Consider the following 72089-nt stretch of genomic DNA (forward strand, 5'->3'; position numbering starts at 1 on the left):
TTTAACGGCCCAAGCTCTTGTGAGACTGTAAACCGCCGCTTGCTGAGCCCGCAAAGGGTGATGGCAGGGCTGAGGCAAAGTCCTCACTGTCTGCCTGCTACATGGCGTCAGCTAAAAGCAACGGGGGGGTGCGTATGTTTGAGGTAGGTTGCGAAGGTAGGAAGGGATAGTTACGTTTGGGTAGCTCAGCACAGACCAATAAACCAGAGCGCCCCAGGGCGGACTGGGGTGGGTAGCTGAAGTCTGATATACTAAGTAGGAATGTTGCGATCTGTAGTTAATTGACGTGGGTTCGGTCTACTAACGCTTGCACTGCCAGCAAGTATGGAGATAGGCGACCTTGTCTGCGTATTGAAGGTTTGTGCTTCGAAAACAGAGTGAAGTGCACAGAAGTATGTGACAGTTGCTAACGCCTCAGGAGCAGGTCAAATTCTGTACGTGAAGTAAAAATATGTAGTGAAAGAGTGTTTAAGAGAGAGGGGGAATCCCATTGAACTACACACCTGACTTTATGCCCTAGTTGTGAAGTCGACTGGTTGGGGTTGAGAACTGAGTTGACTGGGAGCCTGTAGTAAGTTGACATGGGAATTTCATTTTGACAAGGGGGGATTGCAAAGAGCTGTTTGGGGCAAAGCTGGCCCCCTGGTGAAGATGCAAGCCCTCGACAATGGTTTTTTATTTATTTTTTTGGGTGAAAGACAGTCCAAGCCTGGCATAGGATGGACCAAATGGCAACCTTACTGACCTGAAAGGGGAAAAGGGATAGCGAAAACTTATGAGTAGCCATGTTGCTACTGGAGACGTTGGCCGTTAAGCCAAATGCAGAAAGACTTGCAGCGATTGCAAGAACACAGCCTTGTTGAAAGGCGAAAGAAAAGGTTATAGAGGAAATGTGATTATGTAGGAATGACCGTGCGCAACACTGAGCAAATTGGTGGAGGGAATTGTGTATGATCATGCATGGATAGACTGAGAAAGTGAAACGTAAGTACTGCTGAATTTGTACTGTCGATGTGACTAGTTTGAACCGGGCTATAGCTATGGAATAGACTGTGAAAGATTTGAGTCGGTGATGCAACAGGATTCGGCTCGGTTGTTAGAGTTGCGTTTGGCAAGGACTCGAATCGTTGCACCGATGCTGCGACTAGACTCGAATCCTCGGTAGATGCGACTGAGAGGCTCGTATATGGGATCCGACCGTATTGCTGATGATATGGCTGGGTTCGGATTGATTGAATTGTGATGGCGGTTGAAGGGGCTTGTGATTGCCAAGGATCCGAAACATAGAAGCGAAGTTGGGACTAGATTCGAATCGGCCGTAGATGTGAGGTGACCACGGGCTCGTATGACAGATCTGACCGTATTGCTGATGATATGGCTGGGTTTGAATCGACTAAATGGTGATGGCGGTTGAAGGGGCTTGTGAGTGCAGAGGATTCGAAACATAGAAGCGAAGTTGCGACTAGATTCGAATCGGCCGTAGATGCGAGGTGACTAAGGGGCTTGAATGTCGGATTTGACCGCATCGACCGTGAAGTTAACGGCTCGAGTAAACACGCGTTGGGTAGAGAGCATGAAATACATGAAAGATGACATAGAAAGACTTACGGTGGCGTAAGTGCGACTTTTGCAAAACGAACATGATAACGTAACTATTCGAGTTTAGAGGAGCGGTAACAACAAAGACCTACCTGCGACAGTGAGTGTGTAGCGGTCCGTACGTGGGACAATCGATGAAGAAATGCGATCGATCTCACAGTCAGCCTCTGCAATGTATTTGACACGAATCAGCTTAAAAAAAAAATGTATGAGATGAATCTGATATAAATTGGCAGTAAGGAGTATCTGATACGAATTGGTTGTAGAGTCTGACATTCCTTACTGTGAAACCAAACACCTATCAACCACCCATCCCCCCCAGGCTAGTCAAGTGCAGGAAAGGCATCAGGTGGGTTTAATTACACCTCAATCAGCCACGGAAACCCATACAAACAATACCTGTTTATCTCAAAGGATGAGATGGCAACCCCATGGACAGTGAATTTTATAACCAGTGAAGCCTATGGCGAGTGATATTGGAGAACGACCGACAGCGACTCGGAGGCTTGGATCTATGAATGAATCGTATGTTTGGTAGAAGGAATTTACAAATGTACTATGCCTGTGCCAAAAGATGTCGGAACATGAGTGTCAACAACTCAGAGGTAGGTTTTGCAAAAGGGGTGCAGGATAGGAAGCATGATAAGCCGCAAGTTTGCACATGATATGAAAAGATTCGGATACTACTTATCTGCGACCATGAGCGGGAACCGCCGACGAAGACCACGAATGAAGAAGCCGAAGTGCACCTGCGATTGGACGCACAGATAGTCGACCGTGAGGGAGCTGAGAAGAGCCAGCCCCTTGATGTGCAGTACCTTGCACTGGAACCGACACAGACCGTTGTGGGTGGTCTGATTAAATACCCTCCAGGCTCCTCCCATAATTGCAGGCCACCATACTGGCCCTCATATATACTGCAGTTCAGAGTAGTCAATGTCGTTTATATACTACAGTGCAGGGTATATAGGGCAGTGTACATTATATAATACAGTGTATTGAAGTGGTTAAGAGCCCCCCCAAAGCACCTTGTCCCCATATAGATGGGGACAAGGTCCTCGTCCCCACAACCCTGGCCATTGGTTGTGAGGGTCTGATCTGAATCTGGAAGCGCCCTTTGACAAGGGGACACACAGATCCTGCCCCCCTATGTGAATGGCGTACATTCTACCCCTACCCATTCCCCAAAAAATAAATAAATAAATAAATGAAAAAGTAAAAACCATTGATTTTTACCTATACTGCCGGGATCCAGCAATGCACCACAGCCGCAAGCAATTTTTGTTTCAATTATTTTTATTAAAGGTTTACAATACAAAGGCAAATAAACAAAAAGGTCTCGACTTTACATGCAAAATCAACTTGTTCAATAACTATACCTTAGTTATTCTGATTTACTTGGTAAGGGTATAAATGAAGTTATACACTCTGATCCAAAATCTCCTAACCTTGGGGCACGTCCACCAAATGTGATAAGTGGATCCCACTTGACCGCATCCCCTAAAGCACCTGGAGGGGGCACCTGGTACAATAGTGGCCAGTCTGGCCGGTACCATATATCACCTCAAGAGGACCTTGTAATTGGCCTCTATAATGGAGGCGTTGATGAGTGATCAATATGCTGTCTCAGAAATTGCGTGCCATTCCACAAGGTCAAGGGTTTCCTGGAGATCTTGTTCCTATTGGATCATATAGGTCAGTTTTGTCGAACTATACATCATTCTTGCATATATTGCTGATATGTGACCTCTAATTTTATCATATTGTCTACTTAAATGTTCCATGGGAGTCAATGTTGCTAAATCTCCCTTACGAACTACTGTTTGTATGTAATGGTGCATTTGAGCATATCTGTACCGTTCTGTGGGTGGCATTTCATTTTTATCTATTAGGGATCGTTCAGATAGCATACCCTGGTGGTCGCAAAGGTCGGCTGTTCGCATTAGGCCCTTGTTGGTCCACCATTCGAATGTGTGAGGAGTGAAGCCCGGGGTGATAGAGATGCTAATGGATTGTGGGGTGACTTAAAGAGGAAGTAAACCCTGATGAGTTTACTTCCTCTTTCATTCTCTGCAAAGGCAAAGCATAATGGACTACTATGCATCGCATAGTAGCCCATTATGTGTCACTTACCTGACACAGGAGCCAGCGATGTCAACGCTGTCCCCTGTAGTCCGCCACATCCATCTTCTCGGTGAGTCTCGCAGCTCCGCCGCTGTCATTCGGCGAATCCGCAATGACGTCACTTCCGTGCATGCGCACGGGAGCCAAGGCGTGCGGCATTGCGCGGCATCTTCGTTATCGAGGATGCCACGCTCAGTGTGCCTGCGCACCGCTGTCTACGGCGCATGCGTCAAAGTGGTTTGTAAGGGTTTACAACCACTTTAAATTTCTGAGTCCTTGTAAGTCTGTCCCATATTTCTAACGAGAAGGAGAGGGTAGGACACAGTATAGTCAGTCTGTCTTTCATTGAGAGCCACGTGATGTATGAGATTGGTTTCCGGACGACAGGAATAAGATTCCATATTGCGTGTGGTTGTTGGGAGTGAAACCTAGAAAGTTGGGCCAACTGAGCTGCGTTGAAGTATTTCTGTAAATCTCGCAAGCAATTTTTAAATTCAATTTTTTCCTTTAGAAATGTAATTTTGCTGCACAGAAAAACACATCAGAAAGATGTGGCATTTTACAGACAGACTAAGGGGACCCCTGGGCACGATATTTAAAGGAATATTTAATTTTTTATTGTTTCACTTTAAGCATTATTAAAATCACTGCTCCTGAAAAAAACTATTGTTTTAAAAATGCTTTTTTGCATTGATACATGTCCCCTGGGGCAGTACCCAGGTCCCAAAAACACTTTTTTTGACAATGACTTGCATATAAGGCTTTAAAATGAACACTTGATTTTTCACGTTCGTGTGCCATAGATTTGTGTGTTTCGCACAATTTTTTTGGTCTGTTCGCATGTTCTGGTGCGAACTGAACTGGTTTGTTTAGCTCATCCCTACCAGGGAGTGTAACAATAAATAATGATGACGGGTGTGGTTAATACTATAATTTAGGATAAATATAATATTAATAATCATAACATAATGAGCTGTGTAGTAATAAATGATAAGAAATAATGAGAGTAATAATATATAATACAGTGATATATATAAATAATGGGAGGGGGTAATCAGTGGCGGCCAATCCAATGGGGGGCGCCCGGCGCCGCCCCCCCCCCCCCCTCCAGGCAGTCACAAAAAATATATATATATATTTTTTTTCAAATGGCCCTTTAAAAAAAAAAAGTTAAAAAAAGTCCTTAAGTGCACTGTGTTCGAGCGCCCTATGCAAAGAGCCACATCAATGCAATCACAAGATTGCAGACGTGGCGTTTCATTTGCAGGGTTTTAACCCGCCTTGTGGCGCAATGAAAAGTGCCGATCGCAATCTGCCTGGTGCCCATAGTATTACTATGGCCTTGTGCTTTGAGTGACAGTTAGTATGTCACTTCCGGTTTTCCCTGTGTCAGACCAGTGCACCCGGGTGGAGGAGTGAACTCCTTCACTTGCCGCTGTGAAACTCCAGACAAAAGGTAGATGCTGGAAATCCGCAGGAGGGGGGCAAAGCAGAATAATTCCACTGACACTGCTAAACCGAGACACAGCCAGTGGTAATAGAATCATTGACGTTCACACAAGGCTGGTCTCCTTATTTCTACAGGATGGATGGATGTAGAGGCTTCACACGGGCTGTGTGTTTAACAAGTGCTGATCGTCAATGCTTCTATTATCTCCACTGGTGTTGCTGAGTCTTGGTTTGGCAGTGTGTGTGTAGGCACTTGTTAAACACACAGCCCATGCGAAGCCTCCCCATCCATCCTGTGTCTGACTATACATGAGAAAAGACATCTTCACACCCAGCGTATGGGGCAGAGGAGGAGTCACAGCTGCCTATCACTAGCCATGGATTCCTGCTCAGGACAGAGCCTCATTAACAGACATGTAAGTCCTCATCACTGATCTGTGTGTCCATCCATCCATCCATCCCACTCACTGTCCATCCATCCCGCTCACTCACTGTCCATCCATCCCGCTCACTCACTGTCCACCCATCCATCCATCCATCCCACTCAATGTCCATCCATCCCACTCAGTAGCCATCCATCCCAGTCAGTGTCTAGCCATCCATCCATCCACCCCTCTCAGTGTCCATCCACCCCTCTGTGTCCATCCACCCCTCTCAGTGTCCATCCATCCCGCTCAGTGTCAATCCCGCTCAGTGTCCGTCCATCCATACCACTCAGTGTCCTGCCATCCATCCATCCATCCATCCATCCATCCATACCACTCAGTGTCCTGCCATCCATCCATCCACCCCGCTCAGTGTCTATCTATCCATGTGTCCATTTATCTAATTTCTGTCTGTCTATTTATCTAATTATCTGTAGGCCCTATTGCGGGCGAGTGACCAGCCCCCCCCCCACACCAAAAAATGGAGCACCAGCCGCCACTGGTAATAATAAATGTGATAAGATAATAGGACTGGCAATAGTGGACAATATAAAATAATAGAAGGCGTAATAATCATATAAAATAGGAAAGGCGATGATAAATTAGATAAAATAGGAAGCGAAATAATAAATAGAAAATAATTGGAGGGGTAATAATAATGTAAAATAATAGGTTTAACAATCAATAATGGAAAGTAATTGGAGGGAGATAAAATAATATGAAGCTATAATAATGATGACGTCACAGGCGCACATCCCTATGCTGTCTATGTTTCACACCTTTTTGTTTTGCGCTGACTGCCTGCAACATGTCCCTGTGTAATTCAGTTACCAAAACTGCCTGGGGTCGGATCCGGCCAGCAAAAACAGCTGTGTGCTGTGAGTGAGAGGATTTGAGCAGGGAGGGAACTAGCACCACAGCCACGGAATAACCCAGCCGGGAGCCGCATTTGCCGATGCAGCTAATATAATTTCGGCTGCAGGTCCCGCAGGCGCTGTGGCAGAGTCATCTGCAGCTGCACCCTTCTCCCCCCCCCCCCCCCCTGGCCTTTCACTCCCTTAGGCCTCTTTCACACGGGACGGATCAGTAATGATCCGCCCCGTGAAGATCCGTGAAGATGCTCATCCGCAGACACCCGCTATCCCATAGGGATGAATGTATGTCCGTATTTCATCCGCAAACGGATGGATGAAATACAGACATATCGTCCGCCTGTGTGAAAGGGGCCTTAGAAGCAGCAGACTAGCCTGGATAGCGGCAGGTGAGTGGCTTCAGGCAAGAGAGAGATTGAGAGAGACAGCACTGAGCAGGGCAGCGGGTAAGCAAATGATGCACCAAAAAAAAAAAAAAAATAGCCAGCCAATTGACGAACCTTATCCTGATTTGTCACTATATATTTAATCATCATAATTTCCAGGGTTTTTTTTCAGTAGGAATGCAGGAGAACACAGTTCTGGCACCTCAGCACTGAATGTATATGCCAAGGAGTGGCGGGATTTGTTGGAGTGTCTATTGATGTTGGCTGATGGGGTTTCTATTGTCATTGGGTGATCTACTGATGCTGGGGGAGTCTATTACTGCTGGTGGGATCTATTGTTTCTGGGGGCTCAATTGTTGATGGGAGAACACTACTGTTGAGGAAGGGGGGTTATGTTGCTGACTGGTGGTGGTGGAGATGGTGAATCTATAGTTGCTATGAGTGATTTATTGCTGCTGGTGAGATGTCTTGGTCTTGGGGGATCTAACAAATTTATTTAAAGCAGTAAATACAATTCAGGATATTAAAACATGACACTTATTTTAAAAAATCCTACTTACCGTTCAGTTTTTAAAATTGCTTACTTGATTTTGAGATTTATTTAAAAGCTTTGTTTATGTTAAAAGATTATTTAATTAACCACTAGGCGCCCGCGCTATAGCTGAAAGATGGCTACAGCGTGGACGCCAATTGCTGGGAGGGCGTCCCTGGATGTCCTCCTGTTTACTTCCGCAATGTGCGTTCCCGCAAGCACTCATCTGGGAAATTCTGTGCTGGCCGTGTCCCTTGGACACAGCCAGTCACATATCGCTGTAAATGGCCAATCACAGCAGTCATTTACAGCGCGATCAGAGCTTCCAATGAGAGATGATCTCATATGTAAACATATGAGATCATCTCTAATGGCCGGCTCTCCCTCCTTACACAGAGACAGCGTTTGAGGAGGGAGAGACGAATGGCTACAGCGGTGAATGTAAAAAAAAAAAAAGTAAAATAAAGTGCCCAGTGCCACCTGTCAGTGCTATCAGTCTCCAGTGCCATCTGTCATTAGTGCCACATCAATGTCACTTGTCATCAGTACCACATCAATGCCATTGTCCTGGTGCTCCAGGGCCTTCGAAAGTGTAATAGGTAGTCAACAAGTTAGATGTGTAATTTATGGTCCTAGAACACCTGATGGTGCTCCCTGCATGTTGGGCCTCTCTAAGTGGCTAGGCTGTGGAAAAGTCCCACACAAGTGGTATCCTAATACTCAAGAGGGGTAGCAGAATGTATTTTGGGGTGTCATTTTGTGGTATAAACATGACATGCCAGAGAAATAACCTATTACAATGAGAATTTTGTGGGAAAAAAATTGTCGTTTTGCAAAGAATTGTGGGAAAAAAATGACAACATCAAAATGCCTCTTACTAAATACCTTGGAATGTCTACTTTCAAAAAAGGGGTCATTTGGGGGGTATTTGTACTTTCCTGGCTTGTTCGGGTCGCAAGAAATGCGTCAGTTGTGATACATTTTTTATGATTTGCACCACAGCTTGTAGACTCTCTAACTTTCACAAAGACCAAATAATATCCACTAATTTGGGTTATGTTTACCAAAGATATGTAGCAGTATCAATTGTAGCCAAAATTTATGACGAAAAATGTATAATTTGCAAAATTTGATCAGAGAAACAGACCAACATTTCTGGTCTTTTTTTATTTACAGAGCAAAAAATTAAAAACCCAGATATGATCAAATACCACCAAAAGAAAGCTCTATTTGTATGAAAAAAGGACAAAAAATTAATTTGGGTACAGTATTACATGACTAATTGTCATTCAAAGTGTGAGAGCACCGAAAGCTGAAAATTGGTCTGGTCACGAGGTCACGAGGGTTTAAGTGCTCAGTTGTCAAGTGGTTAATAAGTTTAAAAAAATTGTTTGTTTACATTGATAAATGTTTTAACCTCCTCGCGCCCGCCCTATAGCCGAATTACGGCCGTAGAGCAGGCGCGTTCGTTCGGGCGGTCGTCCCTGGACGGCCTGATGTTTACTTCCGCAATGCGCGCCGCCGCGGGCGCGCATCGCGGAAGTTCTGTGTTCGCCGTGTCCCCCGGGGACAGGCAAACACAGATCGCTGTAAACGGCCAATCACAGCGGCCGTTTACAGCGTGATCGGCGTGTCCAATGGGAGATGATCTCATATGTAAACATATGAGATCATCTCGCAGCGCCGCTCTCCTTCCTCGCACAGACAGTGCGAGAGGGGAGAGATGAACGGCTGCAGCGGCAGCCGTTCTGATTCTGTAAAAAAAAAAAATTAAAAAAATGAAATAAAGTGCCATCCGCCCCCAGCAGTGCCATCCGCCCCCAGCAGTGCTATCTGCCCCAGTGCCATCCACCCCAGTGCTACCTGCCCCCAGTGCCATCCACCCCAGTGCTACCTGCCCCCAGTGCCATCCACCCCAGTGCTACCTGCCCCTAGTGCCATCCACCCCAGTGCTACCTGCCCCTAGTGCCATCCACCCCAGTGCTACCTGCCCCCAGTGCCATCCACCCCAGTGCTACCTGCCCCCAGTGCCATCCACCCCAGTGCTACCTGCCCCCAGTGCCATCCACCCCAGTGCCACCTGCCCCCAGTGCCACCTGCCCCCAGTGCCACCTGCCGTCAGTGCCACCTGCCGTCAGTGCCACGTGTCATCAGTGCCACATAGTGCCATCTGTCATCAGTGCCACGTATCAGTGCCATTTGTCATCAGTGCCACCTGTCAGTGTCACGTGCCATCTGTTGTCAGTGTCACGTGTCATCAATGCCACTTATCAGTGCCATCTGTCATCAGTGTCACGCGTCATCGGTGCCATGTATTAGTGCCATCTGTCATCGGTGGCACATATTAGTGCCACGTATTAGTGCCATCTGTCATCGGTGCCACGTTTCAGTGCCACGTGTCATCAGTGCCACGTATTAGTGCCACGTGTCATCAGTGCCACGTATAAGTGCCACGCGTCATCAGTGCCACATATTAGTGCCATCTGTCATCAGTGCCACATATTAGTGCCATCTGTCATCAGTGCCACCTGTCATCATTGCCACGTATCAGTGCCATCTGTCATCAGTGTCACGTGTCATTGTCCTGGTGCTTCAAAAGTGTAATAAATAGTCAACAAGTTAGATGTGTAACTTATGTTCCTAGAACACATGATGGCGCTACCTGCATGTTGGGCCTCTCTATGTGGCCAGGCTGTGAAAAAGTCCCACACATGTGGTATTGTAATACTCAGGAGGAGTAGCAGAATTTTTTGGGGGGTGTCATTTGTGGTATACACATGCCACGTGAGAGAAATAACCTATTACAATGACAATTTTGTGGAGAAAAAAAAAAAAAATGAAAAATCTTAATTTTGCAAAGAATTGTGGGAAAAAAATGACAACATCAAAAAGCTCACTATACCTCTTACTAAATACCTTGGAATGTCTACTTTCCAAAAAGGGGTCATTTGGGGGGTATTTGTACTTTCCTGACTTGTTCGGGTCACAAGAAGCGAGATAGGCCACCAGTACATCAGATGTGATCAATTTTGTGCGATTCGCACCACAGCTTGTAGACTCTCTAACTTTCACAAAGACCAAATAATATCCACTAATTTGGGTTATTTTTACCAAAGACATGTAGCAGTATAAATTGTGACCAAAATTTATGAAGAAAAATTAATAATTTGCATAATTCTGTCACAGAAACAAAGAAATATGCGTTTTTTTTCAAAATTTTCGGTCTTTTTTCATTTATAGCGCAAAAAATAAAAACCCCAGAGGTGATCAAATACCACCAAAAGAAAGCTCTATTTGTGGGAAAAAAAGGACAAAAAATTCATTTGGGTACAGTGTTGCATGACTGAGTAATTGTCATTCAAATTGTGAGAGCACCGAAAGCTGAAAATTGGTCTGGGCAGGAAGGTGTTTAAGTGCCCTGTAAGCAAGTGGTTAATTAAAAATTGTGTGTGTGTTTGTTTGTTTTTTAGTTTTTTTTACAGCAGACACATTAAAATGTAATTAGTGCAGCAGAAAACCTGGTTGGAATGATCCCAGATCTCTAATGAACATTGATACGCATGAGCTGCAATTGGCAGACTGGTGCAAGCATGGGGAGGCCAATAGATAGATAGATATAAAAGGTGGTAGTGGGGCTATTTTATCATGTATGGTGTTGTATTCACTACGAGACAGATTCCCCAATGAAAACCAAGGGCGGGGCGGTAGAAGGCTGAATTAAATTCCGATGGAGTGAGAGGAGCTTAGTGCAAGGGGCTGGAGGGGTGGAGTTACGATCTGAACCGAGAGCCAGGAGAAACAGGTTGTCCAGCTTGTTTCTGCCTACTGTGAGTTCTGGGAGTGTCATAACTCTCCACAAACACTCTGCTCTACAAATAAGTTCACAATTTACAGCTGTAGTTTCTTATTGCTGAAAAACGTTTCATGAAAATCCATCGACAATAGATTCTATATGTATTTACGCATAAATGTTCAGTTTTCAGAATAACAGCAATTGTTACTGGCACACAAGCTGACAAATTGGCGCCGTGGCTTAGATGGTTAAAGCGCCTGTCTAGTAAACAGGAGATCCTGGGTTCGAATCCCAGTGGTGCCTTTTATGTTTTATTATCCTCTTAAATTAAGCAATTATTGCATATATTATTTGTTATGATTCCGTTTTTTTTTAAATAGCCTACTTGATTGTCATTTCCCCCTTGTTTGGTGGAAACATAAAATGAGTTCTGTTTTGGTCAGCTTTTAAATAGGATGTTTGTAATCCCTCAGTGTTAAGGAGGTACCAAAATGTATTTACAGGGCGTAATAAATCAGGGCAGTAATAAAAAAAAAAAATCCTCGACCTGTGAAAAGTCTAGACTGCGTCACTTCCGGTACAGCAACGCAGGTAAACAGCTGTTCGCTAGGCTTCACAGCGCAGGTGTTGTAAAATTTTCTGCGACCCATGCAGAAAGCAAACCCCCGTCACTTCCGGTGCAGCTCCGTCACTGAAACAGCTGACGGCAGGGCTTTACCGTGCATGTGCCACTTCACTGCTATTAACAGCGCATGCGTGGGAGTTAATAGCACTACACAAGCTAACAGCGGGGCTTTACTGCGCATGCGCGATGGCGGGAGCTGGCCGAGAAATATGCTCTCACGCTGCGAATCACGCATGTGCGAATCTTATGCACGTTCGGGGTCAAGAAAAATTATGGACTCGAGGGGGCGGGCGGAGGCGGAGAGTTGGTGGGAGGGGGAGATAGAACAGAGCTTGGAGAGGGGGGCGGGGCCCCGTGCATAGCACTAAGTACATGTACAGTTCATTGTTCTGCCAATAAATACGCCTCACTGTGTCCGGCAAATGCCGCCTCACTGTGCCCAGCAAATTCCGCCTCACTGTGCCATCAAACGTAGCCACTGTACCCAACAATTGCTGCCAGATTGTCAAGCTGTAGCTGTACTCCCTGGGGATATGCTGATCACCCATCTGTGCTGCTGGAGGGAGCCCAGATGGCCATAAATGAGGGACCTGTATGTCATGGTAAGTGAGACCATCCCATATCCCACTCCATCTTCCCAGAGAACAGGGACCCCCTCCTCCCCCAAGACAGAGACCCCCTTCTCCCCCCTCAGGACAGGGAAACCTTCTGCCCCCTGGGGACAGGGGCCCCCTTCTCTCGTCTTTTAACGTGTCTGCAGTCTCTTAGGGGGAGTCTGGAGAGGAATCAAGAGTGAGAGCACCGCCGGGATTGGGATTATGGCAGGAGTCAGATGTGTATGGACTGCGGAGAAGAGACTATAGAATAAAAACCAGAACCACCAACCTGGAGCCGTCTAACTGAGCCCTGCACGCTCCACCGGAGAGGAGGTCCGTGACAGCGCCATCAGGCCAGTCTGGTGGGGGGGGGGGGTCACTGATGTAAAGTGGGAGTGAATACAATTATATAAGAGGGCACTGATATAAAGGTTTCCCATCATCTCAGTAACACCCCCCCCCCTCCTTAGTGTATTAGTGTATTCACTCTGCCGAAGGTGGTCTCTGGTCACCAGAGTCTCCACCCCCCCCCATCACATTTCCCAGCATTCCCCTTTACATCAGAGTCCGCATGATTCTTCCCCCTTGCAATGCAAAGGAAAATGCTACAGAGCATGATCTAAGGAGGAACTCTGATGTAAGGGGTGCTCTGGAGACCACCTTATATCAGAGTTCACTGCATTCCCATTTACATCAGAGTTCCCACTTACATCGGGGTCTGCAGCATTGCCCTTTACATCAGGGTTCGCAGAGTTCCCCCTGTAAGATTATAAGGGATGGAGGCCCAGAGACATGTCCAGAGTACACAAAGGATACATGGTAGATAGATGAGATGGGATGGATGTCCAGCGAAAACAGAGGAGGCCTCCATTCCTTCTAATCTATCCCATGTGAAATGGATAAGAACTACAAATTAGTTCTTGGTTATCTGCTGCTATTTCTAATTAAAAGTATAAATGTGCATGCACATTAGAAGTAAACACTCTCTGAGACACGTTCAGCTCGGCTACTTCTAAATTCTGATTTATTGGTGGGCGGTGTTAATATTTTATACAGAAATATACGTCATTACTATGTCAGTCTAATTGGTACATCTCATTGGTTAGAATACAAGAGAAATGAAGAAACTTGATGCTTGAAACGCGTGGGATGTAGGGGGTAGACGCCATCTTAACTCCAAACAGAGAGTCAATCTGTATACTACATAATAATAAGTAAGGAGCATAGGAACATGTATACACATAAGCAAATAGACATTTTCTGATTATCATTATGTACATTAGATTCCTTAACAGTCCCCCCTAAAATGTCTATTTTCTTCTGTCCCTCATCTAAAGGTCCTACTCACCTGGCCCATTCTCCTCAGCAACTCTTTTTAAGCTGTATATAGTTAGGCAGCAACTAGTTCACTACCCCCCTCGATACAGCTGGAGAAGGGCAATCAGGTGCTATCTACCCCTATAACCCTATAGGATTGTGAGATTATGGACAGGGAGTGACTGTAGAGGAGTGAAGGGTTTGTCATTCTCCATCATAAGAGGGTCCTCTTCTTCTTGGTGGAGAAATGTAGGTGTGCTGTTGTCTACAGCTTTGCTCATTAACTTCTTTACGTAAGGTAGAATACAGCATACAATCAGGGCTAAAAGAACCAGGATTATTAGTACCGTTACCCCTATCTGGGCGAGCACCTTCTGCCACCCACTCATCCAGCTAAAATATTGATCCCATGGGTCTGTAATACCGGAGTTCTTCTTCAACTCCAATGACAAATCTTCTAATTTCTTTATAGCTAAAGTTACTTTACCATTTGGGCCGGTATTATCAGGAATGTAGGTGCAGCAGGTTCCCGTTTTTTCTATCATTTTACAGACACCTCCTTTCTCAGCTAACACCATGTCTAAGGCCATCCCGTTCTGGAATGTCATGTAGGAAGTGGGGGCTAACTGGTCAGCAATTCCCTGGAGGGCATCTTTAGTGTAATTCGCAAATCTTTGTTGGTTATAGTTTATGTAATTGATCCAATCTACATTCTTGTTCAGTTATTATGGGGATCAAAGACTCAAAACCAACTTTTTACCTGATCCCTGGATTTGAATTCATCAGGGACCCCCCTTGGAACTCCTATAACATCTATGTACACATGAGGGTCAAAGCTTCCGCAGAGAGCTTCTCGCTTCCTCCTCTGACTGTGTGCTGGGTCAGTGTATGTATCTTCTGCTAGGATATGGAGGGGCATAATGACCTTTGCAAGGGCACATTCACCAGTCCAGATTCCCTCTAATCTGGTCCTATGTTTCAACCCACTGTCCCTCCCAGGAACCACAATTCTGGCCCCAGTAACTATCTGTAAAACACACACATATATCCTTACCATCAAGGATGTCACTGTACCAATGGCATTGCCATGAAAGAGTCAAACGGACAAGGTACTATGTCACAGTAATCAAAGGTAAAGATGGTCACATGTGTACCTGAAGAGTTATACCAAAATGTAATTGTTATAATTTTTTGTGATGGCCACCTCCTGGTCCTCCCCCCTAGACCAAACAGAAAAAGGATATGCAGCATGATCGTCATGAAGTGGGCGGGATATTGTCCTCAGGGGTTGGAGCTTTCTTGCAGTGGGAGGCGTGTTCTTCCCGGCCAATTCGACTGAGGTGGCTGTGGTCAGCAAAACTTGGAATGGACCATCATATCTGGGTTCAAGAGATTGTTTTGTCACAAATTTCTTTACCAGCCCCCAATCTCCAGGCAGTAGTTGGTGTGTTCCTGTATCTAATTCAGGATCTGGAATGGAAGAAAACAACTGGACATGCATTTGGGTTAATTCTCGTGATAATGCGGTTACATAATTAGTCAACACATCAGATTGTAACTGTTGGGGAAAGTGACAGCCAAGTCTGGGGGGAGAACCAAACTAAATTTTATAAGGGGATAGGGCATGTTTTCCCCCGGGGTGTGTGTCTGACACTGAACAGGGCAATGGGCAAACTGTCTAGCCGACTCATTTTAGTCTTTTGGGCCATCTTTAACATCCTGTTTTTCTAGGGTCCCTTTCATCCTTTCTACCTTCCTGCTACTTTGAGGGTGGTAAGGGGTGTGTAGAGCCAACTGAACCCCCAGTGCTGCCCTAATCTTTTGTAAGGGTTGCTGTGAAGGCTGGGCCTGATCGCTCTCTATCACCTCTGGGACCTCAAATCTACATACTATCTTACTCAGTAGTTTCTTAGCTGTGGTCCTGGCAGTCATGTCCACCTCCACTAGGGCGTATTAGAATCTGTCACTCCTTTGGCATTTGGGAGTGATCAATTTGTATCCTCTGGAAGGGGTATAGAGCTTTTGCCAGGTGCTTCTTCTGTGCCTTTTCTGTACATTCTGGGTTACATTTGTTGCAGATAGTGCATGATCTGCAGAAGTTGTTGGTCAATGGAGTGACTCATAAGTTCATAAGAGTCTTTGTCAAGTGGGCAGCTCCATTTGCCCATTGCACCATGGCTGGCTACATACTCCTGGGTAGACAAGGCTTCTTGTTGCACTTGAATAGTCCATCTCTGAGAGTTGCTCCTCTCCGTTTTCCAGCTTTCCTTCTCATCCGGACTTGCTGCTTCCTGTAATTCTTTCAGATAAACTCTGTCCACTGGGAGAGTCTGTAGGGTAAGCACGGAGTGGTCTTCTTCTACCACCCTGCTTTCCACTTCCCGTGAACCACTGGCTGTCTGTTTGGCAGCTGAATCGGCTATATTGCCTCGAGCTTCCTTCGAGTTGAGTTTGTTGTGTGCTTTTACTTTTAGAATAGTCACTTGGGTTGGGAGAAGCAGGGCGTCCATCAAGTCCCTGATGGCTGAGCTATGTTTCACAGGTGTTCCTGCAGCCGTCAGGAACCCTCTGTCCTTCCAGATAACACCAAAATCATGGGCAACGCTGAAAGCATATCTTGAGTCTGTATGAATGTTGGCTCTTTTTCCCTCTGCCAATTTACATGCTGTAGTAAATGCTTGCAGCTCTGCCACCTGTGCAGACATCACCGGTGGTAAGGTTTCAGTTTGGAGAACCGAGTTTTCAGTGGTGACCTGGATCCTGCAGGGGTATTTCACTCACGGTGGGGAGATGCATGGTTTCCAGCCACATTAGTTTGACGCAGTCATGGGGTGACAAGTCAAGATTAGACTCCTCCTCCTCCTTTCCCCCCTCGAGAAGTGGAAGAAGGGTGGTAGGTTTCAGTGTTTGACAACGTAATAGAGTAATGCTGTCTAGAAGGTAGGAACACAGGAGTCTCAAGTGTCTGGCAGTGGACAGATGTTTCGGCTGGATCTTGGTGGAGTATGGGAGCAATGTCATGGGAGCAAGCAGAACGAGGCAGAGTCCGAGAGCCAAGTCCAAAGTTTTGTCAAACAAGGTTGTGCAGCAAAGACAGCTCACAGACACAATGGGCCTCCTCTTGCTATCGCATCCAGCTGACAGGAATAATATCCTATAGGGCATAGGCAGATGCCGTGTGATTGGATGAGTACACCCGTAGCATGTCCCAGATGTTCGGATACAAAGGGCTTGAATGTTTTGTCTTAGTCTGGGAGCCCTAGTGCCAGAGATGGTGTGCTTGAAGGCCTCGGGCTGGGCCTACTGGGTGTACCAAGATGGCCGCCGGCAGGAAGTGCACTGGGCTGGGCAGAAAGTGAAGGTATGGGTGCACGAAGATGGCTGCCGGGTGGAGTTGTCACAGTGGGTTGTGCTTGGGCTGGAGTTTTGAGAAGGGAGTGGGTGTAAGGCGGATGGCAGGGTTGTCCCTCTCCTCCTTTGTTCCAGTTTTAGTATATGGGGGCGGTACAGCCACACTATCAACTCTGTGATACACATACATAGCACAATTTGCATCTGTCTTGATTTCCTCTTCTATCCAACCCTCTTTGTGCAATGCCCTTGCCGTCCTGTACCATGCTTCTGCCACATTCAATAAGCCGTTATCACACAGAGTGCCCCTTTTGTTCTCTTATCAGCACACGCCATTCCTCTGCTTCTTGCAACATCTTCTCTCCTCTTCACAATATCACATGCTAGCATTCTCTCTCTCTCTCTCTCTCTCTCTCTCTCTCTCTCTCTCTCTCTCTCTCTCTCTCTCTCTCTCTCTCTCTCTCTCTCTCTCTCTCTCTCTCTCTCTCTCTCTCTCTCTCTCTCTCTCTCTCTCTCTCTCTCTCTCTCTCTCTCTCTCTCTCTCTCTCTCTCTCTCTCTCTCTCTCTCTCTCTCTCTCTCTCTCTCTCTCTCTCTCTCAATACAGGCAACTAATGGGTTAATACTCCTCTGACTGCTGTCTTATCAAAGAATTCCTAGGGTGGGGGCTCACATCCCTGCGAGCCATCCTGTCTCCCTGTCTCCTCGCAGGCTCCTGGCTCTAACGCGTGGGATGTAGGAGGTAGACGCCATCTTAACTTCCAACTGAGAGTCAATCTGTATACTACATAATAATAAGTAAGGAGCATAGGAACATGTATACACATAAGCAAATAGACATTTTCTGATTATCATCATGTACATTAGATTCCTTAACACATGTATCCTCTGTGTACTCTGGACATGTCTCTGGGCCTCCATCCCTTCTAATCTTACAGGGGGAACTCTGCGAACCCTGATGTAAAGGGCAATGCTGCAGACTCTGATGTAAATGGGAATGCAGTGGACTCTGATATAAGGTGGTCTCTGATGACCAGAGCACCCCTGTTGGAATTGAACATGAATTAATGTTATATATCTAAAGTTCTACACAACTGTTTGTACAACCGAACTCAGCCATATTGATACTTGCAGTCCCACATGTTTAAAAGGTATAGAGGAATGTGGCACCAAACAGAATCTGCATAGCAAAGGAGTTATCTTCAGCTCACCTGGTGTGCACGAAGCTTCAAAGAGATTGATGATGAAGACGGCCCAGGGCACATCGACTGCAATACTGTCCCCAGAAGCCAAGTATGGCAGGACAGTCAGTAATATGAGGAGGGCTGTCATGTGAACACTGGTCCAAAGCAAATGGGACTGGCAGTAGTATGCAGTTTGGATGGTGTGTGTTTGTCAAAAGGGAATGTTTGAGAGCTTCCTCTTATTCCTTCACGAGGACAGCCACGAGGACCTGCTAAGTATCGCTTGTATTGTATTCTGATTGTATGCTATGTACTCTTGTAATTTCTACAACAAAGAGGGGGTCCCCTGGGGGTGGACTTTTAAGGCACGTACAAATTATAATAGTATACAAATTATTTTATTACATAAAACCAACAAAAGGTAATTGAATAATTGATAAAAGAACAAACAATTGTACAGGACCATATGGGTATATTTGACTCCGCCAATGCTCGAGGTATATGCCCCAGTCTATCTCCTGGCGTCCTGCCAAAAAGGTCTGCAGACCTTATTGGCAGGACGCCGGCTGGACAGACCTCTCATTCTCTCCCACAACTCCATATGGTGAAGTGTTATTCTGGGTAAAACAATTATAAAAGTCCCAGTTCATATGAAAAAAATCTTCTTCCCCAATAGGGGACTGCAGACCTGTTTTCACACCACTCCTGCAGGATCTCTACAACACTTGAATAGAGATAGACTGGGGCATATACTTCGAGCATTGGCGGAGTCAAATATACCCATATGGTCCTGTACAATTGTTTGTTCTTTTATAAAATGGTGCCCAGCGGCTATTGTCATATATGTTAACAGTATTATTCTACAGAAACATTGTATCCACACACCCCTTAAGAAGGACACGCTTTTCCAAGCTCCGAAACGCGTAGGGTGTTTCTGTTCAAATGAATGATACGACATAGCATCAATACTGGTTGTATATATACCTGTTGGTGTACTTTTTAATATATACTGTATATTCAATTACCTTTTGTTGGTTTTATGTAATAAAATAATTTGTATACTATTATAATTTGTACGTGCCTTAAAAGTCCACCCCCAGGGGATCCCCTCTTCTTTGTTGTGATGTTTTAGGATGTGGCACAACAAATTTACGTGACCCTGTCATACCCTCTTTTGCTTGTAATTTCTATGGATACCTTATGTAAGCTTTCTTATTTCCTTGGAAAATAAATGAGATTTGATTGATCTTGGACTGTGTATTTGGTTTCATAGCTAACTTTGTGATATTGTAATATTAACGATAGCATGTGCTCAGAGTATTACTAACTAATCTATAGGGACTAGACAAATTAATACATAGCTGATAATAATAATAGTTTGTTCCTCCTTAGATCATGCTCTGTAGCATTTGCCTTTGCCTTGGGGAAGAATCATGCAGACTCTGATGTAAAGGGGAATGCCGGGAAATGTGATGTGGGGGGGAGAGACTCTGGTGACCAGAGACCACCTTCCGCAGAGTGAATACACTAAGGGGGGAGGTGTTACTGAGATGATGGGAAACCTTTATATCAGTGCCCTCTTACATAATTGTATTCACTCCCCCCTTACATCAGTGACCCCCCCCCCAGACTGACCTGATGGCACTGCCACTGACCTCCTCTCCGGCGCAGCATGCAGGGCTCAGACGGCTCCAGGTTGGTGGTTCTGGTTTTTATTCTATAGTCTCTTCTCCACAGTCCATACACATCTGACACCTGCTGTAAACCCAATGCCGGCGGTGCTCTCACTCTTGATTCCTCTCCAGACTCCCCCTAAGTGACTGCAGACACGTTAAAAGATAAGAGATAGTCAGATTGCCGACAGGATACAAGAGACGGTTAGAGGCTGCGGACAGGATACAGGAGGTGACTAGAGGCTGTAGACAGGATACAGGAGGTGGCTAGAGTGCAGACATGGTACAAGAGGTGGTTGGAACATGTGCACAGGATACAGAAGGCAGTCAGAGGATGTGGAAATTTTACAGGTGGTGGTCAAAGTATGCAGACATGTAGGGGGAGCAAATTTTGCACACAAAGGGATCAGTCATGTAGGGGGATCACACAGTGGGGTGAAGTCCTTATAAGAGCTGTCACAGGAGGGCCCTCACATAGGACACATGGCATGGCAGTGAGGTTGGCGCACACAGGGTGATCAGGTTCCTGTTCTTAGTGGAGGTGGGGTCCTGATCCCCAGGGCAGATGGGGTCCCTAGGTGAGATGAAGTCCCTGTCCCCAGGGGGGAGAAGGGGATCCCTGTCCCCAGGGGGGAGATGGGGATCCCTGTCCCCAGGGGAAAGGGGATCTCTGTCTTGGGGGGGGTCCCTGTTCTTGGGGAAGATGGAGTGGGATATGGGATGGTCTCACTTACCATGACATGCAGGTCCCTAATTTATGGCCGTCTGGGCTCCCTCCAGCAGCACAGATGGGTGATCAGCATATCCCCAGGGAGCACAGCTACAGCTTGACAATCTGGCAGCAATTGATGGGTACAGTGGCTGCGTTTGGCAAAGTGGTGGCAATTTATGGGCACGGCGAGGCTGCGTTTTCTGGGCACGGTGAGGCTGCGTTTTCTGGGCACGGTGAGGCTGCGTTTTCTGGGCACAGTGAGGCTGCATTTTCTGGGCGCAGTGAGGCGGCATTTGCTGGGTGCAGTGAGGCGGCCTTTGCTGGTAACGGTGAGGCGGAATTTGCTGGGCACGGTGAGGCAGCGTTTTCTGGGTGTAGTGAGGCGGCGTTTGCTGGGCGCAGTGAGGTGGCGTTTGCTGGGCGCAGTGAGGTGGCTTTTGCTGGGCGCAGTGAGGTGGCTTTTGCTGGGCGCAGTGAGGCGGCGTTTGCTGGGCGCAGTGAGGTAGCGTTTTCTGGGCGCAGTGAGGTGTTTGCTGAGCACAGTGAGGCATTTGCTGAACAGTTAGGCAGCGTTTGCTGGGCACAGTGAGGCGTTTGCTGGGCACAGCGAGGTAGCATTTTCTGGGCACAGTGAGGCGTTTGCTGGGCACAGTGAGGCGGCATTTTCTGAGTGCAGTGAGGCGTTTTCTAGGCACGGTGAGGTGGCATTTGTTGGGCACAGTGAGGCAGCATTTGCTGGGCACAGTGAGGTGGAATTTTTTGGGCACAGTGAGGCGTTTGCTGGGCACAGTGAGGCATTTTCTGGGCACGGTGAGGTGGCGTTTGCTAGGCACAGTGAGGGGTTTTCTGGGCACAGTGAGGCGGCGTTTTCTGGGCACAGCTAGGCGGCATTTTCTGGGTGTAGTGAGGCGGCGTTTGCTGGGCACAGTGAGGCGGCGTTTGCTGGGCACAGTGAGGCGGCGTTTGCTGGGCGCAGTGAGGTGGCATTTGCTGGGCGCAGTGAGGCACCGTTTTCTGCGTGAGGTGTTTGCTGAACACAGTTAGGCAGTGTTTGCTGGGCACAGTTAGGCAGCGTTTTCTGGGCACAGTGAGGCAGCATTTGCTGGGCACAGTGAGGTGGAATTTTCTGGGCACGGAGAGGTGGCATTTGCTAGGCACAGTGAGGCGGCGTTTTCTGGGCGCAGTGAGGCGGCGTTTTCTGGGCGCAGTGAGGCGGCGTTTTCTGGGCGCAGTGAGGCGGCATTTTCTGGGCCCAGTGAGGCGGCGTTTTCTGGGCGCAGTGAGGCGGCGTTTTCTGGGCGCAGTGAGGCGGCGTTTGCTGGGCACAGTGAGGCGGCATTTGCTGGGCACAGTGAGGCGGCATTTTCTGAGTGCAGTGAGGCGTTTTCTAGGCACGGTGAGGTGGCATTTGTTGGGCACAGTGAGGCAGCATTTGCTGGGCACAGTGAGGTGGAATTTTTTGGGCACAGTGAGGCGTTTGCTGGGCACAGTGAGGCATTTTCTGGGCACGGTGAGGTGGCGTTTGCTAGGCACAGTGAGGTGTTTTCTGGGCACAGTGAGGCGGCGTTTTCTGGGCACAGCTAGGCGGCATTTTCTGGGTGTCTTTCTGGGCCGTTTTCTGGGTGTAGTGAGGCGGCGTTTGCTGGGCACAGTGAGGCGGCGTTTGCTGGGCGCAGTGAGGCGGCATTTGCTGGGCGCAGTGAGGCACCGTTTTCTGCGTGAGGTGTTTGCTGAACACAGTTAGGCAGTGTTTGCTGGGCACAGTTAGGCAGCGTTTTCTGGGCACAGTGAGGCAGCATTTGCTGGGCACAGTGAGGTGGAATTTTCTGGGCACGGAGAGGTGGCATTTGCTAGGCACAGTGAGGCGGCGTTTTCTGGGCGCAGTGAGGCGGCGTTTTCTGGGCGCAGTGAGGCGGCGTTTTCTGGGCGCAGTGAGGCGGCATTTTCTGGGCCCAGTGAGGCGGCGTTTTCTGGGCGCAGTGAGGCGGCGTTTGCTGGGCACAGTGAGGCGGCATTTGCTGGGCACAGTGAGGCAGCATTTTCTGGGCGCAGTGAGGTGTTTGCTGAGCACAGTGAGGCATTTGCTGAACACAGGCAGCGTTTTCTGGGCACAGTGAGGCAGCGTTTTCTGGGCACAGTGAGGCAGCATTTTCTGGGCGCAGTGAGGCGTTTCCTGAGCACAGTGAGGCATTTGCTGAACAGTTAGGCAGCGTTTGCTGGGCGCAGTGAGGCGGCATTTTTTGGGCGCAGTGAGGCGTTTGCTGGGCACAGTGAGGCGGCATTTTCTGGGCGCAGTGAGGTGTTTTCTGGGCACAGTGAGGCGTTTGCTGAGCACAGTGAGGCATTTGCTGAACACAGTGAGGCAGCGTTTTCTGGGCGCAGTGAGGTTTTTGCTGAGCACAGTGAGGCATTTGCTGAACAGTTAGGCAGCGTTTGTTGGGCACAGTGAGGCGTTTGCTGGGCACAGCGAGGCGGCATTTTTTGGGCGCAGTGAGGCGTTTGCTGGGCGCAGTGAGGCGTTTTCTGGGCACAGTGAGGCGGCATTTTCTGGGTGCAGTGAGGCGTTTGCTGGGCATGGTGAGGTGGCGTTTTCTGGGGGCAGTGAGACGTTTTCTGGGCACAGTTAGGCAGCGTTTTCTGGGCACAATGAGGTGTTTTCTGGGCACAGTGAAGCAGCATTTTTTGGGTGCAGTTAGGCGGCGCATTCTAGGCACAGTGAGGCGGCGCATTCTAGGCACAGTGAGGCGGCGTTTGCTGGGCACAGTGAGGCATTTGCTGAACACAGTGAGGCAGCGTTTTCTGAGCGCAGTGAGGTTTTTGCTGAGCACAGTGAGGCATTTGCTGAACAGTTAGGCAGCGTTTGTTGGGCACAGTGAGGCGTTTGCTGGGCACAGCGAGGCGGCATTTTTTGGGCGCAGTGAGGCGTTTGCTGGGCGCAGTGAGGCGTTTGCTGGGCGCAGTGAGGCGTTTTCTGGGCACAGTGAGGCGGCATTTTCTGGGTGCAGTGAGGCGTTTGCTGGGCATGGTGAGGTGGCGTTTTCTGGGCGCAGTGAGGCGTTTTCTGGGCACAGTTAGGCAGTGTTTTCTGGGCACAATGAGGTGTTTTCTGGGCACAGTGGAGCAGCATTTTTTGGGTGCAGTGAGGCGGCGCATTCTAGGCACAGTGAGGCGGCGCATTCTAGGCACAGTGAGGTGGCGTTTGCTGGGCGCAGTGAGGTGGCGTTTGCTGGGCGCAGTGAGGTGGCGTTTGCTGGGCGCAGTGAGGCGGCGTTTTCTGGGCGCAGTGAGGCGGCGTTTTCTGAGCACAGTGAGGCATTTGCTGGGCACAGTTAGGCAGCGTTTTCTGGGTGCAGTGAGGCGTTTGCTGAGCACAGTGAGGCATTTGCTGAACACAGTGAGGCAGCGTTTTCTGGGCACAGTGAGGCAGCGTTTTCTGGGCGCAGTGAGGTGTTTGCTGAGCACAGTGAGGCATTTGCTGAACAGTTAGGCAGCATTTGTTGGGCACAGTGAGGCGTTTGCTGGGCGCAGTGAGGCGTTTTCTGGGCACAGTGAGGCGGCATTTTCTGGGTGCAGTGAGGCGTTTGCTGGGCATGGTGAGGTGGTGTTTTCTGGGTGCAGTTAGGCAGCGTTTTCTGGGCACAGTGAGGTGTTTTCTGGGCACAGTGAAGCAGCATTTTTTGGGTGCAGTGAGGCGGCGCTTTCTAGGCGCAGTGAGGCGGCGCTTTCTAGGCGCAGTGAGGCGGCGCTTTCTAGGCGCAGTGAGGTGGCGTTTGGGCGCAGTGAGGCGTTTGCTGGGCACAGTTAGGCGACATTTGCTGGGCACAGTGAGGCATTTGCTGGGCACAGTGAGGTGGAATTTTTTGGGCACAGTGAGGCGTTTGCTGGGCACAGTGAGGCATTTTCTGGGCACGGTGAGGTGGCGTTTGCTAGGCACAGTGAGGTGTTTTCTGGGCACAGCGAGGCGGCATTTTCTGGGTGTTTTTCTGGGGCGTTTTCTGGGCACAGTGAGGCGGCGTTTGCTGGGCACAGTGAGGCAGCGTTTGCTGGGCACAGTGAGGCGGGGTTTGCTGGGCACAGCGAGGTGGCATTTTTTGGGCGCAGTGAGGCGTTTGCTGGGCGCAGTGAGGCGTTTGCTGGGCGCAGTGAGGCATTTTCTGGGCACAGTAAGGCGGCATTTTCTGGGTGCAGTGAGGCGTTTGCTGGGCACGGTGAGGTGGCGTTTTCTGGGCACAGTGAGGCGGCATTTGTTGGGCACAGTGAGGCATTTGCTGGGTACAGTGAGGTGGAATTTTTTGGGCACAGTGAGGCGTTTGCTGGGCACAGTGAGGTGGCGTTTGCTGGGCACAGTGAGGTGGCGTTTGCTGGGCGCAGTGAGGTGGCGTTTGCTGGGCGCAGTGAGGCGGCGTTTGCTGGGCACAGTGAGGCGGCGCTTTCTGGGCACGGTGAGGCGGCCTTTGCTGGGCGCGGTGAGGCGGACTTTGCTGGGCACGGCGAGGCGGCCTTTGCTGGGCACGGCTAAGTGGCGTTTTCTGGGCGCAGTGAGGCGTTTTCTGGGCGCGGTGAGGCGTATTTATTGGCAGAACAATGTACTGTACATGTACTCAGTGCTATGCATGGGGCCCCGCCCCCTCTCCAAGCTCCGCTCTATCTCCCCCTCCCACCAACTCTCCACCTCCACCCGTTCCTCGAGTCCATAATTTTTCTTGACCCTGGACGTGCATAAGATTCGCGCATGCGCGATTCGCAGCGTGAGAGCATAATATATTTTGGCCAGGTCCCTCGCGCATGTGCAGTAAAGCCCCGCCGTCAGCTTGTGTAGTGCTATTAACTCCCGCGCATGCGCTGTTAATAGCAGTGAAGTGGCGCATGCGCGGTAAAGCCCCGCCGTCAGCTGTTTCAGTGACTGAGCCGCACCGGAAGTGACGGGTTTGCTTTCTGCATGGGTCGCAGAAAATTTTACAACACAGGCAGTTTTTTTGAAAAAAGCTGTTTGCGTGGCTTTATCGCGCATGCACACTGTTTCCAGGGCCAGAAACATTATAGACGAGTGGGGCGTGTCAGAAGATGTAGTGTTCACTAACACTCCCCTATGCTGCTCTGGGGAGGGGGGCGGGCCCCATGCATAGCTGTGTCTGTGTAAATGAATTCTGTGCCCAAGAGCTTGCAGTCTATGACAATGACCTAAAGTTTACTTGGTAATACGAGAAAGCCCAACAGAAGGGCTGTGTTTATTTCGATCTCTGTGTACTCTTTGTTCTTTTGAAAAGTGTGCTGTAGATGGAGCATGTCAAGCCATATCTGTGCTCACTGGAGATATGCTGTGCTGCTGGAGGGAACTCAGGCAACCATGAAGGAGGTACCTGCAGACTTTGTCATGGTGAGCGAGGCCAACCCAAATCCCCCACACACCATCACATGCCCCACTCCATCTCCCCTGAGGATAGGGACCCCCATCTCCCCCTGAGGATAGGGACCCCCATCTCCCCCTGAGGATAGGGACCCCCATCTCCCCCTGAGGATAGGGACCCCCATCTCCCCCTGAGGACAGGGACCCCTTCTCTCCTGGGGACAGAGTCCTCCCTTCTCCTCTATGGACAGGTGCCCTCTGGGCCACTCACCTGGGGTCAGGGACTCACTTCTTTCCTGGGAACAGTCCCACCTTCTCCCCTAGGGACAGGGGTCCTTTGAGCCACTCACTTGGGGACAGAGACCCCTTCTCTCCTGGAGACAGGTACCCCTTCTCTCCTGGGGTCAAGGACTCCTTTCTCTTCCTGGGGACAGAGTCCCCCCTTCTACCTTAGGGATAGGGGCCCTCTGAGCCACTCGCTTTGGGACAGGGATTCCTCGCTCCTGGGGATAGGGACCTCTGCTCCCCTTCTCCCCCGGGGACAGGGACCTCTCCTCCCCCGGGGACAGGGACCCCCTTCTCACTCAGGGACAGGGACCCCCTTCTCACTCGGGGACAGGGACCCCCTTCTCACTCGGGGACAGGGACCCCCTTCACAGGGATCCTATCTCCCCTGGTGGCAGGAAGTCCATCTCCCCTTGGGATGGAAACCCATCTTGCCTATAGACAGGAACCCCATCTCTCCTGGCAACGGGGACTCCTTCTCACCTAGGGGCCGCATCTTCCCTGGGGATCAGGACCTCACCTCCCCTAAGAACAGGAACCTGATCACCCTGAGTGTGTCAAACTTATTGCCCTGCCTGATCACCCTGTGTGTGCTAACCTCACCGCCCTGCCTGCCATGAGTCCTGTGTGAGGGCCCTCCTGTGACAGCTCTTATTAGGAATTCACCCCACTGTGTACTCCCCCTACATGGATGTGCTCCCACTACACGACTGACCCCTCTGTGTGCTCCCACTACACGACTGACCCCTCTGTGTGCTCCCACTACACGACTGACCCCTCTGTGTGCTCCCACTACACGGGGGGACCACTCTGCTCCCCCTACATGTCGGCATACTGTGACAACCTCCTGTATCCTGTCTGCATCCTCTGACCACCACCTTTACCATTTCCACATCCTCTGACTACCTCCTGTATCCTGTCCGCATCCTCTGACCATCACCTGTACCATTAACACATCCTTTGACCACCTCCTGTATCCTGTGCACATGTTCTGACCACCTCCTGTACCATGTCTGTAGCTAACCACCTCCTATATCCCATCCGCAGCCTCTAACCATCTCTTGTATCATGTCTGCAATCTCTGACTATCTCTTGTAGGGATGAGCCGAACACCCCCCGGTTCAGTTCGCACCAGAACTTTCGAACGGACCCCAAATTCGAATGAACTTTAGAACCCCATTGAAGTCTATGGGACTCGAACGTTCGAAATTAAAAGTGCTAATTTTAACGGCTAATATGCAAGATACTGTCCTAAAAAGGGTTTGGGGACCTGGCTCCTGCCCCAGGGGACATGGGTCAATGCCTAAAATGTTTTTAAAAATGGCCGTTTTGGCGGGAGCACTGATTTTAATGACGATTAAAGTGAAAAAAAAAGTGAAATATTCCTTTAAATATGGTGCCTGGGGGGTGTCTGTAGTATGCCTGTGAAGTGCCACGTGTTTCCCGTGTTTAGAACAGTCCCTGCACAAAATGACATTAAACGGAAATAACACCATTTAAAACTGCTTGCGGTTTTAATGTTATATCTGGTTCCTGCAATATGGTTGAAAATCATTGAGAAAAATGGCATGGGTAGCCCTCCCTGCCCATTACCAGCCTATTTGGGTCTTGTACGCATATTAAGGGGAACCCTGTACCCATATTAAAAAAAAGGAAATGCGTGTGGCCCCCAGGCCCTATATACTCAGAACAGCAGTATACAGGCGGTGCAAACAAGACAGGGACTGTGTAGATTTGTTGTGTTAAGTTGAATCTGTTTGTAATTTTCAACTGGTACATTTTTGAAGTGTAGCTCCAGTCAAAAAAACGATTTTTAAGCCTTTTGGAAAACATAGGGAAGGGTTATCACCCCTGTATAATTTGTTTTGTCGTCCATCTTTTTTCATCTCACTTGCTGTTGTCTCCTTCCGTTTGCAAGTAGGAGATGTTTGTAAATTGGATGTTTGAAAGTAGCGGGCTGCCCTATATGCTCTGCAGAAATGGCGGAACAAGGTGTTGGTTTTACCACAACATTGTAAGCCCTCAAAGTGACTCTTGGTGGGCGCTGGAGCGCCCTGCTGTGAACGATTATATCAACAATTGTAATTACATGCCATTGTTGAACAGTGGTAGAAAAATTGACCTTTGGTGGTTGTGGTGCTGGTGCCACAACACTATAAGTCCTCACCGTTACTCTGGGTGGGCACAGGAAGGGGCCCTTCTGTGAAATATTATATCAAGAATTGTAATTACATGTCCCTGTTAAACAGGGGCAGAAAAATTGGGCCTTAGGCACTGATGCTGGTGCCACCACAATGCAACCTCTGCCATATTCTCTAGTTTTATTGCAGGAATTAGCCCTGCTGCAAAGCATTGCATCAAAAATTGTAATTAAACGCCCCTGTTAAACAGGGGCAGAAAAATTGGGCCTTAGGCACTGGTGCTGGTGCCACCACACTGCAACCTCTCCCATATACTCTACTTTTATTGCAGGAATTAGCCCTGCTGCAAAGCATTGCATCAAAAATTGTAATTAAACGCCCCTGTTAAACAGGGGCAGAAAAATTGGGCCTTAGGCACTGGTGCTGGTGCCACCACACTGCAACCTCTCCCATATACTCTTGTTTTATTGCAGGAATTAGCCCTGCTGTAAAGCATTGCATCAAAAATTGTACTTAAACGCCCCTGTTAAACAGGGGCAGAAAAATTGGGCCTTAGGCATCACCCAGAACCAGAAATGTTCTTCCAACATATCAGCGGAGGAGGAAGAGGATAGACAATCAACATAACAGGACAGTCACTCAGCATCAGCATAGGCAGTCTTGAAGGGATGTGATATTTCAAAAAAAATTATTCTGTTACATCAGCTTCAGGTGCTTGGTAGCTGTGGGTGATCCAAGACTGATTTACCTTGATGAAGGTCAGTCGATCAACTGATTCGGTGGACAGGCGCACCCTGTGATCAGTAACAAAGCCACCAGCAACACTGAAGGTGCGTTCCGAAAGAACGCTGGATGCAGGACAGGCCAGTAGCTCAATTGCATACTGTGCAAGCTCTGGCCAGTGATCCATCCTCAAGACCCAGTAAGCCAGAGGATTTTCGGTGGGAAAGGTGTCCAAGTCTGACCTTGCCCCTAGGTATTCCTGCACCATGTAAATCAGACGCTGGCGATGGGTGCTGGAACCGATTATACCTTGGGGCTGCGGACTAAAAAATTGTCTGAAAGCATCAGTCAGACGGCCACCTTCTCCACCGCTCCTTCTGACCGATGCCTCAGCAACACGTTGTCCAGGACCAGGAGTTTGTAACCTCCCAGTCTCTGGGAACGCGTTGCACAGACCTTTCTGCAAGGCCTCCCGGAGATGTCTCATCCTCTGCTCCCTCTGCGATGGCAAGATAAGGTCGGCAACCTTACCCTTGTACCGTGGATCAAGGAGAGTGGCCAGCTAGTAATGGTCCCTCTCCTTGATCCAAAGAATACGAGGATCCTTCCGCAGGCTTTGCAGGTTTAGGGAGGCCATGCAGCGTAGGTTAGCTGAGGCATTCGGTCCGGAGTCCTCTGGGTCACTAAGGACAACATGATTCGCAGCTACCTCCTCCCAGCCACGTACAAGTCCACATGTTTCTTGGGACTGTAAATCATCCCTACAAGACTGCTGCTGCTGCTGCTGATGCTGAGTGCCAGCCTCCACCTCCATGCTGACACAATCATCCTCCTCCTCCTCTTCCTCCTCCTCATCCTCTTCCTGTGTGATGGGTGGCACAGCAGGAACACTGTCTGGATAAAGGGGGCCTTGAGAGGCAAGGAAGTCCTCTTCTTCCTGCCTCTGTTCTGCCTCAAGTGCCCTGTCCATTATTCCACACAGCGTATGCTCCAAGAGGTGGACAAGAGGTACAGTGTCACTGATGCATGCACTGTCACTGCTCACCATCCTTGTGGCCTCCTCAAACGGTGACAGGACAGTGCATGCATCCCTGATCATGCCCCACTGGCGTGGTGAGAAAAAAATCGAGCTCCCCTGACCCTGTCCTGGTGCCGTAGTCGCACAGGTACTCATTGATGGCCCTCTGCTGCGTGTGCAGCCGCTGCAGCATGGCCAACGTTGAGTTCCATCTGGTGGGCATGTCACATATAAGGCGGTTCTTGGGCAGGTTCAACTCCTTTTGGAGCTCAGCCAGCCGAGCACAGGCATTAAATGATCGGTGGAAATGCACACAGACTTTCCTGGCCTGCTTCAGGACATCCTGTAAGCCGGGGTACCTGCCCAAGAACCGCTGCACCACCAGGTTAAGGACGTGAGCTACACAGGGCACATGGGTCAGTTGTCCCTGTCGGAGGGCGGAGAGGAGCTTGGTGCCATTTTCACAAACCACCATTCCTGGCTTAAGCTGGCGTGGCGTCAACCACCTCTCGGCCTGCCCCTGCGGAGCTGACAAAACATCCGCCCCAGTGTGGCTCCTGTCCCCCAAACAAACCAGCGAAAGCACGGCATGGCATCGTTTTGCCTGCGTACTTGCGTAGCCCCTGAAACGCCTACGAAGCACCGCTGGTTCTGAGGACAGAGCACTGGAAGAGGCCATGGAGGAAGAAGAGGAGGGGGTGGAGGAGAGAGTTGTGTCACAACTAATAGTAGCATTTTGGAGGCGTGGTGGCGGAACAACCTCCAACACTACTGCACCTTGTTCTGCATCCTTCCCAGCTGCCAGAAGAGTGACCCAATGGGCCGTGAAAGACAGGTAACGTCTCTGTCCATGCCTGCTGGACCATGAGTCAGCGGTCCAGCACCTTACCGCTGACCGCCCTGCCCAGCGAGGCAAGGACATTGCCTTCCACATGCCGGTAGAGAGCCGGAATCGCCTTCCGTGAGAAAAAGTGGCGTTTGGGGACCTGCCACTGAGGAACCGCACATTGTACAAACTCACGGAAGGGGGCCGAGTCTACCAACTGAAAAGGCAGCAGTTGAAGTGCTAGCAATTTAGCCAAGCTAGCATTCAACCGCTGGGCATGTGGATGGCTGGGAGTGAACTTCTTTCGCCGGTCCAGCAGCTGGGGCTGGGACATTTGCCTGCTATAATCGGACGTGGGTGTACCGCTAGCAAAGTTCCCGGAAGCACTTGGCTGTGACACACCTAATTCTACACCTTCATTCCTCTCAGAGCAGGTTTCAGAAAGGACTGAAGGTCTAGTGGGGTTGGAGATGCCAGCTGATGAGGAGCAAGGAGAGGTCCGCTTTGTTCTTTGGTGTGGGTCTTTGAGGTACGCTTGCCAACGAGCTGCATGGCAGGTCAACATATGTCTGGTCAAGCATGTGGTGCCCAAGCGGCTGATGTTTTGGCCATGCAAGATACGCTTGAGACATATGTTGCAAATAGCAGCGGTGCGATCTGATGCACTCGTCTCAAAAAAGGCCCACACCAAAGAACTTTTAGAATAACGCGCAGAGGCAGCGCCTTGCACAGGCGGAGCTCTGCGGTGTGATTCAGTCGGTGTGCTGCCCCTAAGCTGGCCTCCGGAGGGCATCCTGCCTCGTTGGACATGTGCCTCCTCCTCCTCCTCCTCCTCCTCCTCTCTAATTCCAGGCACCCACGTGGAGTCAGTGCCCTCATCATCCCCTCCCTCTTCATCACTGTAGCAAACCTGGCAGTATGCTGCAGCTTGTGGAACATGACTGCCAGATTGCTGTCCTTCTTGAGCATCCCCTCTCTCTGCGCTCACGCTACTGCCTTCCTCTAGCTGAGTGTCATCATCAGAGCCCACAAAACACTGGGCATCCTCCTGGAGCATGTACCCAACACTGTGCTCAAAGAGTTCAGGAGACTCCTCAGGAGGACGTGGTGGGTCTAGGGAAGGAGTCACTGATGATGACATTGAGAGGAGGGAAGACGATGCGTTGGCAGCTGCTTTGCTAGTACCCTGAGACTGGGTGAGAGAGGATGAGGAGGATGAAGAGGGCTTGGTCATCCACTCTACCAAGTCGTTGGCATGTTGCGGCTCAACATGTCCAGCTGCCGAAAAGAAGGACAAGCATGTCCCATGGCCACGTGCTGATGACAATGCACCGCGTCCACGACCAGCACTCTTGTCTCTAGACACAGAGCCTGCTTGCCCTCTTTTATCGGCTCGCGCCTGTCTGCCTCTCCTTGCTGGCCTTCCAGACATGGTAATGGCCTGAAGGGAGTTGGGTAAAAAAGCAGTTGGGTAGTGTATATTGTGCTAGAGGCACACAACACCCACTAACTCCTGCAGATGCCTTTATTATAGAACACCAGAGATAAAGGGGTATATACAGATGTATACTGTGCTGTGCTGGAGGCACACACAACTTCCAATAACTCCTGCAGATGGCAAGTGGGCTCAAATAGAGAACAGCTATGTAGGTGGATATAGCGGTATGTACTGGGTACAGAGCACGCAGACAGCACGCACTAGCTCCTAACACTACTGACTGCAAGCTCTATTATAAAAGATAGATCACTAGCTATATAGGTGAGGTGAATATAGCGGTGTATACTGCGGTCAGGGCACGCAGATAACAACCACCACACAACAGCAAGATCTAAAATCGGCCGAAAACGATCGGTGTGTACTGTGTTGAAGGTACACAGAACACCCACTGCTTCAGACGCCAACACACTACACAAGGCCGCCGTGCTGGCGGCCTTATATAGTGTGGGGCGTGCACTACACAGCCTGAGCTATGATTGGCCACAGGCATCCTGCCTGTGGCCAATCATGGCTCTCCTCGCTGCTGGCGCTGCGATTGGCCAAGCATGCGGGGTCACAGTGCATGCTTGGCCAATCATGAGCCAGCAATGCACTGCGCCATCGCAGTGCATTGTGGGCCGGGAGCGCCACACGAATTTGGCGCGAACGGACCAAAATGTTCGGACTTCGCCGAACGGACGAACAGCCGATGTTCGAGTCGAACGTACGTTCGACTCGAACACGAAGCTCATCCCTAATCTCTTGTCTTTTATCATGTCTGCAGTCTCTGAAGGGAAGCTTGGAGAGGAATCTAGAGTGATAACGCTGCAAAGATGGGGATTAGGGATGAGGTTCGTGTTCAAGTGGAACCCATGTTAGACTCAAACATCGGCTGTTTGACCATTCGCCGAATTACGAACGTTATGAGCCGTTTGCGCCAAATTTGCCATGTGATGGCCCATAATTTACTGCGGCATCTCAGTGCATTGCTGGCTGATGATTGGCCAAGCATGCACTATGACACGCATGCTTGGACAATCACAGTGCCTTCTGTCTAGTGAGCTGTAATCCATGGAGATCAGCTTCGCTGGGCGCAGGGCTCTGGTGACCGGGGCAGGGAAGGGGATCGGAGATGGAGTACGGTGAAGGCTCTGCGGGCCGCCGGGGCTGCAGAGATCGCTGTGAGCCGAACTCTACAGGACCTGGAGAGTCTGGCCAGCGAGCACAAAAAAACAAGAAAGTTGTTGCTGTTAGGATATCAAGGAACCTGTGGTATCGCTGTTGAGAACCTCTTGATTGTTGGTGTGATAAGAAGATTCTCCATAGAGAAACCAGTGAAATTATTATAATTATTGATGACGATGTGCCTGTTAACCCTCAGTGTTCTGGTGAGTTCATTACCATAAGGGGTGTCACCGGCTGTCAAGTTTCTACGCACTGGTGGTTCTATCTTGGAGATGGACTTTCTTTTCTGTTTTTCCAGCGTGTGAATGTTTTAACTGAAAACTCATTCTCATATGTTTGGGACTTTCATGAACATTTCTGTGGTTTCTGTTTTACTGAACTGTTTTACTGAACTGTCACCCTCTTAAATATTTTATTTGGTTTTGATATTTAGCGCTGTCAATATGGTATATATTGGATAATAGGTTAAAGGATGATATATACTATATTATGTAGTGCATTACTGACAAAAATATTGCTCTTTTTCAGCTCCATGGCAGAAATATGTGTGGTCAGGAAAATGGCGTGATTGGGAAAACGTACGCATCACTGTGGGTGTTATTTACTAAAGGCACATCCACTATGCACTACAAGTGCACTGCAAAAGTGCAGCTGAAACTGCACTTGGAGTGCAAAGTGGATTTGCCTTTAGTAAATAACACCCATTGTCAATGAAAACAACAATTTTACTCCAAATACTGCTTTTGTGCATTGAAAAAGGAAGCCACACATTGTGGATAATTTAACTTTTTAATCAATCAACTTTTTAATCATTCACATGTGCGTTTAGAAAAGGGTTTTACAACAAACCAACATATTGGGTGTATCAAAAACATTATTTTGGGTAACTTTTTTGTAACTTGGCATTTTTGTGTAAACAGGCATGTATCAAAGCGTAACATACAAAACACAGGAACTTACAAAGTTCAACTTTGAAAAGTGAAGACAATATCAGACACGAGTATGTACAAACTGGGCTGATATTGCCTTCATCAGATGGGGTGTCACCCCTGGTAAAGCCAAAATTGGAAGATGCACACAGTGTGTCAACATGTGCTATCTCCCATCATGGGAGATCAATGTACATGTTTTGGGGGTGCAACCCCTTCATCTCAGCCACTTGCCAGAAAACACATACATTGATCCCCCATGATGGGAGATAGGGCACGTTGACACACTGTGTGCATCTTCCAATTTTGGCTTTTTGTAAAATACAAAAGTTGTTTTTTAAAAACATAAAAATAAAACCCTAGCTAGGTCAATGATGTTCTTCATTTTATTTCGAGCATCATTGATGTTTTTCTGTATATTTTCTAAATCGCGATTGAACCCCATTATCTCCCCAATCAGGATCTGGCACTTTCACTGGTAAAATGTGATTCTTCTTCCACATCACCTAAAAAAAAAGAAAAAAACCCACCATGTATTATAAATTTGACGACATACATTGATTAGCTTACCGAAAGCTGTGGTCTCCTACACTCACCTCTTGTGGTGACAATTTGTCCAACTTCAATGATCTCTCTTTCTTTCTCCTCCTCCTCTGCTTCTGGTGTTGGAATTTCGCCTTCTTTGGGAGGTGTGGGGTCCCTGGTGTCCTCAGACTTCCCGAGTCTTCTCTCCCCTATGAAAATGTAAAAAAGGAATACTTAGCACACAGAGGGCATAATTAGGAATATGAAACATTGCTTGGAAGTGTGGTCCATTTGTGTTTTTTGGCCAAGTTCAAAGGTGAGAACATTATTTTGGACACTTTCTAAAGCTGGAATACTTACCTGCAGTGTGAACAAATGTAGTGAAGTGTAATTTGGGAAAACATTGCGTTGGTTCGTGGGCTAACGAACAATGTTTGTTACGAACGATTGAACCCATGAACTTGAAAGTGGCCATTTTAAACTGTACAACATTAAATCAAAGCACATGGAGCAGTATGCAAGCAATAATAATCATATGAACACACGAAAACGATTTACTTTTTTGAAGAACACGCTTGATCCTTCTGTACTGATCGTGCTCCCTCAGTTTCAGGTCTGACCAGCGTTTTCTCAGTTGATCCTTGGATCGTCGTACCCCAAAATTCTTCTGCAGACTCTTCACAACTTTAGTCATGATCTCGGCCTTTCTGATATTTGGGTTTGGGTAAGGTCCATACTTCCCATCATAGTCGGTCCTCTTCAATGTGTCCACCATCTCCAACATCTCTCCAAAAGACATATTTGAGGCCTTAAATCTTCTCCTCCAGGATTGGGACGTTTCAGGCTCCGGGCTTTCCTCGCCCTCCTCTTTGTTAGTTTACTTTGATTGCGCACCTGTGTTCTCTCCGCCATGTGCTCTCCCCACTGTGCCAAAAGAGAAGGGGCGGGGAATAGTCTAGAAAGAACATCAGAGGCGGACAGAGTTTCACGCATGCGCACTGTATATAAAACGCAACACGCGTGTGTTGTACGTATGATCTGTGAACAGAGTGAGGAGCTGACGCACCGATCGTGCAAACGAAGGTACAATTTTTAACTTGGTACATCACTAGCCTAGACTGCTTCTATATAGGCCTATGTTGGGACAAGATTAGGAGGGTTTAGCATGGCATTATTAGTATTTTAGGGTTTGTCTTGTGTTGTGTCTTGCAGACAAGATGGATCCCTTCCAAAACGCAAATTTTATGGGGCTATTCCTTGAACTGTTTAGGGAGCTGCCCTGCCTGTGGCAGTTGAACAACGCATTTTATAATGACCGAAGAAAGAGGAAGGCAGCGCTGGAGAAACTTCTTTCTTTGGTGCGTATCATGGCCCCCACGGCAGACATGACCTATGTGATGGCCAAAATTGGTGACATGAAGAGTACATATCTCAGGGAGAGAAAGAAGCACCTGGACTCCCTGAGATCAGGAGATCCAGATGACATTTATTACCCCAGGATGTTGTACTTCGAGAGGCTGCATTTTCTGGTAGACTAAGTGGAACCCAGGCCACCACTCTACCATCTTACTTCCTTCACCCCAAGCTGAGGCTTCCAACGTCCAACCTGGGCCGTCCAGGCAACAACATGTGGAGGTACCCAGCTTGAGACAGGTATAGCATTGTTGAACATATTTCTTGTCATACATTTAATGATGTTAACTAGATGTTATTACTGATCAGTAAGTTGTGATTTAACAAAGTGGTTTACATATCAATAGACAGTAGTGACCAAAAATGTTTGGTACAAGAATGAAAAATGCTGGGCTCAGAATAATAGTCTGTTCTATTTGTTAACATTCAATTTGCAACAGTCATGAGCACAACATGGTGTGATGAGCAAAAAACTAAAACTATGTCCCATTTTCATACATAAGACTTCTCTCCCTGAGATATGTACTCCTCAGGCCACCAAATTTGCATTTTCTAATTAGTTCATGTCTGCCCTGGGGGCCAAAGGCTTACAAAATTGACAAGTTTCTCCAGTGATGCCTCCCTCTTTAGTTGTTTGACACCTAAATAAAGTTTTTTTGGTTTGAAGAAATACTTGCGTATGTGTTTTACTTCAATAAGGCCAGTTTTTTTTTGAGCAGGCAGGTACATTTCAAAAATACAAAGTCAAATGAATAACAAGGGGCACCAACACCAAACAACCTCCTGTAGATTAAAAAAGAAAAACAAAATACAAAAAAGATAAAAATGGTGTTGTGGTAAGTTGACACACAAAATGCACACAAAAAAATGCAAAGATGAGCAAACTGTAAAAAAAGGAGATGTTTAGTGATGGACGAACTTCCGACGGGACGTTTCGCGAACGCGAAACGCGAACGGGCACAAACGTTCGCGAAAACGACCGTTCGCCGCGGGCTCCATTGACTTCAATGGGAGGCGAATTTCGCAAACCTTTAGGTCGAATTTGCGGCCACGGGGTAATTATTAGGGGGTAGCACGTAGTCCCACCACCTGGACAATAGCATAATACATGTATGAGGTGAATTTGGGATCGATAACTACAAGCATTTTTTTTTTATTTGGGAAATTGTTCTGACAATTCAGGACTATGGAGCTAATGAAGGCAATGGAGGAGAGGGAAGGTCAGGGACCAGGGTAGGCAAACAAGAGGGTGCAGGAGATACAGAGCACTGACAGCAGCACCGTAATACAGAGCACTGACATCAGCACCGTGACATACAGCGCTGACAGCAGCTCCGTGACATACAGCGCTGACAGCAGCTCCGTGACATACAGCGCTGACAGCAGCTCCGTGACATACAGCGCTGACAGCAGCTCCGTGACATACAGCGCTGACAGCAGCTCCGTGACATACAGCGCTGACAGCAGCACCGTGACATACAGCGCTGACAGCAGCTCCGTGACATACAGCGCTGACAGCAGCTCCGTGACATACAGCGCTGACAGCAGCTCCGTGACATACAGCACTGACAGCAGCTCCGTGACATACAGCGCTGACAGCAGCTCCGTGACATACAGCGCTGACAGCAGCACCGTGACATACAGCGCTGACAGCAGCTCCGTGACATACAGCGCTGACAGCAGCTCCGTGACATACAGCGCTGACAGCAGCTCCGTGACATACAGCACTGACAGCAGCTCCGTGACATACAGCGCTGACAGCAGCTCCGTGACATACAGCGCTGACAGCAGCACCGTGACATACAGCGCTGACAGCAGCTCCGTGACATACAGCGCTGACAGCAGCTCCGTGACATACAGCGCTGACAGCAGCTCCGTGACATACAGCGCTGACAGCAGCTCCGTGACATACAGCGCTGACAGCAGCTCCGTGACATACAGCGCTGACAGCAGCTCCGTGACATACAGCGCTGACAGCAGCTCCGTGACATACAGCGCTGACAGCAGCTCCGTGACATACAGCACTGACAGCAGCTCCGTGACATACAGCGCTGACAGCAGCTCCGTGACATACAGCGCTGACAGCAGCACCGTGACATACAGCGCTGACAGCAGCTCCGTGACATACAGCGCTGACAGCAGCTCCGTGACATACAGCGCTGACAGCAGCTCCGTGACATACAGCGCTGACAGCAGCTCCGTGACATACAGCGCTGACAGCAGCTCCGTGACATACAGCGCTGACAGCAGCACCGTGACATACAGCGCTGACAGCAGCTCCGTGACATACAGCGCTGACAGCAGCTCCGTGACATACAACGCTGACAGCAGCTCCGTGACATACAGCGCTGACAGCAGCTCCGTGACATACAGCGCTGACAGCAGCTCCGTGACATACAGCGCTGACAGCAGCTCCGTGACATACAGCGCTGACAGCAGCTCCGTGACATACAGCGCTGACAGCAGCTCCGTGACATACAGCGCTGACAGCAGCACCGTAAGCAGCCCCAGGAGGAAGTCAGCACAGCACAGGGATGGTGTGATCCCCTCATAATAAGAACCCCCAGGAGGAAGTCAGCACAGCACAGGGATGGTGGGAGCCCCTCATAATAAGAACCCCCAGGAGGAAGTCAGCACAGCACAGGGATGGTGGGAGCCCCTCATAATAAGAACACCCAGGAGGAAGTCAGCACAGCACAGGGATGGTGGGAACCCCTCATAATAAGCAGCCCCAGTAGAAATATGACACCGCTCAACCTCTTCAAAGAGGAGGGTAGGGGCATATAGTACGGTGTGCTTTTTTGGGTCAGGGAAGTGAGCCAAATGAATTAAGAAGGTCTGTGTGCTTGATTCCAAAAATTGTTTATAGACATATACATGGTCTACTGATCACATGTGTTGAATTCCTCCGAGATCCATGCCTCATTCATTTTTAGAAATGTGAGGTAGTTAACACTGTCGTGAGCTAGGCGAGTACGCTTATCGGTCACAATCCCCCCTGCTGCGCTGAACGTCCTTTCGGACAGGACACTGGATGAGGGGCAAGCCAACAGTTCGATTGCAAATTGGGCAAGCTCTGGCCAGAGGTCAAGCCTGCCCACCCAGTAGTCTAGGGGTTCATCACTCCTCAGAGCGTCCACATCGGCCGTTAACCCAATGTAGTCGGACACCTGACGGTCTAGGCGTTCCCTGATGCTGGATCCGGATGACACCTGTCGATGGGTCGGCTGAAAGAATGACCTCATATCCGAAGTCACCAACACATCTTCAAACCGGCCTCTTCTTGCAGGCGCTGTTGGATTGGTACCCGCAAATCCTTCTCTGGGAGTGGGAATTGCTCCTCTGCCAGCGCACGCAAAAGCAGAATGCAGCATTTCTCGAAGCAAGGCCTGGAAGTGCTGCATTCTGACAGCCCTCTGCGACGGCGGTAACATTTCCGCCATTTTGTGTTTGTACCGGGGATCTAAGTACGTTGCCACCCAGTACTGGTCCTTGACCCTCATGCTTTTTATACGGGGGTCCCTATTAAAACACTGGAGCATGAAGGCCCCCATTTGCACTCAAGCGGAAGGTATGTGGTGGTGGTGGTGTTGTTGGTGGTAGTGTCTTTGGGGGTGCACATAGCAGAGAGTGAAGAAGAGGGTGCAGATCGAGAGGATGAGGAGGGTGCAGAAGAATAAGGCTGAGTGAGCCACTCAACCAAGTCTGGTGCGTCCTTTAAAGTAATTGAACGCACCTTCTGCAACTTCCCACTTTGGCTCAAGGCTGTTGCTCCTGCCCTACCCCTACCACCCCTGCGGAAGGGCCTGCCTCTTCCTCTGCCTGTCATTTTTTAAATCACCCTGTGACAAAACTCTTAGTCCCTATACCGCTGAAGGACTGCTGCAGTATAGGGCAGCGGTCAGCAGTAGTGCACGTCAACCCTATGTATTGTGGACCGATAGCGGTCCTTACAGAACAGCAGACTGTACTGCACTCAGGCCTATGTACCGTAGCACCCTATACCAAGTTACCAGTCCTTATAAAAACTTTTGTGGACCAAGCAGGTTGTGTGTTAGTGATTAGCAGACTGTACGTCAGTCCCTATACCAATGAAGGACTGCTGCAGTATAGGGCAGCGGTCAGCAGTAGTGCACGGCAACCCTATGTATTGTGGACCGATAGCGGTCCTTACAGAACAGCAGACTGTACTGCACTCAGGCCTATGTACCGTAGCACCCTATACCAAGTTACCAGTCCTTATAAGAACTTTTGTGGACCAAGCAGGTTGTGTGTTAGTGTTTAGCAGACTGTGCGTCAGTCCCTATACCGCTGAAGGACTGCTGCAGTATAGGGCAGCGGTCAGCAGTAGTGCACGGCAACCCTATGTATTGTGGACCGATAGCGGTCCTTACAGAACAGCAGACTGTAACGCACTCAGGCCTATGTACCGTAGCACCCTATACCAAGTTACCAGTCCTTATAAGAACTTTTGTGGACCAAGCAGGTTGTGTGTTAGTGATTAGCAGACTGTACGTCAGTCCCTATACCAATGAAGGACTGCTGCAGTATAGGGCAGCGGTCAGCAGTAGTGCACGGCAACCCTATGTATTGTGGACCGATAGCGGTCCTTACAGAACAGCAGACTGTACTGCACTCAGGCCTATGTACCGTAGCACCCTATACCAAGTTACCAGTCCTTATAAGAACTTTTGTGGACCAAGCAGGTTGTGTGTTAGTGATTAGCAGACTGTACGTCAGTCCCTATACCAATGAAGGACTGCTGCAGTATAGGGCAGCGGTCAGCAGTAGTGCACGGCAACCCTATGTATTGTGGACCGATAGCGGTCCTTACAGAACAGCAGACTGTAACGCACTCAGGCCTATGTACCGTAGCACCCTATACCAAGTTACCAGTCCTTATAAGAACTTTTGTGGACCAAGCAGGTTGTGTGTTAGTGTTTAGCAGACTGTGCGTCAGTCCCTATACCGCTGAAGGACTGCTGCAGTATAGGGCAGCGGTCAGCAGTAGTGCACGGCAACCCTATGTATTGTGGACCGATAGCGGTCCTTACAGAACAGCAGACTGTAACGCACTCAGGCCTATGTACCGTAGCACCCTATACCAAGTTACCAGTCCTTATAAGAACTTTTGTGGACCAAGCAGGTTGTGTGTTAGTGATTAGCAGACTGTACGTCAGTCCCTATACCAATGAAGGACTGCTGCAGTATAGGGCAGCGGTCAGCAGTAGTGCACGGCAACCCTATGTATTGTGGACCGATAGCGGTCCTTACAGAACAGCAGACTGTAACGCACTCAGGCCTATGTACCGTAGCACCCTATACCAAGTTACCAGTCCTTATAAGAACTTTTGTGGACCAAGCAGGTTGTGTGTTAGTGATTAGCAGACTGTACGTCAGTCCCTATACCAATGAAGGACTGCTGCAGTATAGGGCAGCGGTCAGCAGTAGTGCACGGCAACCCTATGTATTGTGGACCGATAGCGGTCCTTACAGAACAGCAGACTGTAACGCACTCAGGCCTATGTACCGTAGCACCCTATACCAAGTTACCAGTCCTTATAAGAACTTTTGTGGACCAAGCAGGTTGTGTGTTAGTGATTAGCAGACTGTACGTCAGTCCCTATACCAATGAAGGACTGCTGCAGTATAGGGCAGCGGTCAGCAGTAGTGCACGGCAACCCTATGTATTGTGGACCGATAGCGGTCCTTACAGAACAGCAGACTGTAACGCACTCAGGCCTATGTACCGTAGCACCCTATACCAAGTTACCAGTCCTTATAAGAACTTTTGTGGACCAAGCAGGTTGTGTGTTAGTGATTAGCAGACTGTACGTCAGTCCCTATACCAATGAAGGACTGCTGCAGTATAGGGCAGCGGTCAGCAGTAGTGCACGGCAACCCTATGTATTGTGGACCGATAGCGGTCCTTACAGAACAGCAGACTGTAACGCACTCAGGCCTATGTACCGTAGCACCCTATACCAAGTTACCAGTCCTTATAAGAACTTTTGTGGACCAAGCAGGTTGTGTATTAGTGTTTAGCAGACTGTGCGTCAGTCCCTATACCGCTGAAGGACTGCTGCAGTATAGGGCAGCGGTCAGCAGTAGTGCACGGCAACCCTATGTATTGTGGACCGATAGCAGTCCTTACAGAACAGCAGACTGTACTGCACTCAGGCCTATGTACCGTAGCACCCTATACCAAGTTACCAGTCCTTATAAGAACTTTTGTGGACCAAGCAGGTTGTGTGTTAGTGTTTAGCAGACTGTGCGTCAGTCCCTATACCGCTGAAGGACTGCTGCAGTATAGGGCAGCGGTCAGCAGTAGTGCACGTCAACCCTATGTATTGTGGACCGATAGCGGTCCTTACAGAACAGCAGACTGTAACGCACTCAGGCCTATGTACCGTAGCACCCTATACCAAGTTACCAGTCCTTATAAGAACTTTTGTGGACCAAGCAGGTTGTGTATTAGTGTTTAGCAGACTGTGCGTCAGTCCCTATACCGCTGAAGGACTGCTGCAGTATAGGGCAGCGGTCAGCAGTAGTGCACGGCAACCCTATCTATTGTGGACCGATAGCGGTCCTTACAGAACAGCAGACTGTACCGCACCCAAGCCTATGTACCGTAGCACCCTAGACAGACCAAGTTACCAGTCCTGATAAAGAGCTTTGTGGAACAAGTGAGTTGTGAATGATTAGCAGACTGCAGCAGAAGGGCAGCAGTCAAGTATAATATTCTTTCTATATTTGGAAGAAAGAATATTATACGTGTACAAGCCTATTACCGTACCACTGATACCAGTCCTGAAAAGAACCTTTGTGGAACTAATAGTAACAGCAAGTCTTTAAAATTATCCTCACTGCCTGACACACTGCTTCCTGCCTGTCCCTATACAAATTGGCAAAAAAGAGTAGGCTGGAACGATTAGCTGGAACAGCTCTTTTGTGGACCTGATAGTAACAGCTAATGATGATGATGATGATGATGATGAAGAAAGACTAATCTGGCTGAGCTGTCCCTAAAATAGCAGCATACAGCGCTCTGTCCCTTTATCTAAACTGACAAAAGAAACTCAGGCTGCTGACCTAACACCTATACCAGTCCTGAAAAGAACTTTTGTGTACCAAATAGCTAGCGTTTTCTCTGTCCCTACTCCACACAGGATCCTTTCCCTACAGTGACAGAAGAAAGAATGTAAAATGGCCACCGGATCGGGTGTATTTATAGGTTAGGGGGAATGTCCAAGTGTCCATGAGCTGTCATGTCTCAATTGGTTGTCCTGTAACACATGATAAACGTGTCACGAAAGGTTAAAGTTCTTGTATACATTAAACACGTAAGTCCGCCGGGGCGAACGACGGAAAAAGGCGTTCGAACCCGCGGACGGCGAAAGTCGGAAATTCGCCGCGAAACGACCGCCGGGCGAACCGTTCGGCCATCACTAGAGATGTTGATTAAAAAAACCAACCACAAAATAAAAAAAAATAAAAAACAACAAAAAAAGATTGTGTAGATGTGACGATTTAAAATATTGTATTGCTGAAATGAGTAAAAAGACTAAAGAAATACGTTCAGGAGAAGTGTGTGTGAATATGAGCATCAAAACAAGTTCATTCTTGCAGCACTGTAAAGAACAAGAGAATGCGCTGTATGAAAGAATTTTTAACGTTGCAGCGTGACGAATGTGCTATATCGATTACGAGCAGTAGTTTTACCTGAGTGAGCGCTTCCGTGTCCGAATTTTGATTGTGAGCATGCGTGGCACCTTGTCCATCGGAGTAGGCCACACATGATCAGACTATGTCTGATCGGAGCATGTTGTGGGAAAATTTTATAGACAAGTTGGAAAACTTGGTCCGTTGGATACTCCGACGGAAACAGTCCGACACACTGTCGGATTATCCGACAACACGGTCCTATCGGACATTGTCCATCGGAATGTCTGACCGTGTGTACAAGGGCTTACTCTGTCCGTCAAATGCAGCCACTGTGCCCATGCAAACGCCTCACTGTGCCCATGCAAACGCTTCACTGTGCCCGTCAAATGTAGCCACTGCACCCAGCAAACATCTCACTGCACTCGGCTGTGCTCTCACTCTTGATTCCTCTCCAGACACCCCCTAAGACTGCAGACACGTTAAAAGTCAAGAGATAGTCAGATTGCAGACAGAATACAAGAGATGGTTAGAGGCTGTGGACAGGATACAGGAGGTGGTTAGAGGCTGTAGACATGGTACAAGAGGTGGACGGAACATGTGCATAGGATACAGGAGTCAGAAGATGTGCAAATGGTACAGGTGGTGGGAAGAGTATGCAGACATGTAGGGGGAGCAAACGGAGGTGTTCCCCGTGTAAGGGGTGCACACAGAGGGATCAGTCATGTAGGGAGATCACACAGTGGGATGTCCTGATAAGAGCTATCACAGGAGGGCCCTCGCACAGGACACATGGCAGGCAGGGCAGTGAGGTTGGCACACACAGGGTGATCAGGTTCCTGTGCATTGGGGTAGCTTTAGGTTCACACTGTGCAGAGTACACAGTACACCTAGTGTAATTACTGCAGCTGCCTGCATGTGGTATAGGATCAGAAGAACACCAGCAATTGGGGTAGCTTTAAGTGCACACTGTGCTGAGTACACAGTACACCTAGTGTAATTACTACAGCTCCCTGTGGTATAGGATCAGCAGAACATCAGAAATTGGGGCAGCTTTAGGTGCACACTGTGCAGATGACACAATACACCAACTGTAATTACTACAGCTGTCTGTGGATAGGATCAGCAGAACACCAGCAATTGGGGTAGCTTTAGGTGCACACTGTGCAGATGACACAATACACCAACTGTAATTACTACACTTGCCTGCGGATAGGATCAGCAGAACACCAGCAATTGGGGTACCTTTAATTGCACACAGTGCAAAGGACACAGTACACAGGAACGAATCTAGCTAAAATGAATACAGTGATTATACATATATATATATATATATATATATATACATACAATACCTAGGATGCATATATATACACAATACACTGACTGCAGCTAACTTACTAGCCTCCTGCCTGCTCTAACTCAAATGAAATGAAATCACTCTCTCTCTCTCTCTCTCTCTATCACTACGCCGGTGTAGTAAAAATTTCTGCGACTCGTGCAGAAACCAAACCGCGTTACTTCCAGTGTGGCTCCATTACTCAAACAGCTGACGATGGGGCTTTACTGCGCATGCGCGATTTTACGGCCCTTGATCACACATGTTCTTTGATAGTGGAAACAGTGCATTTAAAAAAGAGAAATTGAGTAAAATTAAGTATTATGTCCCCCTTTAAGGACATTTATCTGTGCATATATATTAATGTGTGATATAGAAATTATTATGAGTATTCATTTCGAATATGAGTTTAACAGGTTAATGGGGAAATTGGTAAAAATGGGATTAGTTTAGATTAAGATAACAATTTTGTAATTTTACATTTATTGAGTAGAAAGAAAAAAAGATTAAGATGAGGTTGTTAATTTGAATACAGCTGCCATAATGTTTAACAAAGCCAAGATGGATGGGATACATAAGTTTTTCTACAAAAATGAAATCTTAAAGTCTGATAATAACTTGATGTGAGAGTAATAATAAATAAAATGTAAATATAACAGACCCATCACATCAAGTCCACACACCCTGTTAGAATAGATGCCACCTGCAGCCAGTTGTTTTATAGTTTTTGATGGCAGAGTGCTTTCTGGTCCATCATACATATTGTTGGTCCTTTTTGTTTTTATGTATTTTTATTTTTGAAATCCAAAGCAGAATGTGTGGATTGTGAAATGATGTGCCCCTTTTTCTTGTAAGTGCATTGGGTATAAGTAGAAGAATATTTTGGATTTATGGACATCTTTGTACGACTGCAGGGTATTGTTATCATTTATTATAATATTGGGTGGAAAAAGTTGTCTTTTTGAAACATGAAACATGTTTGTGTCTTACACAAACAGCGTGATAGAAAACAAGCCATTGTTATATTTATGAAAACTGGACCCAGTAATGAAGGGTTCATTGCGATATATCAGAGCTGTAGCTTTAGGCAAAGGTGCTATTAGACAAAGTTACAGACAATATTTTAGTCACATATTTAATTTTTAATGGTCTGGAATTATGCACAGCAAATATATAGCTAACTAAATGTTTGTCTAATGAAAGGTTAAAAATATGAATAGGTTTTGTTTGTTTATGTACAAATCTAACAATGAAAAATGTGTACATTTGAATCCAGCCACCTTATTGCCTCTATTGGAGGAGGCTGGAGACAAAGAAAAACCACATGTGTTTAATTGACGTAGGAATCAGCTGCTGTAAGCCCAGTGCAGGACACACTCCCTGAAGACCCGAGTATTTAATTTTTTGTAGCGTTATTCCCGGTTTTATACTGAGGATGCAGTTTATCCCCCAGAAGGATACTCTGTATTCAGTCTTTGAATCTTTTTTCCCCAGCTCAAGAAGCAGAGCTCCATGTTTTAGCAAAGCCTGTGAGCTATAAAAAGAGTATATATTTATATAGATAGTTGAGATATAGAGAGCTTTTGGTTCCATTTGAAGGGTCAGAAGTTTGTTTTTACTTTGGCAGTTAAACCAATCAAGCATGCTAAGTTAATTTGATCGGCTATTTTCTACCCTGCATGCCCTCTCACAGGGGAGGAGACCGATGGAGGATTACACCGTTGAGTTTTGCAAGTGGTCAGCTGACACCGGCTGGAACGAGGTGGCCCTGCGCTATCAATACCGGTTAGGGCTCTCTGAGAACCTAAAGGACGAGTTGGCCCGAGTAGAGACTCCTGCCTCCCTGGAGGAATTAATCCAACTGACCACAAAACTGGACAGGCGGATGCGCGAGCGGCGCTCTGAACACTTCCAGTCCCCTCAGCCTAGTTGCTTCCTAAGGCCACTGTCCCGTATCTGCCTGTGACGGAACCGATCCCACACTCCGATTGAGTGCTTCCGTCAATATACCGCTTCCTAAGTCTGAATATAGATATCAGATATTCCAACCACTCACAAGCACAAAACAAGATGACACTTGCTTAGCTGCTCAACATGGACTGATTTATTAGAACCAAAATGACAAGTATTTATGATACAGTAGAAGGGGAGGTCCCCCCTCCTGATCATTTATTCTAACAGTACAACTGTAGCCAGAAACAGAATTAACCTAGGCTAATTATCTAAATCAACACTTAGACTAGTTGACTGAGGGAACTTTTTAGCTCCTAGCTCACTAACAATTCAATAAACATTACCATAAACATCAACACAGGGTTAATTCCCAAACAACAATGTGTGGAATACTATTACAAGCCAGACTAGACTCATTTACATTATACAAGCCAACAGACAGGTGGCTGGTGTTCATGACATTAGCATCTGACAGAGTGTGTCCCAACAGCATGAGACAACACACATTACATATACATATATACAGCATTGAATCTGACTAGCACAGATTATAGTGGGGTTCTCATTCACCATGTGCCCCTTAAAATCCAGGGCCCATAATCAGTCGGCAAGAGGCTCGCATTCAGTCCTCTCAAAAAGCCTGTGTCCCGGCTAGGTTTGTCACACATCTCCCCTTTCGGCAGGAGACTAACACAGGAGGAGACCCCAGGCGGGTTGACTCCAAAGTTAGTCAGGGGTTCCAGTCCTCTAATGCTGGTATCCACACAGTACCCCAAACAAATTGTCCCAAACAGAGTATTCCTCACTCAGCCAACCTCTGCCTCTCTCAGAGAACATGCCTGATGCTGGGGAGAGGTGTGGACCGCCCCTTCTCCCTGGAGTCCTTTCAGCCACTGGAGAGAAGACAGGGGGGTTGGGCTCAGTCCACCATGCTGTTGGGCATCTGGGCCAACTGCCCAGAATCCCTGGGGTATGCAGGTGGAGACTGAAGTCCCATCCACCTTTACAGGAAATCTGTCCTCTGTTTGTTGTGGGCAGAGGCCAGCAGCGCTCTGTTCCGTTGCCCGCAGTTTAGCGGGGTGTAGGAGCTTCTATACATCATCTGCTCTAGCTAACTGTTGGGGAGAGAGGCTGACTGCCCCAGCTCCCTGGAACTCCGCAGTTGTTGCCAGTGCTGGGCAGAGGTTGGTAGCACTCTGCCCGGTTGTTAGCACTTCTGCTGGTGTTCTGTTAGTGGAGACCACAAGGCCATCCACTGACACCAGATCAAGCTGCAGTTGTGAGGTGACGATTGCATTCTCTCCTTGGATCCTGATCTTCAGCTCATGATAGACTGCCACATCCTCACCCTCGGCCTCCAGAATCGCCGCAGGTGTGTGGCAGAGGTCTTGGACCCTCTGTCCGGTTGCCAGCACTTCTCCTGGGGGTTTGCTAGGTGGTTCCTCCTCTACAGAAACGTCTAGTAAATCCCCAGTCTCTGGAATTGCTAAAAGTGTGGGCCAGAGGTCTTGGACCCTCTGTTCAGTTACCAGATCTTCCGCTGGAGAAGTTTGTTTTAACTCCATAGATGCTGCTGGCAGAAAATCACATGTCCCTGTCAGTTTTGTGGGAGAAAGGCCGACTACCTCTTCTCTCAAGAAGGCTAAAGCCACTGTTGGTGCTGGGCAGAAGTTAGCAGAACTCTGCCCTGTTGTCAGAACTTCAGGTTTGGGGATGACAATCTCTGGAGTTTCCACTGCCGATTCTCTGGCATGCTACTGACCATGTTCTAGCAGTTTCCTCTTTGCCCTTTCCAGATGCTGTTCCTTCCTTAACAAATGGTCCAGATCAGGTTTAAGCTCTGCGACCCCCGCAAGACCGAGCATAGCCTCTCTATATTCTCGCAGGTCCTCAAGGGTAGGTTCCCCTTCATCACCAAACACAAAACGATCTGTAAGGCTCTCCCACAGCAATCCAGGGCCTCCAAAGTCATATCCCTCCAGAGAGCATTCTGTTGTCTCCCCTAAATATCCCTGCTCCGCATGCCATTGCAGAGCCCGATAATGATTGTCCAGCTCTATCTCCTGCTGGACCAGCCTGTCCAACTCAGTCACCCATTTCTCCTTGGGCCGCTCTCCCAGGAAGGCCATCCGCAATGCCCGTTGGTCACTGGCTCGTTGCTCTTGGGTTGGAAAGCACTTGCCCTGTTTTATGCCAGTGAGCTGGAGGGCTCCAATCTAGAGCTCCACCCGAATCCGCTGCCTGAGCTCCAGGTATTCATCCTCAGACACAGTCCTGGTGTATGCTGAAAGGATGATCCGCAGCAGCCCCGGGAACTCTGATGCCAGGTCCATATCTCCGCTGGGGTGACTTAAGTCTGCTATCCTGATCTTGGATCCCAGTGGAGGTTTGGATGTCCCAGACTGCAGGAAGCAACCCACTGCTTGCCACCAATGTGACGGAACCGATCCCACACTCCGATTGAGTGTTTCTGTCAGTAGACTGCTTCCTAAGTCTGAATATAGATATCAGATATTCCAACCGCTCACAAGCACAAAACAAGACGCCACTTGCTTAGCTGCTCAACATGGACTGATTTATTAGAACCAAAATGACAAGTATTTATAATACAGTAGAAGGGGAGGTCCCCCCTCCTGATCATTTATTCTAACAGTACAACTGTAGCCAGAAACAGAATTAACCTAAGCTAATTATCTAAATCAACACTCAGACTAGTTGACTGAGGGATAAGACTTTTCGGCTCCTAGCTCACTAAAAATTCAATAAACATTACCCTAAACATCAACACAGGGTTAATTCCCAAACAACAATGTGTGGAATACTGTTACAAGCCAGACTAGACTCTTTTACATTATAGAAGCCAACAGACAGGTGGCTGGAGTTCATGACATTAGCATCTGACAGTGTGTGTCCCAACAGCATGACAACACACATTACATATACATATATACAGCATTGAATTTGACTAGCACAGATTATAGTGGGGTTCTCATTCACCCTGTGCCGCTTAAAATCCAGAGCCCATAATCAGTCGGCAAGGGGCTCACATTCAATCCTCTCAAAAAGCCTGTGTCCTGGCTAGGTCTGTCACACAGCCCATCCCCGTTCCTTCAGGTCCCTCGGCTTCTGAGGGGGAGCCCATGCAGCTGGGTTTGGTCCATCCTCGTCTCACCCCAGAAGAGCAACAGAGAAACCAATCTATGCTTATACTGTGGGGGGCTTGGACATTTCATCCGCAGCTGCCCCGTGAGACCCTGTAAGTTGCCCCCACGGTGTATAATGAACTACCAAAGTATTGGTCCTGCTCAAACTTATGTGACCCTCTCTGTTTCCCTACAGCTGGTGGAAGAGAAGATCCCACTCCCAGCCGTGATTGACTCGGGGGCATGTAGTTGCTTTTTGGACATCTCCCTTGCACAGAAACTCCTCATTCCATGCCAGAATAAAGGAACACACCTTCTAGTCCATTTAGCAGATGGATCGCTGCCACACTCAGGTCCAGTAACACAGGAGATACTACCCCTACTTACTATTACAGACTAAGGCCATAGAGAACTCCTACGCTTTGATCTAATATCATCTCCCATGTTCCCTATCATCCTGGGACTTCCCTGGTTGCAGCCTCACGATCCCCAGATCAGTTGGAACAAGAAGGAAGTGTCCTTTACATCCACCTATTGTATGCAGCACTGTTTTGATCCTCCACTAATCACCTTCAACACATTCCTCAGGCCTATTTTGAGTTTAAGGAGTTTAAGGACGTCTTTGATAAAAAGAAGGCTGACCGTCTACCACCACACAGACCATATGACAGCCCCATTGAACTGTTACACGGCTCTGAGATCCCTTTTGGACGAATATTCCCCTTATCCGAGACTGAACTAAAGGCTCTCAAAGCCTACATTGACGAAAATCTTGAAAAGGGGTTAATTCGCCCATCTTCTTCGCCAGCAGGGGTGGGTATTTTTTTTGTGGTAAAGGACGTATCCCTTAGGCCACGTGTTGACTATAGGGAACTTAACAATCAAAAATCGCTATCCACTTCCAATCATCCCTGCGTTATTCTAGCACTTCCGATCTGCCAAAATATTTTCCAAATTGGACTTGCGGGGGGCCTACAATCTCATTAGAATCTGTGCTGGGGATGAATGGAAGACAGCCTTCAGATCGAGATTTGGCCACTTTGAATATCTTGTTATGCCCTTTGGCCTGTGCAATGAACCGTCCGCATTTCAGTATTTAGTAAATTATATCTTCAGAGACAAGGTCTTCATTCTCCTTGAGATTAGAACTCAAGTTCTAAGGACTTGTCATGATCACAAATTGGCCAGCCACTTTGGGACACAGAAAACAGCGGAACTGATCTCTCGTTCCTTCTGGTGGCCAGGTTGGAAAAGGACTGCCAGACTTACATTGCCTCTTGTGCACTGTGCCATTGTAACAAGGGTCCCAAGACCAAGACCTGGGGCCTGTTAAGGCCCTTGCCCATTCCCGACCAGCCTTGGGCAGGTGTGTCAATTAATTTTATTGTGGAGCTACCGCCCTCGGAAGGATTTACCACAACCCTGGTAGTAGCCGACCATCTTTCAAAGATGGCCCATTTCCTACCTATGGTCGGTGACCCCTCTGCTCTGGAAACTGCCAATCTCTTTATTAAGGAGGCTGACAGGCTCCATGGGATTCCCAGCAGTATCACATCCGATAGAGGTCCTCAGTTCACCTCTAGATTCTGGAGACAACTCTGAAAGACACTGGAAATAAAGATCTGTTTGTCATCGCATATCATCCCCAAAGTAACGGCAAACTGAACCGAATGATTGGTCGGCCCTGTTGCCATATGCAGAATTCGCCTACAACAATTCATTACATACAACTACCAACCGGACTCCCTTTTGGATCAACTGTGGGTTTCACCCTTCTTTCCTCCCCAACTCCATCCCAGAATCTACTGTTCCTGCAGTCCAAGATCAGATAACCGCCATCCAATCTAATTTCCAAAGGATCCAGGAGACCATACAGAAGGCCCAGGACGATTACAAGAAATACCATGATAGGGGAAGGAAGGAGAACCCTACCTTTAAAATTGGCGAGAAAGTCTGGCTATCTGCCGCTAATCTTAAACTTCCTTCTCCAACACGCAAGCTAGGTCCCAGATTCATAGGACCGTTCAAAATCAAGAGAGTAATAAATCCTGTAGCCTTTGAACTAGTTCTCCCTGGATCGTACAGGATACACCCTGTTTTCCATGCCTCCCTTTTGAAGCCATTGGTCCCTAGTCCTTTTCCTGGAAGAGAAGTGCCTCCTCCTCCACCCATCAAGATCGATGGAGAAGATGAGTTCGAAGTGGAAGCTTTACTAGGATGCAGGAAAGTCGGTAGGCAAATACAATACCTGGTAAAATGGAAGGGGTTACCCTTCAGAAGATAACTCCTGGGAACCATCCAAGAATATTCATGCTCCCAGATTAATGAAGACATTCCATCAGCAATATCCGGAATTGATGGCTAGCTTGGGTGTCCGGAGGCTGCCCCTGGGGGGGGGGGCACTGTCATAAGATGCGCACGAGCACACGCACACAGGGTGTGACCCCTCACTGACCTATAAAGGAAGTGAGGTCATCCAAACACACTGCTGGTTCTTCTTCAGCTTCCTGTGATACGTCTGCTCTTGCGATCTGTATTACCCGTTGTGACCTGGATTGCCTCATCGACCTCGCTGATCTTCTTCTGACCTGACCTCTGGCTCGACTTTGGACTCCCGCTTTCTGAACGTGTTTGACCCTCAGTCTGCATCTGGACTTACCTGCTATCTCCTGTGATCGACCCTTGGCTTGTCTTTGGATTACCCTTCTGTCTCAGCATTCCTGGTACTTGTTGTCTTCTGATCTGGACGATGTTTGACCCCTGGCCTGCCTCCTGGATTCTGCTTTTGCCTTACGGACTTGCTACCATTGCTTCTGGACCTTCCCACGGGACATCACCTTTCAGCTCTGCTCAAGCTACCTGCTGATCTACTAGCAAGTGACTGCTCTCAGCATCTTGACTTTGGTGAGTACATTTATATGATAATAGCTCACTGCATCCCCAGAGCATACATTTCCACTAACCTGCATGAAAAGCTGTGGGTACATCCAGGGGTGGAATGAGCCTCTCGTGGGGTCCCCCTGACCCCAGGCCCTTGGGCAGTACTCCAGGAAACGAATATATCAAGCACGGCGCTGTCACATCCTATCCAGTTCCTCCAGAATACCTCTACACAATATATATTGCTTGTTACATCCACTCTGGGTGTTGCTGCTCTTATTACAGTCCACTGGGTGGCAGACAAACCTAAAAAGCACAAAAAATAGAGCGCACACCAGCCCTAGTGCATTAACGTTTATTTAACTCAGTAAAAAATTTAAAAAAAGCCAGGTATATCACTCACAAACATCCGTTGAGTAGTTGCATTGACATTTACAGCCTCCACTGTTGCCTCCTTCCCTGATTTTAGGCTCCCTGCAGTAGCTAATAATGCGGATGGTTGGGTATTCAATTCGCTTGCTGACTGCAGGTACACTCTCTCTCCACGCCTCACACGCACGGACCTGAAGAAGGAGGCCACGCCTCCGAAACATGTTGTCTTGGGAACAGTTAGTCAGAGCCAGAACACACGTTGATAGATCCGCCCCCCGTTGCGAGTGACGTCATCCATAGCCGGCAGGTCCGTGCGTGTGAGGCGTGGAGAGAGAGTGTACCTGCAGTCAGCAAGCGAATTGAATACCCAACCATCCGCATTATTAGCTACTGCAGGGAGCCTAAAATCAGGGAAGGAGGCAACAGTGGAGGCTGTAAATGTCAATGCAACTACTCAACGGATGTTTGTGAGTGATATACCTGGCTTTTTTAAATTTTTTACTGAGTTAAATAAACGTTAATGCACTAGGGCTGGTGTGCGCTCTATTTTTTGTGCTCCTTGGGCAGTACTCGAATGGGCAGTCCGCCCCCTGTCCTGTAATTCCTACAGACCTAGAACAGGTTGCTGCTACCTCTAAACCACAAACCCAGCAAGCAAAAGGGTTTTTTGCAGAGAAATAGATAAATGTTTTCAGGGTTGCCTGGTCTCAACAACGTCATTGAGCATGACATTGTAACAGCGCCCAATGCAAAGATCCACTTAGTCATATCATACCCCAGAAGTACATAGAAAGGCAGTGTCCAAAGAGGTGAAAAAATGCTTGACCTTGATGTCATTGAAGAGTCACAGAGTGAGTGGTCAAGTCCAATAGTTTTGGTACCAAAACCCAACGGCACCCTGTGCAATGACTTTAGGAGACATAATGAAGTCTCCAAATCTAATGCTTATCCTGTCAAATGTCTGTGGTAGTGAGCCCTTGTAGATCACCAACTTGGAGTTCCCCAGGGCATGGAGTTTAAGCCCCAGCCTGCTTCGTCACCAGATCCCTGATGGTGGGGATGGACATGCAGCAAGCTAGGACCAGGTCACTGCACCCAGGTTAGCCCAGCTGAGGAGACGGAGACCGCACGCATGTGCAGAGTACAAGCAGCAGGAGACAACAAACAGGAAATCCAGGAGACAAGCCAAGGTCAGGAGGACAGGTAGCGAACAAGCATAGATGGTAAACAAAGCTGGGCTTGGTACATGGGTAGTCTGATACAGGTTACACAAGAGACAAGTGAACGGGAGCTCAGAACTGGGAAGATGTTTAGGTGAGGAGTTCTGCACTGAGCATGTGAATATATAGGGAAGCAAACGGGGAGGTGACCCAGGAAGTAATAGAAGGGAAAAGGATATAAACCCACAGTGGAACAGGCGACACCCATAGGTGTACAGAGAAGCCAAGCAACACATGGGAAAAGGAGTCACAGCTCTAGTAGAACACTTCAGGAAGGGGGTAAGAATTTCCCAAACAGAAATCTGCAGGCTAGACTGTGACAGTACCACCCCTCTTAAGAGGCTTCCCCACCTGTTTAGGGCCAGGCTTGAGTGTAAACTTCTGATGAAAGAGTTTCAGCAAACAGGGAACAGAAACATTCGCAGAAGGAATCCAACACCTCTCCTCAGGACCATATCTCTTCCAGCCAATCAGATTTAAAAGCTGCCTCCTAGAGTATTTAGGATCCAAGATCTTACTGACTTTGTACAGAGCCTTGGAGAAGGACAACAGAGAAGATAGGAAAACCGATCAATGATGTACGGTCTCAGGAGAGAAACATGGAAAACATTATGGATCTTTAAATGTGAAGAGAGACAGAGCTTGAAAGTGACAAAATTAGCCTGGCAGAGGATGGTAAAGGGACAAAAAAAATCAGGAGCAAATTTTGTAGAGGGTACTCGAAGACAAATAGTCTTGGTAAAGAGCCAAGCCTTGTCACCAGAGAGAAATTTGGGATGCATACGGCAATGATGATCAGCAGCTACTTTGTACTTGTAACCTGCCAGATGTAAATTCTTGGAAACATCTGCCCAGATAGAATTGAGGGATCATTGCATCTCTGCAGCTGCAGGCACAGCAGAAGAGATCGGGATGAGAAATGGAACAGAAGGATGGTGACCAGACACCGTGAAAAAGGCAGACTTACAAGAATTGGCACTCGCATGGTTATTGAAAGAAAACTCTGCCCTGGGTAGAAGATCTACCCAATCATCCTGATGATCAGAAGGAGATGAAGGAGATGAAGGCATGAAGATACCATTCAATATTATTATTAACCGTTTCAGTTTGCCCATTTGACTGTGGATGAAAGGATGAGAAGTCCAAGTTGATTCCAAAGGAATCAAGGGCATATCATAAAGACAAAAAATGTCCTTAATGAAGATGGAAGCCAAGGTGACAGCAGAAGGTAGACCTGAAAGTGAAGTTAAGTGACACATTTTAGAAAACCTGTCCACAACTACCCAAATAACGTTGGAGCCAGCTGAGGGGGGTAGTTCAGAGATAAAGTCCATAGAGATGCAATGCCAAGGTTCATCTGGAATAGGTAGAGGTAATAGGAGACCTGATGGCACAGCGGTAGAATACTTAGACCAGGGGTAGGCAACCTTACAGTGGTGGAGACCTACCTGAACAACATGGGAGAAATCAAAGATCACCGAGCGCAACGTACTATTTTTGGGAGCTAATCTAGCAAGGCCATTAAAATGTAAGGCAGTTTTGAAGAAAACTTGGGGCCAATTTGCTCCAGGATCATATGGTAATGGGGAACACACTCGGGTGCATTTCCCACGTTTTTCCCATGTGGTGCATTTTGACAGCCCATTCATAAGAATGGGCTGCAAATTACACTGGAATGCAGAAAAAGTAATGAATGCAATGCTTTTAAATTCACGCTGCATGGTACTGCAATATGGTGCCCACAAACGCACTGCATTTACGATTTGAAATGGGGGTGCTGTTATAGTACAGTGGCACCTGCATAAAGATCGCAGTGTGCTCATCGGCAGTGTGGAAATGCATGTTTCCTGAGCCACATTCTGGTGTGTGGCCCTTAGAAAAATATAATACAAATGTCAATGTAAAAATATGAACTTATCCAGGTCAGGAGTAACTAAAGTTCACAGGTCAGGAGTATACAGCTCAGCATTACAGATCAGGAGTATACAGCTCAGCATTACAGATCAGGAGTATACAGCTCAGCATCACAGGTCAGGAGTATACAGCTCAGCATCACAGGTCAGGAGTATACAGCTCAGCATCACAGGTCAGGAGTATACAGCTCAGCATCACAGGTCAGGAGTATACAGCTCAGCATCACAGGTCAGGAGTATACAGCTCAGCATTATAGGTCACTGGTATACAGCCCAGCCTTACAGGCCAGGAGTATACAGCTCAGCATTACAGGTCAGGAGTATACAGCTCAGCATTACAGGTCAGGAGTGTATTGCCCAGCATTACAGATCAGGAGTATACAGCTCAGCATGATAGAGCAGGAGTATATAGATCAGCATGACAGCTCAGTAGAATACAGCTCAGTATTACAGGTCAGGAGTATTGTCAGGTCACCAGAGTCCAGGTGACAGATGCACTCTGTGGGAGTCAGGAGTGCACCGCTAAGGTAGTGGACCCTAGGACTGACTTCTGCGAATTGAACTCTGGAAGGTTTAGGAAGCAGGTATACTGGAGCATCAACACAGATCCCACTGGCAGCTAGAGCATAGATTCCCCAGAGTCTAAGAGCCAGCAGGTGTTCACCAAAGCCTCTAGTGGTGAGAATGGACTGCGCTGCAGTCTGGCTCCAGGTCACGGCCCCCAGGATCTCACAGCTCATGCTTGCGGTAGACTACAGGAGAAAGAGGAACGAAGCAGCAGGCCAAAACAACAAGGATAGTAAAGGGATAAGCCAAGGTCGGGGCGACTAGCGAACAAGGATAAACATAGAGCACACCAAAGGTCAGGGTCACAAGCAGACAGGGATAGTCGAGAACAGGCCAAGATCGTTAACTGGAATCACACGTAGGAGACACAGAATGTAGCACACGAAAGCAAATGCCGCGTACACATGTAGCGAACTATCCGACGGACTTAGTCTGGCGGACTTCCCGCCAGACTGTCCGTCCGACTTTCCAAACGGGCTACTTGCCCACACACGGCACTTTTTCAGCGGACTAATACGGCGTACTAAGTCCGCCGTACTATCCGCCCTACTTTTGAAATAAACGGACTCGCCCACACACGTGGAGGAAAGTCTGCTCATTTCAAGCGGGTCTCCAGGTAGGGAAGGAGACGTTGGCCCCGCCACGTGGTATGGACTTAAAGGAGAACCCCAACGCCGAAAAAATCCTTGTGGGGGTTCCCCCCAGGCCCACATGAGACCCTTGTCCGAGCACGCTACCCGGCCGGCCAGGAAAGGGGGGGCGAGCGAGCGCCCCCTCCTGAGCTGTACCAGGCCCAGCTGGTGTCACAGTCCCAGGGGATGCTGGGACTGTGACATCATAATAGGCGGGGACATCATCTGGTGATGTCCCTATATAAGTCGCCATGCATCGCGTCTGAGCCATTGTGAGCGAAGGATGCGACGAGTCAACATCTGAAGAGAAAAAAGAGAAGAACAGAAGGCCAGAAGGAGGCGGAGACAGAAGACCGGGCCACCGCCTGTAAAAGAGCTATAAGAAGGCGCGGTGGCCCGGCAGAAGAACCGAAGAGGGGGGGCAAGACCCCCAAAGAGGGGGACAAGACCCCCGAAGTCGGAAGAAGAGGCCGACGGCGAGGAAGAAAGCCGGGCTCCTCCGCTAGCAAAAGAGCTAGCAGAAGATAGCGGAGGAGTCCGGCGAGAAGACCCCCGAAGACGGAAGACCCCCGGAGCTGTGCAATAAACTATTTTTACCCTGTGTTGTGTTTTTTTTTTGTACTTTTTTTCACAGGTGAATGGGTAGGGGTACATTGTACCCCATACTCATTCACATAGGGTGGGGGGCCGGTATCCGGGGGACCCCCCGCAGACCCCGACAACCAACGGCCAGGGTTGTCGGAAAGAGGCCCTTGTCCTCATAAACATGGGGACAAGGTGCTTTGGGGGTGGGGGGCCGCACGGCCCCCCCTTCCCCAAGGCACCCCCCATGTTGAGGGCACACGGTCTGGTACGGCTCAGGATGGGGGCGCTCGCTCGTCCCCCCCCTTTCCTGGCCGGCCGGGTAGTGTGCTCAGACAAGGGTCTGATGTGGACCTGGGGGGAACCCCCACGCCGTTTTTTTCGCCGTGGGGGTTCCCCTTTAAGTCCATACTAGGTGGCGGGGCCAGCGACGTCTCCTTCGCGGGCCCCGCCTACCTGGAGACCCGCTCGAAATGAGCGGACTTTTCTCCGGGCGGGAAAAGTCCGTTCATTTCAAAAGTACGGCGGACTGGCACACACACGGCCGGATTGTCCGCCGAAATGCGAGTCCGGCGGGAAGATTGGAGTGCAAAACTACTTTCTAAGTCCGCAGAACTTTCGGGTCAAAAAAGTATGCCGGAGGCTACACACGGGGGGATTGTCTGGCGGACTTGAGTTTGCCGGACTTTTCCACCCGATTGTTTAATCGTGTGTAAGCGGCATAATACACACAATGGTTGATCAGCAAGGTTGGCTTGCAATGCACAGGTTAATATAGTGTTCCTAATTAGAGGCTGAGGTGGAGCTATGCTGAGGGGAGATTAAATAAGCAGTCAGGTGAGGGTGGCTGGCCTCTAAAGGTGAACACATGGAGGAGAGGTAGCTGACAGAGATTACTGCTAGGGTTGAGCGGACACCTGGATGTTCGGATTTGACGAGTTTGGCCAAACTTCTCAAAAAAGTTTGAGTTTGGGACCCGAACTTGACCCCGAACCTCATTGAAGTCAATGAGGACCCGAACTTTTGAACAGCAAGTTTCTCTTTTGGGGCAACCTTGAGTAGGCAGGAATAGGAACAGGAGGAACCCCAAGCCAGGATCTGTCTAGCAGTCCAGTCAACGTGTGGAGAATGGAGCTGTAGCCAAGGAAGACCTAAAATGATAGGAGATGAAGCCTTAGGTAAGACAAGGAAGGATATCCACTCTTCGTGGAGTGTCCCTACCAACATCTTAACAGGGAGAGTCTGGAAGCAGTTAGGGCCCCCTGGGAGAACAGTGCCGTCAATCGCCAAAACCACCAATGGCGTTGTGAGGGGCAAAAGGGTAAGCCTCATGGAAGATGCAGTTCCCCAGTCCATGAAATTGCCAGCGGCTCCGGAATCGAGATATGCAGAGACAGAATGAGAGGAAGCACTGACATGAAGGAACACAGAAAGGGAAAGGAGAAGACAAGAAGGTGAAGGTGATATTTCAGGGTCCAATACTCCACTTTCCAGATGTATTAGCCCCAAGCGTTTTTCCGGACATAGAGAGCAAGTGTCACAAAATTGACCTTTGACCTCACAATAGAAGCACAGACCCAGAGTTCTGCACCTAGCACGTCCTTCGGGAGATAACTTTGTCCGGCCCAGCTGCATAGGTTCCTCAGCAGGCAGGAGGTGCTCCTCGGGACAAAGAGAGGGGACGGGGAGCTTGGGCTGTCTAAAGAACGGGGACTACTGGCGTCTTTTTTTTTTTTTTTTTCAGAGTCCTCTCTTGAAAGCAAATATCGAGCTGGTTACACAAGGTGATGACACCATCCAGATCAACAGGAATAGCTTTTCTCACTAATTCATCCTTTATTCTATCAGGGAGGCCATTTAAAGAGGTTGCAACTAAGGCCTCATTATTGCAGCTCAGTTCAGCAGTCAAAATGTGAAAATGAAAAGTGTACTGTCCCACAGAAGTGGACTCTTGATGGAGTCGTAAAGGGGCACTGGCTGCCGAGGAGACATGACCCGGTTCATCAAAGATATTCCAAAAAAGTTTCAGGAAGTCAGACAGGCTAGATACCACTGGATCGTTCTGTTCCCACAGAGGGGCAGCCCAGGCTAACTCCTCGCCGGACAGGAAGGATACAATATAGGCTACCTTTGCCCGATCGGACAGGAAGTTTTGGGGCTGAAGCTCAAAATGAATTGTGCACTGGCTAATGAACCCCCTGCAGGCCTTGGGGTCCCCAGAGTAACAGGATGGAGCAGGTAAATGCAAATAATTTGTGGATGTGGCTGTGACTGGAATAGATGCGGCAGCAGATAGTAGTTGAGGTTGTTGAACCGGGGGTCCATAGGAGGCCTGAACCTGTTCAAAATGGGAGGCCAAATCCTGAAGGAATCACATCACTTGGGTCTGATTCGTTTCTTGGGTCTCAAGTCTGCGAACTAGGACCTGCAACGGATCATCTGCAGGTAGCTGCACATTAACCGGGTCCATGGCTGATCAAACTGTCAGGTCACCTGAGTCCAGGTGACAGATGCACTCCATAGGAGTCAGGATTGCACCGCTAAGCTAGTGAACCCTAGGACTGGAGCATCAACACAGATCCCACTGGGAGCTAGAACATTGATTCCCCAGGGCACAGAGTCTAAGAGCCAGCAGGTATTCACCAGAGCCTCTAGTGGTGAGGATGGACTGCTCTGCAGTCTGGCTCCAGGTCGTGGCCCCCAGGGTCTAGCAGCTCAAGGTAGACTACAGGAGAAAGAGGAAGGAAGCAGCAGGCTGGAACAACAAGAATAGTAAAGGGATAAGCCAAGGTCAGGGCGACTAGCAGACAACAATACAAAAGGTCAGGGTCATAAGCAGACAGGGATAGTCGAGAACAGGCCAAGATCGGTAACTGGATTCAGATGTAAAAGACACAGCAAGTAGCACACGAAAGCTAATACACACAATGGTTGATCAGCAAGGTTGGCTTGCAATACACAGGTTAATATAGTGTTCCTAATTAGAGGCTAAGGTGGAGCTATGCTGAGGGGAGATTAAATAAGCAGTCAGGTGAGGGTGGCTGGCCTCTAAAGGTAAGCACATGGAGGAGATAGGTAAGCTGACAGAAAGATTACTGCTAGGGTTGAGCGGACACCTGGATGTTCAGGTTCGATGGGTTCGGCCGAACTTCCCAAAGAAGTTTGAGTTCGGGACCCAAACTTGACCCGAACTTGACCCTGAACGCCATTGAAGTCAATGGGGCCCGAACTTTTGAGGACTAAAATGGCTCTAAAAAAATAATAGAAAGGGCTAGAGGGCTGCAAATGGCAGCAAAATTTTGTTAAGAGCATGGCAAGTGCTCTGCAATTGTGGATAGGGAAATAACTTAAAATAACATAAAAATAAAAAATAATATGCTGGAGGCCTCCTTCTCAGAAGAAGAGGTACAGGAAGTTATTAAGAACCTCAAATCAGATTCTGCTCCAGGCACCGATGGTCTCCCTAACCCCTATTACAAGACATTTACCACCACCCTGACTCCACATTTGCCAAAAAAATTTAATGCAAAGACACAGGGAATCCCACTTGATCCTCACCTAAACACAACCTACATTGCAGTAGTATCAAAACCAGATAAAAACCCGGAAGGAATAGATCCATCTCCCTCATCAATAGCGACTTAAAAATCCTTACCAAACTCCTTTAAAATCGTCTAGATTCCTTCATTAACCGATACGTTCATAAGGATCAAGTGGGGTTTATCCCAGGCAGACAGGGCCCTGATCAGATCAGAAGAGCCATAGGCATAGCCTCCATCCTCCAGACAAACTGGCCAGGAGGTCCAAAAGAATCAGACATGCTTTTATCACTGGACCTTCAAAAGGCCTTCGATTTGGTCTCCTGGCTATACATCTTTACAATCCTTGAATGTTGGGGCTTTGGCCACGAGTTTATGGGCCTGATTCGAGCTCTTTATTCAAATCCTAAAGCCTATATTAGGCTTCAAGGCCACTACTCCAAGCCAATACATATAGTCAAAGGCACCAGACAAGGCTGTCCTTTATCTCCGCTAATCTTTGCAGTAGCAATTGAGACACTCTCCATCTCCATTAGCCGGGACCCCAACATACAAGGAGTTCAATGTGGCTCTCAGGTTCACAAATGTGGCCTGCTTGCAGATGACAAACACTGATGTCTAGTCATGGATTCCTATCTTAGGGAAAAAGACACATGTTCATTTCCGTCCCTCTCCTTACATTCACTCCTAGGGGTCAGTGGTTAAGTTCCTCCTCTCGGGCACAGCTAGCTCCCATTGGGGGTGTCCAGGGAGGAGGTACACCTCGGACCCTTAACAGGAATACCAACCCTTCACTCTAACACTACCATGTCTGTCTAAAATGATTTTACATTTTATATCTCTGACGTGTTACACTAGATTCATCGAGTGTATAGACTATGTTTTGTCTATAGTCTATGTTTTGACTATATCGATATTCTGAATGTCACTTTCAAATGTATTATTCCTGTTGAGACACAAAATAAAATACTTTTAAATAAAAAAAATAAAAAATAATAATCTTGACCTAGGAGGACAAGGTCCATATGTTGTAGGTGGAAGCGGCAGTGGAGGAGGACGAGGTAGCCAACACTGTTTTTTTTGTTTTACATTTTTTTTTTTTAATTAGGGTACACCCCAAAAGAGTGAGAAAACTACAACAATGGCTGGGTATGGCCGGTAATGTGTCAAATTCTGTCCCCCGTCGGATAGTGTCTGCCCTGTACTGTGCTTGCGCAGTACGAAGGACAAGGGGATTCCAAAAATCTCCGAAGATGAACGGTGCCTGCGCCGTGAGTCCAGGTTCAAGCCCGACCATCGAAGTGGACATAGAGTTAGAATAAAAAATAGTCGAGCGGAACAGGAGCAATCCCTTATTGTCAGGGCTGGCTTAGCTCTTCCTCCTCTGGGCTGGCCGCTCAGCTGTCAGCTAATTGCCAGCTTTCTTCTCTTTCCACAGTTACCAGCTGTTCCCGATGATGCTCGTCTGATCTGCCTATTTAAAACCTTCCAGCTCATTTCTCCTTTGCCTTCACGTGGTCACATCACAAGGAACCATCGCCTGCTGTTTATTTCAAGACTGGCTTGCTGACATCCCTCCTGGCTTCTTATCCTGCTTGCAGTTGCTCTGCTTGGATCCCTGACTTCAGGCCTAGCTGATTACCCGGTCTGGTTAATGAACTTTGGACTGGCTGACTACCCGATCTGGCTACTGGACTCTGGCTATGCTTGACTACGCTTTTTATTTTTACTTTTTTATTTTTATTAATAAACAAGTGTGATTTGATTGTACTTCTGTCTCAGTCTGATTCATGGTTCCTGACACTTATCCCATTAAACAGAGCACTTTGGTGTTGGAACTCTACACCGCCACCTCTGAAGGTGCACCCCTTGATAGGGAACACCCTGAGAAAATGCTCACAAGCCATGATGCGAGTACAGCAAACGACAAGGACTTCACCTCTTACACCAATCTTAGTAAATCCTAAATTTACCTCGGGCATGACATTAACACAATTTCAGACCTTACAAGACTCCGACACTATTTTGGCATCCATATTCGTGATAGGAAATAGATGGCCCTCCATTGCAGAACTGACGGACTCCGTAGGCCCCTTTCGTCTTTCATGCTGGCCGGCTGCACAACTACATCACTTCCTTCATTCTTTGAAAGGACCTCACCAATATCACAGACCCCTTACTACCTTCGAGGATTACTGTTCTGGATTGGATCTGCTCTCTCGGGTCCTCTCCAAAACATATACTCCTCTTAATACCCCCCTGCATAACCTGAACTGGCTAGCATAGAGAAGTGGGGTACAGACCTCCAACGCCCTTTTGATGCAGCCCAAATACAAAATATGATCCATTTGTCCCTCAAATCTTCCATTTGCACAAAAACACAGGAAACCAATTACAAAATTTTGATGAGGTGGTACTTGACACCTAGCAGACTCCATGCCATATATCCTGAGGCATCAGAACAATGCTGGAGATGTGGTATGGACATGGGTACGATCCTACACATTTTTTGGTCGTGCCCCAAGCTGACAACATTCTGGGCGTCTGTTCGTACTATATCTCAGAAATTTACGAAGTTCGTGATCCCTGATGATCCTGCTTCTTTCCTGTTACACGTCTCTACCATGTCGATCAAAACCTATAAAAAATCTGTACTACGACACTTGGTGAACGCAGCTAAGGCCTGTATTCCCCTACTGTGGAAACAGCAAAACCCACAAACTGTAGCACTTTGGTTGAGAAAAGAAGAAGAGATAAACAAAATGGAAGATTTGATATTGACAGCAGCCAACAAGCATGAGACATCTCAAAATTTACACCCATTGGAACATATTTAAATACTCTGTGGAGGGGAGGTCCCTATTTGACACTTGACATTCTTGGAAGATTACAAACAAATGAGTCTTAATAGACAGCACTGAAGAGAATAATGCATCTCCTTACAGTTCAATTCCCTCCCCCTTCCTACCCCCACCCCACCCCCTCCCTTTTTCCCTTTTCCTACTCTTTCCTTTTTCTTTACTAATTTTCTTTACTCTCCTCTCTTTAGTTACTTCCTGTTGCTCACACTATAACCATTATACACTGGTTGTATCTAGGCGGGATAGAATTTGCCCACACAGACAATGAAAAATATAGCGACCACTTTACTTGAGTGCATGCATATCATTCTGTGCCTTTAGGTGAACACCACTGTTTTGATTACGTTGAAGATTATCCAATTCTTATGCTGTAAACATGTTGTAACCACTATCTGCTGACTGCCATGTGTGAACACAAGTCTATTTTCTTTCCTTTGTATGTAAGAAAAAATAATAAAAATGATATTTGCAAAAAAAATAAAAAATAGTCGAGCAAAGCGATGCCATGCCTGAAGTGTGGCGCGCGGCCCTGTTACTATGTGCTACCGTACGTCCACTTGGATGGTGGGGCCTGAACCTGCACTCACTGCGCAGGCGCCATTCATCTTCAGAGATTTTCGGAATCTCCTTGTCCTCTCTACCGCCCCCGCCCCCTCCTGAACCGTACCAGGCCACATGCCCTCAACATTGGGAGGGGGGATTGGGGTACCCCCCAAAGCACCTTGTTCCCATGTTGATGAGGACAAGGGCCTCATCCCCACAACCCTGGCCGGTGGTTGTAGGGGTCTGCGGATGGGGGGCTTATCGGAATCTGGAAGCCCCCTTTTACAAGGGGACCCCCAGATCCCGGCCTCCCCCCTGTGCGAAATGGTAAGGTGGTACCCTACCATTTCACAAAAAAGTGACAGAAGTGTTAAAAATGACAAGAGACAGTTTTTGATAATTCCTTTATTAAAGTCTTCTTCTTTCATCTTCTTTCTTCTGGTCTTCTTCCTTCTTCCTTTCTTCATCCTTCGGTTTCTTCCTCCATCTTCTTCTTTCTCCGATCCTCTGCTTCTTGGTGTTCTCTCGTCCCCCTCTCTTTTCCTGTGAGGTTGTGTGCTCTGATAAGGGCCTGGTATGGAATTTGGGGGGACATCCACGCATTTTTTTTCTTAACTTTTATTTTTTCTTAATTTTTACATGACCTGTGTGCAAATAGCCTTAAAAATAACCATAGAAGGGCACCAGCGCAAAAAAAAAGTCAAGTTGAGAGGTGCGCCTGTTCAACTCATGCAAATGCATCTACGTGGCTTGACATTTACTAAGAGCTCGTCGGTATCCTCAGATGCGCGTTAGCGCGAACGAACGCACGCGAGTGCATGTAGATTCTAACAGGCGCACGCGGGTGCGCGTCGGCACGAACGAGCGCATGCAGGTGCGCGACGAGGCGAACGGGCGTACGCGGGTGCGCGGGGTCACGAACGGGAGCACGGTTACCCGCGGGGGCACGCAGACTCGCCGTGCGACTGTTCTTGGCGCCCAAAGGGCTACTTAAGGAATCAGCTTCTGTTCCTTCTTGCTGTCCTGTCTACAGCGTTTCCTGTGACTCCTGCTATCTGTTCCTGCTCGTTCCTGATTACCGTACCCGGCCTGTTCCTGACTTCGTTTGATTGCTGCCTGCCACCGACCTCCTGCCTGCCTGACTACGTCTCTGCCTTCCCCTGTGTACCTCTGCTGCCCGCCTGATACCGACCCGGCTTGTTCCCGACCTCGTCTGCTGCCACCCGCTGTTCCTGCCTGATTGCCAGTGCCTGCTGTACCCGCTGACTGCTACCCGCTCTTCCTGCCTCATTGCCAGTGCCTGCTGTACCCGCTGACTGCTGCCCGCTGTTCCAGCCTGACCTCCTGTGCCTGCTGTTATCACAGACCTCTGCCGGCTGTTCCAGTCATCCCCCTGTGCATACGTTGTGATCGCATCCCCGCCTGCCATCGGGTATCTACCCTCTTGGGCCTTCGTGGATCTCTGCTGCTGCATACCCCGGCTTGGCACTTGTGCCCTCCGAACTCTTGAATCCCTGTCTCCACTTCCAGGGGCTCTCGAGCCGGAGGCTTACGAGGAGTCGCTCCCTGCACTCTGGGCTCTCCTACCAGGTACGTGACAATGCCTCAATCTGTAACAAAGACAAATGGCAGTCTTTTGACATTCTCCTCCAGAGGTGGCAATCCCAAGCCACCACTCTCGAGACGTCGGTAGAACTCAGTCAAGGCAAATACTCCACCATCCACATCCAGCCATTCCTCCCCACGTCCACATACAGAAACTCATATGTCGCCGACACCACTGCCATCAACACGATACTAGTGAAACATTTGTAATTATAATAGTATGATCCTGAATGGGGTGGTGGGACAATGTGGACACGCTTCCCATCAATTGCCCCTCCACAGTTGGAAAAGTCCCAATGGGTGGCAAAGTGGGATGCCACAGTCTGCCATTCCTGTGGAGTTGAAGGAAACTGTGGAGTCAAACAAGAAAAAAAATAGTAATTTTGCAGATTAGATGCAAACATCCTTGGCCAACATCAGTATAACATTTATTTTAAGGAGTATTTAAAGGCAAAAATATAAGATCCACTTATCAGATTCCTCCTCCCCCCTGATGGCCCATTGGAAATATTTTAGGGGAGGGGATGTTTTGGACAGGTAACCCTCTCCACTTCATTGAGAGCTGAATGCATAAATAATGTGTGTTACTTTGGCCAGCCCCTCCTTACACTATTGGCACCCCAATGGACAGGTAAGACGTGTCATAAGACACAAATAAAAATACACTGTACAAAAGGAAGCACATTTTTACATTCTGCAATTACCTATCAAGATAACCGGAGAACAAAACTTTAAACAGTACCATTGAAAGTATTCAGGCATGCCTTTTTACTATATGCTTTGGTGAATTCATCCAGAAATATCATCCACAAAAGAGGTAGGTATAGTGTTTATGGGGTGGCAAAGTCAGCAGATAGAGGATTGGTATCGTCTGACTTAGCGGCTGGGGGAGAGGGAGGGTTCCAAATGATTTTGGGCCCCCCCAAAAAAGGACACAAATAACATTTGTACACATTTTATGGGGTGTTTAGGGTAAAGCATTACAATGGAGCTGACAAAATACACTGTTAAGTGACTAGGTTAGGTGGCTATGGGCCCAGGATAGCATGCTGGGGAGGTTAGTGAAGGCAAATATGCATGAAGGACAAAAAAGGAGCATTAAACGCTTATAGCATGCATGAGGACAAAGGGGACATTCACAGCATATTACAATCATGGTAATTAGGGAACGATGAAAGAAATACAATACATTAGCAAACATTAAATACATAGAATGTGATGTTAAAGGAGAAATCTTACCTTAATATAGTCCTTCTGCAGGACCTGAATAATGGCAGAACAGGTCTCTGGAATAATGATCCCCAGAGCCTGGGAGGAGATGCCTGTGGAGAACTTGAGGTTCTGCAGGCTTCTCCCAGTCGCCAAGTACTGCAACATAGCAACTAGCCTCTGCTCTAAAGTGATGGCTTTCCGCATGCAGGTATCCTGCCTGCTGATATAAGGGGTCACCAAAGCCAACAGACAGTGAAAAACAGGGTTCCGTCATCCTGAGAAGGTACCTGAAATCATCAGGTTATTTCTCCTGGCTCTCCCGCAGCAAAGGCATGTGAGAAAATTGGTCATGCTGGAGCTACCAATTCTTGGTCCATGAACTCCTCCTCACCCTGTTCATGAACTGGGCTCGGGCTACAGCTAGAAGCCCAACACCAAGCCCCCGCACAGCACGAATTCTACGACGAGCATGTACCCGCAACATGGCTTCAAAACGGTTGGCTGGTCATAATGAACTAACAGAATGCACTGAAGAATAGCAAGGCCTGTGAAAAGCTAGCTGAAAATCAGCAACGAGTGGAGAACCCACTGAAAAACAGAAACTAACTGACTGCACACACCGAAAACCAGATACAAACCCACAAGTACAAACTGAACAGCAGTAAAACGATCTGAAAAGCACAAGTCTGAAAAGCACGAATCGTCTCCAACCAAACGTCTACTAAAACGAGATAAACACAAGATTAGCAGAAGGAGCCCAAAGGGTGGCGCACTTGGTATTGAACTTCCTTTTTATACTCCCATTGTACGTGTTGTACATCACTGCGTTCTTTGTTTACAAAAAGTTTTTATTCAAGGAATATAAAAAAAAGAGTACAACAGTTGTGTCAGACCAGATTAAATATATAGAGCGAGACAAGATATTCATGTACAAGATGGGATACATTGGATTAGTAAGTATAGAAATCGACCTGAGGTTACATAAAACAAAGCAAATGATAAAGGGTGAAAGTTAGAAAAACATACAGAAGCCTAATGGAAGTTTCCTATAGATTACAGTAATGTTGTGCTCCAGTGTTTCCATTTATCATCAAAAATCTGCATAGTATCAAATAAAATATGGTGGATGCGTTCAGATAATTTAATAGTTTCCATCCTTGCCATGACCTGAGCCCAAGGGAGAGATGGAGAACGCCAGTTAAGAGCAATAACCCAATGGATCGCAACAAAAAGTGTATAAATAAGCTTTCTACAGTGTGTTGGTATATCGGGGATGGAAGAAAAACATAGATTTGCATTGTGATAGTAATAGGACGACCTGCTATAGAGGCAACTATGGCAGAGGACTTCTGCCATATTGGGTTAAGGTGACTACAGCTCCAAAAGATATGTGCTAGTGTACCTGTTTCATTGCAGCCACGAAAGCAAAGTGGGGAAACTGCAGGGTATAACGAGTGGATTTTTTGCAGGGGTCATATACCATCTCGTATGCAGTTTAACAGCGGTCTCCCGTATTGAGTATGATCTTGTGTTTTTAAGCATGTTGGTCAGCATTTCCTGCCATTCAGTTGGATCAAATGATAAGCCTGTATCAGTTTCCCATTTAAGCATTGGTTTGGTTTTATCATCTAGTATAGTCTCCATAAGTGAGCGGTAAATGCTGGAGATAATACCTCTATCTCTAGGGGAATGAGAGCATATACGTTCAAAACTAGTGCTTTGCAGACGCGTGTCCAAGGAGCCTCTGAGCTGAAAGAAGTGTTTGATTAGTGTGTAATTATGTAGTTCTGTGGGGGGGAGTTTGTGTTGTGTTTGTAACTGAGGAAAGGTCTTAAAGTGGGTTCCTGTCTTAAAGTCTTGGAAAGTGGTTATGTTGGCCTTAAGCCATAAGGAGAACTGTGAGGCGTCGTGGAACGCTTGGGGAAACTCGGGGTCTCCTAGGTAGGAGAGTAAAGGTGAAATAGAGGAGGCTAGATGGAATTTATTTCTATAAAGTGACCATAAATACATAGATTGATATAAAATTGTATTGAGAGAGGTGATACAATTGGGTTTAATTGAATTCGACCATAGTAATCCCAAAGGTAGAAAGGGGTAGATAGAGTGGATTTCGAATTTGAGCGATGGAATGTTGGCTGGAGGACTATGCCATTGAGCTGATTGGGCCAGTCTGGCGGATAAATAATAGAGCCAAAGGTTTGGGAGGCCTAGGCCACGCAGGGGTAGAGGTCTATATAGTATGGATTTATGAAATCTGGGTTTTTTATGGTGCCAAATAAATGTATTAATATCTCTTTGAATGGAGTCTATGTAGATTTTTGTGATATAAATAGGTAGGGATCTAAAAAAAAAAGTAATTTTGGTAATATAGCCATCTTTATGGCCGTGACTCTGCCAAGGAATGAGATATGATATTTATCCCAAGTAAGTAGGAGTGATTTAATGTTTGAAACTACAGGGTGGTAATTTGTTTGGAATAAAGTTTTAAATTCAGGAGTAAGTTGTATACCTATGTAGCGAAATGATTGGGTGCACCAAGCAAAGGGGAAGTGGCGTTGTAGTGATAAGGCTAAGTTGTTCGGGATATTGATGGGCATAGCTGAGCATTTAGCCAAATTAACTCCTAGGCCTGAAAAAGTATGAAAAGAGTCTAATAATGTGATTAAGTTGGGTAGCGCAATTAGGGGGTTAGTGATAAATAGGAGTACATCATCTGCATATAGGCTTATTTTGAATTTGTCTGGGCCTTTGTGATAACCTTGAATGTTTGTGTTTTCTTTGATGGCACGGGCTAGGGGCTCTACTGCAAGAGCAAAGAGGAGGGGGGATAAAGGACACCTCTGCCTTGTGCCTCTCTGTAGTGGAAAAAATTGGGAATTATTACCTGGTAATTTTATTCTGGTTTGGGGATCTCTGTATAAGGCATGAAAACCGTGTAAAAATTTGCCTGAGATACTGAATTTGGGTAATAGGTGGTCTAAGTAAGACCAGCTGACGCTGTCAAATGCCTTATGAACGTCAAGGCTAAGCAGGAGCGTTTGGTTAGAGTGGAGATTGGCGTCCTGAATTATGTTGGTGACCAGGCGAATATTGTCAGTAATTTGTCGGCCTTGAATAAACCCAGTTTGATCGGGTGAGATTAGGGAAGATATAACAGAGGCCAACCTATTAGCTAACAATTTGCCAAAGATTTTTAAATCATTATTTATAACTGAGATAGGGCGAAAGTTTTGGGGGAGAGAATGGTCTTTGTGAGGTTTAGGGATAAGGGACATGTTGGCTAATAACATTTCTGCAGGGAAATTATTAACTTTTAACCACTTCAGCTCCGGACCAATAAACACCTTAAGGACCAGAGGTCTTTTTGCAATTTCGCACTGCGCTGCTTTAACTGGTAATTGCGCGATCATGCAATATTGCACCCAAACGAAATTTGCGTCCTTTTCTTCCCACAAATAGAGCGTTCTTTTGATGGTATTTGATTGCCTCTGCGATTTTTTTTTTTTGCGATATAAATGGAAAAAGAGCGAAAATTTTGAAAAAAAAAGATATTTTCTTCTT

Source organism: Lithobates pipiens, unplaced genomic scaffold (assembly GCF_037356315.1).
Source record: "Lithobates pipiens isolate NorthernLeopardFrog02 unplaced genomic scaffold, aLitPip1_a1.2 Scaffold_19, whole genome shotgun sequence".
Taxonomy (NCBI): domain Eukaryota; kingdom Metazoa; phylum Chordata; class Amphibia; order Anura; family Ranidae; genus Lithobates; species Lithobates pipiens.